At 45.1% G+C, this 70,502-nt stretch overlaps 6 protein-coding genes across 7 annotated transcripts in view; 4 read left to right on the plus strand and 2 right to left on the minus strand.

Annotated features, from left to right (window-relative positions):
- Window positions 1-2,245: 2,245 nt before the first annotated feature.
- LOC120108299 lies at window positions 2,246-5,532 on the minus strand. The gene is made up of 2 exons (XM_039121883.1): window positions 5,210-5,532; window positions 2,246-2,927 (listed from the first exon to the last, which is right to left on the minus strand). Exons 1-2 carry the CDS (start codon window positions 5,530-5,532, stop codon window positions 2,246-2,248), a joined length of 1,005 nt encoding a protein of 334 aa, XP_038977811.1.
- Window positions 5,533-21,638: 16,106 nt separating this feature from the next.
- On the plus strand, window positions 21,639-23,059 carry LOC108510709 (putative disease resistance protein RGA3). Its single transcript, XM_039121884.1, has 2 exons — window positions 21,639-22,654; window positions 22,726-23,059. The coding sequence occupies exons 1-2, from the start codon at window positions 21,639-21,641 to the stop codon at window positions 23,057-23,059; spliced, it is 1,350 nt and encodes a 449-aa protein (XP_038977812.1).
- A 150-nt stretch (window positions 23,060-23,209) lies between these two features.
- On the plus strand, window positions 23,210-24,898 carry LOC120108300 (putative disease resistance protein RGA3). The gene has a single exon (XM_039121885.1). The coding sequence runs from the start codon at window positions 23,210-23,212 to the stop codon at window positions 24,896-24,898; it is 1,689 nt and encodes a 562-aa protein (XP_038977813.1).
- Window positions 24,899-29,572: 4,674 nt separating this feature from the next.
- Window positions 29,573-31,446, minus strand: LOC103718199 (expansin-A23-like). Its single transcript, XM_039121886.1, has 2 exons — window positions 31,317-31,446; window positions 29,573-30,286 (listed from the first exon to the last, which is right to left on the minus strand). Exons 1-2 carry the CDS (start codon window positions 31,444-31,446, stop codon window positions 29,667-29,669), a joined length of 750 nt encoding a protein of 249 aa, XP_038977814.1. The 3' UTR covers window positions 29,573-29,666.
- A 14,121-nt stretch (window positions 31,447-45,567) lies between these two features.
- On the plus strand, window positions 45,568-48,198 carry LOC120108301 (putative disease resistance protein RGA3). Its single transcript, XM_039121887.1, has one exon. The coding sequence runs from the start codon at window positions 45,568-45,570 to the stop codon at window positions 48,196-48,198; it is 2,631 nt and encodes an 876-aa protein (XP_038977815.1).
- A 19,827-nt stretch (window positions 48,199-68,025) lies between these two features.
- The window catches only part of LOC103708246 (pentatricopeptide repeat-containing protein At1g26460, mitochondrial-like), a 6,643-nt gene continuing 4,166 nt past the window's right edge, over window positions 68,026-70,502 (plus strand). Inside the window, exon 1 of one of the 2 annotated variants that reach the window (XM_039121889.1) lies at window positions 68,026-68,779. In XM_039121889.1, the coding sequence (XP_038977817.1) occupies window positions 68,148-68,779 (632 nt within the window). In that variant the 5' untranslated portion in view covers window positions 68,026-68,147. The remainder of the gene's footprint in view (window positions 68,780-70,502) is intronic. The other variant, XR_005509707.1, reaches the window with a different exon arrangement.

The following is a 70,502-nucleotide window of genomic DNA, read 5'->3' on the forward strand; positions in this document are numbered from 1 at the left end:
GGCTGGCGCTGAGGCTGCGACTACTTCCCAGGACTTAGTCTTTTTTTTCTTTCTTTTTGTAAATGAGGTCGGCCATTGAAACTATTGTACGACCGAACCTCGATTTTGTACGTAGCCTTCGGACTTTCATTAATGAAAGGTCTTCTTTTTGCAAATTTATGTTTGCCTTTCTCTCTCTCTTTTGAGCAGTAAGTAGGCTTTCACCTTAGTCGTTCGAACTGAATTCTCTCCAGCAAATCCCTCTAAGTTTTTGAGCTCAGCTAAGTTCATAGACTTAGGTTCCGATCACGTTTGCTAAGTTGTTAAACTTAGCTCTAATAGGGATTGTGTTTAAGCTCCGGGCTCAGACTTTAGGAAAATTCGCTAAGTCTTTGAGCTCGGATTTTGAAGAGGTCTCGCTAGGCCCCTAAGTTTGTCTTTCGGGAGAGTTTTGCTAAGCCCTTGGGCTCGGCTTCCAGGTCGCCAAAGCATTGAGCTCGGGCTCCGAAGGAGTTCTATTAGGTGTTTAGGTTTCCTTTCTGAAGAACTTGGCCAAGTCCTTGGGCTCGGCTCCTAGGACAAGCTTGTCAAAGCTTTAAGGTCTGACCCCGAAGAGATCACAGATTGAGGTCAGGCCATTGTTGGAGCTTTTGTACTTTTTGGTCTCGAACTTGGTCGAGGTTTCGCCGATCATTTTGTAGTACAAATAAGCAGATGTAATGACATAGGTGCTGGGTAGGATCATACCTCTTGCACCATCGGAGTCGATCATCTCAGGTTGAGGTAAGCGACTCCGCCCTGTGGTTGGCCTTTAGGGGCGTTCCTCGACCTGTAGTCAGCTTCCGTAGGTGGTGTTATCTGTCGTAGGGATGGCGCTTTGGTCGGGGTCTCACGCAACAGCATAGCTTGCACCGGCCGAGCAGGGGAGAATGCTGCGTTCCCTACGAGGTGTTGTCTACTTCAGGCACGCCTGCAAGCCAGGGGGTTCGCGAAGGTACTACTCTGTTGTTGAAGACCTCGGGGGTCCGCGTAGGTACTACCCCGTTATTGAAGACCTTGGGGGTCCGCGTAGGTACTACCCTATTGTCGTTTTCGGGCGCCATGGGGGGCTGCGTAGGTACTACCCCGTTGTCATTGTCGGGCGCCACGGGGGGCCGCGTAGGTCCTACCCCGTATGTCTTTTCGAGATCGAGGGAGCTTGGGCTCACTGTCGACTCAGCGGGGCATCTCGAAGTTAGTAGGAGAATCGAACACGAGGTCGAGGAAAATAGGGCTCGCTGTTGACCTGGTGACGCTTCCCGAGGTCGAGAGGTTTGGGAACGCACTATTGACACACGGGGCATCCCGACCTTAGTCGAGAAACCGAGCACGAGGTCGAGGGAGCTTGGGCTCGCTGTCGATCTGGTGACGCTTTCCGAGGTCGAGGGGTTTGGGAACGCACTGTCGACACACGAGGCATCCCGACCTTAGTCGAGGAACCGAGCACGAGGTCGAGGGAGCTTGGTCTCGCTGTCGACCTGGTGATGCTTCCCAAGGTCGAGGGATTTGGGAACGCACTGTCGACACACGGGACGTCCCGATCTTAGTCGAGGAACCGAGCACGAGGTCGAGGGAGCTTGAGCTCGCTGTCGACCTGGTGACGCTTTCCGAGGTTGAGGGGTTTGGAAACCCACTGTCGACACACGTGGCATCCCGACCTTAGTCGAGGAACCGAGCACGAAGTCGAGGAACCGAGCACGAAGTCGAGGGAGCTTGGGCTCGCTGTCGACCTGGTGACGCTTTCCGAGGTCGAGGAATTTGGGAACGCACTGTCGACACACGGAGAATCCCGACCTTAGTCGAGGAACCGAGCACGAGGTCGAGGGAGCTTGGGCTCGCTGTCAACTTGGTGACGCTTTCCAAGGTCGAGGGATTTGGGAATGTACTGTCGAGACACGGGGCATCCCGACCTTAGTCGAGGAACCGAGCACGAGGTCGAGGGAGCTTAGGCTCGCTATCGACCTGGTGACGCTTTCCGAGGTCGAGGGGTTTGGAAACGTACTGTCGACACACGGGGCATCCCGACCTTAGTCGAGGTCTTTGAGGGAGATCGAGACCGAGCTCGACGTCGACGTGGCGAGGTGTTCCAGACTTGGCTAGTGCATCCGAGGATCACAAGTGTCCCACTGTTAGAAGGAGCACTGAATAATTAAAGGAGAACTGTAGATGAATTAACATGAGAAGGGATGAGAATTGTGTTCCTCATCGCCGAGGACCCCTTAGGGCTCTATTGGTAGTACATCCGAAGATTTTCGGAGTTCCAGCTTCGTAGAATGGGAGTTCCTTCGAGAGACTCCAATTTGTATGCTCCAGGCCGCTGGACTCGCGCAATCCGGTAGGGTCCTTCCCAGTTTGGGGCAAGCTTGCCCTGCTCGGTGGGCTGAGAAGCTCCTGCTCTCCTGAGGATGAGATCACCTACCTTGAAAAGCTTGGCTTTTACTCTGGAGTTGTAGTACTGTGCCATTTTTCGTTTATATCTCACCATGCAAACTCGGGCTGCCTCCCTTGTCTCTTCAACGAGGTCCAAATTGTTCCTGAGCTGAGAGGAGTTGGAGTTTGCATCGTGGTGCTCTACCCTTGGCGAGGGGAGTCCGATCTCCAAGGGGATGACAGCTTCTGTTCCATACGCCAGATTGAAGGGGGTCTCGCCAGTGGAAAGTCGGAACATAGTTCTATAAGCCCAAAGAACATTGTATAGATCCTTGACCCTTTGCCCCTTGGATCGGTCGAGCCTAGCCTTGAGCCCCTGCAGAATGGTGCGATTCGTCACATCGGTTTCTCCGTTTGTCTGTGGATGGATGATCGAGGTGAAACGGTGGTCGATGCCGAGCTCGGAGCAGAATTCTCTGAAACGGGAGTTGTCAAACTGACGGCCGTTGTCAGATATCAGGATGCGGGGGAGTCCGAATCTGCAGATTATCGACTTTCAGACAAAATTCCGCATCTTCTGCTCGATAATTCGGGCCACCGGCTCGGCTTCGATCCATTTGGTGAAATAGTCGATGGAGACCACCAGAAATTTCCTCTGTTCGGAGGCCAGGGGGAATGGCCCCAGGATATCAATCCCCTATTAGGCGAAGGGCCAGGAGGCAACGATCGAGGTCAGCGGAGCTGAAGGTCGGCGTTGGATATTGGCATTCCGCTGACACCGGTCGCTCCTTCGGACGAAGTCCGTTGCATCCTTCTGAAGTGTGAGCCAGTAATATCCCTGGCGCAGAATTTTGTGGCCCAGTGTCCGGCCTCCCAAATGGTTCCCACAGATCCCTTTATGAACCTCTCACATAGCGTAATCTGCCTCTGATGGGCGGAGACATCTAAGGAGGGGAGAGGTGAACGACCGGCGGTAGAGCTTGCCTTCATATAGTATGTATCGAGGGGCTTGACGCTTAATTCGGCGAATCTCGAGCTCATCGTCAGGGAGGGTTCCATCCTGCAGATAGTTGATGAGTTCATCCATCCAGCTCGGCTCGACCTCGATGCAAACGGTTGGCTCGGGCTCTTCGGTGCTGGGCGTTTGGAGGTATTCGAGTACCATCGTCTTCGGGAGCTCGCTCATGCGGGAAGTTGCCAGCTTCGACAATTGGTCCGCCATTAGGTTCTCCGTTCTGGAAATATGTTGGATGCTGAAGGAGCCTAGGGTAGATATGAAGTTCCGCACCTTTTGGAGATAGTTCTGCATCGATAGCTCTCTGGCTTCAAAGTCTTCCAAAATCTGGCTCACGACCAACTGGGAGTCACTGAAAACCTTTAGGTCCTCCACTTTCAGCTCCTTCGCCAGTTTGAGCCCGGCGATGAGCGCCTCATACTCTGCCTCGTTATTCGAGGCTGGAAACTCGAGGCGTAAGGCCTGCTCCGCAACCACCCCATCTGAGCTTGTAAGGATGAGACCTGCTCCGCTATCCCCCAAGGTCGAGGAGCCGTCCACATATAGGACCTATGGCTGCTTCGGGGTCCCCTCCGTTGGCATGAGTGGGAGCTCGGGATCGTCCGGCAAAGTGCACTCTACGATGAAATCGGCGAGCGCTTGGGCTTTGATTGCCGGCCTCGGACGGTATTCGAGGTCGAACTCTCGAGCTCGACTGCCCACTTGGCAATCCTTCCGGCACGATCCGACCGTTGCAGGATCTGCTTCACAGGCTGGTCGGTCAGTATGGCCACAGTGTGGGCCTGGAAGTAGGGCCGGAGCCTCCGAGCCGAGATGACCAGGGCGAAGATTGTTTTCTCCAACTTGGAATATCGGGTCTCGGCATCCCTCAGGACCCGGCTGGCATAATATACTGGTCTTTGAAGTTTGTTCTCTTCTCGGACCAGGACCGAATTTACTGCAACCGGAGAGACAGCCAGGTACAGATAGAGGAGCTCATCCTGCTGGGGCTTCGTGAGTAGTGGAGGGGAAGCAAGAAGGTGCCTAAGCTCTTCAAAAGCCTGCTGACACTCTTCCGACCATAAGAAGTCTTTCGGTCGCTTGAGGATTTTGAAGAATGGGAGGCACCGCTCGGCCGACCTGGAGACGAACCTCCCCAGAGCCGCGACCCTCCCGGTGAGTCGCTATACTTCCTTGACCGTCTTTGGCGGCACCATCTCCTGTAGTGCTCGGATCTTCTCAGGGTTTGCTTCGATTCCCTGTTGGGTTACCACGAACCCAAGGAATTTGTCCGAGGTGACTCCGAATGCGCACTTGGCAGGGTTGAGCTTCATCCGATACTTCCTGAGTTCGGAGAATGTCTCATTGAGGTCAGCCACATGGTCCTCTACTGTTCGGCTCTTCACCAGCATGTCATCCACATAGACCTTCATGTTTCGGCCTATTTGGTTTTTGAAAACCTGGCTGACCAGCCTCTGGTATGTTGCTCCGGCATTTTTCAACCCAAAAGGCATCACTTTGTAGCAGTAGGTGCCCCTATCGTTGATGAAAGCCGTCTTCTCCTCGTCTTCTGGCGCCATTCGGATTTGATTGTATCCCGAGAAGGCATCTATGAATGTCAGCAACTGGTGTCCCGAGGTGGAGTCCATGAGCTGGTCGATGCTGGAGAGTGGAAAACTGTCCTTTGGGCAGGCTCTGTTCAAGTCGGTGTAGTCCTCGCACATGCGCCACTTCCCGTTGGCTTTCTTAACGAGGACCACGTTGGCGAGCTAGTCTGGATAGGAGACCTCCCGGATAAAGCCGGCCTCAAGAAGTTTGTCCACTTACTCGGTCGCTGCTCGTTGTTGTTTCGGGGCGAAGCTCCGTTTCTTCTGCCGCACAGGTCTGTAGGTCGGTTTCACCTGGAGTCGGTGAAGCATGACCTCAGGGTCTATCCTCGGCATGTCGGCGAGCGACCAGGCGAAGACGTCCATATTGGACCGAAGGAACTCGATCAGGCGGTTTCTTTCAAGGAGGCTCAGGCCGGAGTCGACATGCACGGTTAGCTCTGGGCAATTTTCTTGTAAAGGAATCTGGGTAAGAAGCTCACCAGGTTCTACCCGTCCTTTTCGGGGGTCGTCCCGCACTTCCAAGGTTTCAATGGGCAGCATCTAATCGGGCGTTTGAGTTGGCGACTTGGCCGGTAGCTCTTCTCGGCTTGGTGCCTTAGCTGGTTCCTTTGCTTGGTGAGTTGCCATATAGCACTGCTTAGCTATTGACTGGTCCCCGCGAACTTCGCCTACTCCTTGGTCGGTGGGAAACCGCATGAGCAGGTGATAGGTCGAGACCATAGCTCGGAGGGCGTTTAGCCCTGGTCGTCCAAGGATGGCGTTGTAGGTCGAAGGCAGACGGACCACAAGAAAGTCCGTCTTCACTGTACTTTCTCGGGGGGCGAGCCCGACTGTGACAAGAAAGCTAATCTTGCCCTTAACCGGGATCGAGTCTTCGGTGAATCCGACCAACGAGGCATTCATTCTTCGAAGCTGGCTTTCCGTTAACCCCATTTTTTGGTAGGCATGGTAGTACAAAATATTTGCCGAGCTTCCATTATCAACTAGGACGCGCTTTATATCAAACTTATTTACAATCATGGAGATGACCACAGCGTCATCACGAGGAGTTTCAACTCTTTCTAAGTCCTCGTTCGAGAATGAGATGGCTTCGGAAGTGCGCGGGCACTTCTGAGGGGTCCTTCCTTCGATTGGTTCTTCAGCCGAGCTTCCTCCTCTAATGGTGTTGATGGTGCCAGCGATAGGCCCGTTGTCATTTGAATTTTCGGGCAGTGCGGCATTTTGCACTGGCCTCCTTTCCTCACGTCGGTTCCGCACGAACCGGTTGAGTATCCCGCAGCGGATAAGCGCCTCGATCTCATCCCGGAGCTGGAAGCAATCCTCCGTGTCGTGGTCGTGGTCCCGGTGGTAACGGCAATACTTCCTAGAATTACGCTGGGCTACTATATCCCGCATCAGGGTGGGAGGTCGGAAGAAGTCTCGACCTTCTATCTCCATCAGGATCTCGGCTCGGGGTGCGTTGATAGGAGTGTAGTTCTCGTATCTCCCCGAGGGCATTCGTGGTCGCGGCGGAGATCTCGGTCGAAGTGGGAACCTTGGTCGAGGTTGTCCCCGCTGTCGAGGCGGACTCCTTAGCCGGGGAAGATTCTTATCTCGGCGGGGAGATCGGCTTCTCTGACGGCCGTGCTCTTCGCGGCGCTTCTTCTGCTTCTTTGAAGCCTGCTCGGTCGCGCCCCGCTTGAAGGCGATAGCCTCCTCGGCCTTTGCATACTTCCGAGCTCGGGCCAGCATTTCGGTGAAGTCGGCGGGGAAGCTCTTCTCGATAGAGAAGAGGAATCTGTAGGAGCGAGCCCCAGTCTTTAATACCGACATGGCTATTGACTGGTCAAGCTCGCGGACCTCTCAGGTTGCAGCGGTAAAGCGGTCGAGGTATTCTCTGAGGGATTCCCCTTCCTTCTGCTTGACGTCCAGGAGGGAATCCGATGTTCGCCGCTGGCACCGGCCGGCAGCGAAGTTGGTGGCGAGCTGCCTGCCGAGCTGCTCAAAAGAGGATACCGAGCTTGGCTTTAGTTTAGAAAACCAAAGCCGAGCCGTTCTCCGAAGAGTCGCTGGGAAGGCCTTGCAGAGCACAGCCTCCGAGGATCCTTGCAATGCCATGAGGGCTCGGTAACTTTCCAAATGGTCGAGGGGGTCGGTAGTCCCGTTGTAAGGCTCCACTTGGGGCATTTTGAACCTCGGTGGGATCGGCCCGTCCTCGATCTGGCGGAAAAATGGAGACTTGGTGGTGAACTCAAACTCAAATTAAAAAATTAAAAAAAATTGCTGGGGAAATTTTCTTTGGTAACCTCTAAGCTTTTCTTATTTAAATTAATTTCCTTTTGTGGTGATTGTTTGATTTTAAATTCAGCAAAAAGTGTGAATGCATGCTTGATACACATACACCAATTAATCCTCACATAGTAAGGGCAATCACCCCAACAAAATAAGAACTGGATTTCATCACCAGATTCTTGCCCAAATTAGATGAATCAATTCTCACATAGCTATCACTTTAATTAAAATCAATTAGAAGTTGGCCCCTAGGGACATTCGAGCTCAATAGGACGAAGATCACCGAAAGTTGCACCAATTTCGCTCTGTGGCTCAGTTGATGTCTAGGCAAGCTTTGTCCCTTAAGGGAGACAGTTCATCTGTTCGAGGCAAGTGGTTTTTAAGTCGGACCTTTGCGAACGCATCGTGACCCCCCCACTTACCTGGGAGCTTACATGGTCAACTAAGTACATTAGACCGGATTGGAGGCTTAGGTGCCCTCTTCAAACCAGTTAGGAGCTGTCTAGTGATTTTAGGGCAAATACAAGGATTTGATGTATTTTTCTTTTAGTGCATGCTTGACTGCACGTGACTGATCAGAAGAGTATTGGTGCATGCTAGGGTGTCGTTCTAGATCTCCTGAACTATTACCTTTTGACTCTGAAATAGAACGGACCCTAAGGAATATTCGAGCTGAGATCAGAACATTAGAATCAACTATACCCAGTATGATTTGATAAGAATGCGCTCCGTCTGGCTGAAGACGTTAAACTTAGCGCTTGTTGGGAGGCAACCCAATTTTCGTAGGTTATTTTTGCATTTTTTTAATTGCATTAACAGGATCCCTCATATTACTGATGCAATTACGGTAAAATGCTTCTATCCTCCATTTGCATCATATTTTCATCCAAACTAAAATAAAAAATAAATAAATAAAAAATATATAAAAAAAATAAAAATAATAATATAATATTCAAAAAAAATATTGAGGACAATGTCTGATCTAGGTTGGGGGGTATAGGATTCGAATTTTTGAAGAAATTTTTTGCATTTTCGAATAAGTTTTTCGAATTTTTGATTTAAAAAAACCTAATTTCTATGCCTTAGTGCTGAAATGATAAATACACAAAGTATATAAAATCTAAAAAGCCCAATGATTAGTCAGGAGTAAGACAATTTGAGTTCTTTTCATTAAAAGTTCTTTTAGTGAGTTGTAAGATAATTTTTACTTTGGAATTTCACAACACACATGGCCTACACTTCTGAAGGTTAGGTGCGACATTATGTTGTTAAGTCTGGTAGCAACCTTGAGTCCTGATGAATCATACCTATCTAATTCGCTATTTTCCCATATTTATTAAAAAAAGAAGAAAAAAAAAAGAGTGAATTTAGTCAGGTACATCGAAAAGGGCTACCTATTGTCAAAGGTCAACGGGCTTGTATGAGGAACCCGAGCATAGGTCCGTAGGGGAGTCTTGATGCCCAACACCTTATGTCATCTGGTGTGGGAGTGTTGACTAAATGCTCGCTACACGGAGGAATCATTACAAGAGTAAAAGTTCATAAATTATTTATAAATATAAAATAAAAAAAATATAATATTTAAAAAAAAAAAGAAAAAAGAGAGAAACAATATTGACCTTGAAAAAGACGATAGTGTGAAATCCGTCGTTGTAAAAATTCGAATAAACTGGAATATTACAGATAAAGCCCATGAGGTATTAAAGTAAACATTCACAACTCTTGAAATCCTGCAAGATAGGATGATTTTGAATCAGTGAATAGGTCTTATTTGACCAATTCTTGGAAACTACTAGCTTTAGCAGTATTTTGGCGGATCTAAAGCCTTAACTTGTGTATGGTCCAGATATCACCGAGCACCTAAGTATAAATTAGCCTTACAACTCTCTAACAGAAACTTAATGGCTTCAACTTAAGTTGCATACTAACCTAGGATTTGGGCTGACTTAGTAATTAAAACTTTGTGTGCTTTTGAAATTATTGGCACTTATGCATTTGGAATTAGATTTTATAAAATAATAAAATAAAGTCTTTGGGTAGAGACAGCAGTTTGTGGGTATCTGCGTCGGAAACCCTCACAAGACAAAACTCGTCCACTAGGGCCACCTAGGAGTTTAAAGTCTTATTGCATACGGTAAATGCAATCGCGATTCCTACGAAAGTGAGTTAGTTTTTATTTTGCTTGAGGACTAGCAAAATGTAGGTTGGGGGGTGTGATAAGTGCTAAATAATGCATAAATTAATATCTTATTCATAGCACTTATCATTATTTTAATTCACATATTTTGTAAATTCAACTAAAAAAATGTGTTACCTTCATCATTGCATTTTAATAAATTATTAAAGGTAATTCGAGTTTTACTTATTTATTTACTGATTGAGTTTAATTTATGCAGGTTAAGTCAAATTCATTAATTTTTGAACCCAAATCGCATGCACCCTACAAATTAGATCCTTTCAAATTTTGATTCAGCCATTCATCCCAATTCCTCTACATCACCTCTCAGCCACTTGCATACGCGTTCACCCATTAAACAAGCCCCCTTCATTCCATATTTCAACCTCCCGCATCATCCTAGCCGTGAGCACGTCCGAACCCGAACAACTTCCTTTCACGAACCCGGTCCAACTTTCCTTCTTAGCCCATGCTCGGTCGACCGCATTAGACCTCCTGTTCAAAGACCAGAGCCAATCTCCTCCAGATTACGTCCACGAACAGATCCCATGTTTTTCCATGATTAGCTCCATCTCCATCTTCTCTTCTTCCGAACCAACCCAGCATCTCACCTCCTCCTACGATTCCGCGATTCATCTTCATCCAGTTCGCATATCCTCCGGCATCTTCCTTCAACCGTGACCATCCTCCCCTGTTTCAAGTTGTTCCTTTGCTTCCGGAAGAGATGGAGCAGCCATCCTCCACGCACAATCAAGCTTATTTTCCCAGCCGAATCTGGCACCTCCCAACGGCTCAGTATCCTCCAAGATCTTGCAGTTCATCCCATTCGTGATACGTTCCCATCCCACTGCCAGCCGCAAGTCAAACATCCCACCGTTCACAAGGATCAAGTCCCAGCTGCCAGCCGTCCCAAGCTTCATCTCCTCCATCTTCATCCCATCATCCGCTTCATCCTCATCTTTGAATTAACTCCCCAGTTTCACGCGTCAGCATCCCAACGTCCCATGTTCTTCTCCGAACCCCAGCATCGGGCACGTCATCTTCCTTCTCTGCGTTCTTCTCAGCGGAACCAATTCTAGAACTCATCCTTATCCCGGATCTCCCAGCTCTCCTCTGCTTCCGGATTCCTTCCCGTCCAGCCAACGGAAACATCCCCGAGCTCCAAGGATGAGCATTCAAGTCGTTCACAGCTCTAAACCCTCTGTTACCAGCCGAATCCAGCCATTCCCGAGCTTCTTCTCATTCTAGATTGATCCTATCATCCATAGGATAAGGTTTAGGTGTTCATTCCGAAGCTAGATCCCATGATCTTCGGATCAAACTTTCTTCCCTGCTTCCTCGGTTCAGCTTCTTCCAGACTTCACGGAAACAGCCCCTGCTCCGTGTGCCTTTCTCAACTTCCGGATGAGAGTGAGAGCTGTCTTCCACATGTTCGTCTTCCCATCGTGAGCTCCACGAACAGAGCACCATCCGCGTCTCTTCATCTCAACTAAACTCGCAGCTCCCGTATCCCATTCCGAATCCAACCTTCAGCTCCCACCAAATCCCGAGTCTCCAACGTCCACTTCATCCTTCTTCCCCCACCGGGGGGCATTCCCTCTTCCCCCACCGGGGGCTGCTCCCTGTCACGCCCCGAACCCGGGGCCCGGGGCGCGAGCAGACGCCGCGCACCTGCAGGGCGAACCCCGCAGGCACGCAAGGCAGATGAATCAGATTCCACATCAATAGCTAAACAAAGATAAATTCCAACTTTCAATTCAAATGTCCATATATACATAAGTCAAAAGAAAAAGTCAATATCTACTAGCTAACTACATCATGATCACTCCACCCCGTAATCCCCATAGTCACATATCATCACCTGTAAAAATGTAAATAGTAGGAATGAGCTAACAGCTCAGTAGGCAACATCATGCAATAAAGTCATCATATAACATGTCATAATGCATATAAAAGCAGCTAAACTCATAAATCCAAAAATCCACACAATAATCTGTAAACCCGATCCGAGACTCAAAATATCTCAACCGCATGACTACGGCCACATCACCCAGTGGCATGGTTACACCGAAGTGCCAATACAACTCTCCGAAGAGCCGCTCCACTAAGCCAACGCACCACTGTGCCGCACCGCCTGGTGCCAAACTCACGCTCCACTGAGCCGCTCCGAAGAGCAAAACGCACCCCTGTGCCGCCACTATTCTATCACCGGTGGTCGCGGTGTCGGAACTAGTTTCTCAGTACAAGTCGACAGGGCCAACGTATCATCCCATTGGCGGGGCCTAGACTATAGTCACGCGGATTTTAAAAATCAATAAATCAACTTTCCAAATCAAAGTCATAATCATACTCCCAACAGTAAAGCACATAATAATTTATGAAATTAAATATTTAATTCTAATTCTAACACATATTGCCAATAATAAATTAATAAATCAACATATGCAAGATACATGTTAAAATTCTACTTTAAAGCAACGGTCACCTACCTGGGATCGCTTAAAAAATTCTTGCCACAGATATCACGAACCCCTGGTTAAACATAAATATTAATTATTTAATTAATTTAGAAACATAATTTAAACTAATTCCAACCCCTTAAATTCCTAAGTTCAAAGATCCAAGAATGGGTCCCCAAAATCAAGCATAGACCCTAAGAATAAATAGACTAAATCCCAAAAATCAGAATTCTTTAGACCCAAACCCATTGTAGCCCAAAACAGATTAGGCCCAATTGAACCAAACCAGATTCAGGTCCAGATCAGATCTCAGGCCCATACCAAACCAGCTCTGATCAGCCCAGATTAGATCAAGCTTAACAAACCAGATTACACTCAAATTAGACCAACCCAAGTCTAGACCAAATCCACAGTCAGAAGATGGTTCAATCAAATCAAAGTTCATTTGCGTCTGGTTTGTGACACCAACAGAGCACGAAAATTGATGCAAGGGAAACACCCAAAGTTCATTTGTGTGGTTTGAGACACCAATAGGGGACGGAAAACGATGCAAGGAAAGCACCCAGCCGGAAGAAGAAGAAGAAGAAAAAGAAGAAGAAAAAGAAGGAGAAGAGGAAGAAGAAGGAGAGAAGAAGAAGAAAGGAAGAGGGGGGGGTGGCTGGTGGCTCCGGTCGGCCCTCGGCGGCCGACCGTGGCCCTCGGCGGCGGCGCTCGGCCAGCCGCCGCCGGCCACTCTGCTGTCACAGGCGGCGGAAAGAGACGAAGAGAAGAAGGAGAAGGAGGGGAAAGGAGGAAAGAGAGGGAGACCGGGGCTGGAAGCCCGGCCCCCGTTCACCCACCTCCGGCCGAACCCATTTCGGCCGGATTGACCCCGGCCGGCCGCCGTCGGCCGGCCGAATCCCACAAAAGAAACCTCCCCGAAACAGGGGAAGTGAAAACCAGTTAACAACCCTCATTCCTTCCCCTTTAAATCTATAAAAATAGTAAATTAGTGATCTTCCTCACCTCCGGTCGTCGACGTGTGGCTTCCCGACGGTGATGGCGGCTCCGGCGGTGATGGGGCTCCGGCGATCCTTTCACAAAGAGGGAAAACGAAGAGGAAGGGATGGGCTCTCAGAGAAAAGAGAAAGGGAGAGAGAGAGAGAGAGAGAGGGAGAAAGGGAGAGGGAAAGAGGGAAGAGGGGGGGCTTGCGGGGGATTCGCTGGCCGTTCGGCCGGCGTGGTCATCGTGGGGAGACCACGATGACTCAACTGAAGTCGGCACTCCTTGCCGACTTCAGTTCGTTGGGCCCTAGGATGGGCCCAATTCGGGTCTTCACACTCTAACCAACTAAAAAGAAATTTCGTCCTCGAAATTAAAGAGATCTAGGCCTTTAAGATGCTCAGCCCATTGAGTAATATAAATCCAAGATCTTATTCTTCTCGATCAAAATCAGTGTGATAGATAACTTTAAATCAATTAGCAAAAATTTCATATAAACTCGTAAGATTAGCACTAGATAAATGACTGACTGAAATCTCAGATTGAAATTATCATCTTGATGCATGTTTACTCGAGATCGGATCAGGATCGATTCACAACAGGATTGATTAAAAGTAGTTGTGTTTGGGATAGAACTTGAAATAAAATAGATCTCATACACTTATCATGGTAGTGTGTTGATCCCTCAAAGAATAATGGCCAACCTTAGAGTCAAATCATTAAATGGCTAGAAATGTAATTCACAAAATGAACATGTACTTATGATCATTAGATAGCAACGGTCTATCTCAAAGATGATTTGCATCAAATCACAAGAGCAGGTCTGAGAAGACAAAATATTGATACCATGATTCAATATGCCACGAAGCTTTTAGCTTAAACCTATAAGATGGGAGCAAATAATGCATGGTTTATGTAGATACTTAACAAATTAGACCATATTTGGCCAACAATCAACTAACCCGAGTCATGATACGCTCAAATTATTATTATTATTATTATTCTCTTAGCATATCCAAAAATAGCAAATTCTATCCAAGAGATAACATAATCATATCATGATTGACCTGAGAATCAACAAAATCTTTCATTATTGAACAACATAGTCTTTCATAATAACATGTTACCAAAATTCAGTCAATATTTTTGACCAGTTTAGATTGACTCAATCCATCATACTTTCGCTGCGTAACTCTGATCAATATTCTCCAAAATTTCTTAATGATCCTAGATCATCAACATTTTTTTTTTATAATATCCAAGCAAAATTTTATCCTTGCTTTCCAAGTTCACTAGGTCATTATTAACCCTTGAGATAGTTGTCGTATTTGTACCATCATATAATCAAGTAATCATATTCTAGATCCAAATTTGAACTAAGCCAATTCTAGTTTCCCTTGACAATTCCATTATACAAGTTGATATTTATTCTAAGCTTCGATAATTAAAAGATTCTAGATTAACTTACTCAGGAGCTTACTTAATCATTCTGAATCTTTTCTTTTAGGCTAAACTTATTTGGGCCTCTCATGAAATCCCACTTGCATTTCTCATATGGTGATACAAAATCCACAATCAACTCATAGCCTTGATTTATAAATATTTAACTTACAAGAATCTAATAATCTGGTTCAAAGATTTACAAGAAATTCCACCAAGATATAAGCTCCATGATTTTACATTGAGATCAACTCCTCAAATAAGTAAAATATTTTTTATTTGCAGTACTGCAAACATTTCGGGATCTTGTAAATCTACTAGACTTAGAGAATCTACTAATAAAACAATGATATCCATATCGATCAAAATCCAAAGAACTATACTTTCCAACGATCTTTTTATAGATGAATCTTAATTTGCCACCAAAATAATTAACTTCAACTAGAAGCAATATCCACAGTGCCTGATATCAAGTTAAACTTCCAAAATAATTATATTGCACGATAATATCTCATGATTAATATTCCTTCGCTTAATTTAGTCAAAATCTAATTAATCATAACTTGAAATACAAATTGCTCTACCAAAGAAAACTCTCAGAATAGCTCATTCACACTTCGGTTACGACCATAATTAGGTTGCATTCTAATTTTAGCATTTCAAAATCATGATAAATTAACTCAAATTTATCAATAACAAAAGCAAATAAATGCCTTTTAGATCAAATATTAATGATCTTAACCAGTTTCAAAATAAGTCAAACCACCATACTTCCGCTGCACTCTCTGATTTAATTCATTTAATTCTCTAAAGTCACAAAATGATTTCTGACTAAAGTATCATTTTGCATTGAAACTAAGAAACTCCAAATTTCAAATTTCCAAGTAGAACTAGAGCAAAACCTCTAGATCTTTTTGTCCTCAATTTATATAGAGTGTACATACCATAACTAACCCCCGATCCTTTAGTCAAGTTTAAGGTCACTATGTGATCTCCACAACCTTTTTAGAATCCAAAATATCTAGGTTTAATTTAAAGGGGGTAATTCTTGTATTCTCTTTGCAATTTAATTAGAAAATCTACATTGATTTTCCTTCCAACAGAATTTACCTCAAACTCAATGGGTTAGAACTGTTGAGCCAATATCACTATGAGTAGGAATTAACTCTATCAACTTCCAAATCCTTCTTTACCAAAATCCTTAATGTCTATGATTAATGCTACCCATCATAACTCACATAAGCATCTCAAAATCGAAATTTCTACTCAATTTTGTATTTTACAATGACAAAGATTTCTAGTTAGGTCATAAACCTTGACTTGAGTTCAAGTTAACACATCCAATGGTCTCCAACAATTATAAGAAAAATTTAGTAGCCCAATCCAAATATACAAATTCAAATAATTAGAATACTCCACCAATTTGCATACTATATGGCCTTAATAATTTAATCCACTAATAGAAATATGCCGATTTACAATATTCAAACATGTCAAATCCAAATATAATCCCCATACAGATTTAACCTCGAAAACATTCTGCACTAATACTACGAAAAATCTTTCTTAGCCCACTCCAATGATACGGAAGATGTATGTATAAATCACCCTCTGATAATTAGTAGCAAAACCAAAAGTACGATCATATCACAACCCATATCAAGTTTGAACTTCCAAGTCGTTTAAATAATATCTGAACATGGTATAACCGGTATGCCATTGTTAATTTTCCTACACTTATCTTAGGTCAAACCTCTCTTATCATGATCAAAGATAATTTATACTTTCCTTCCACACTCATCGAAAACCAAACCCGATGCATACATTTTATCACAATGCTCAGTGATCTTACACCTTAAGCACCAAATATAATTGTCATGTCCCAATTAATCATAACCTTAAGCTATGATATATTTATGTCACAATCCCTAATGATCTTAAACGTCAAACTCTAATGCCATTAAGCCTACAGTCCCTAGTGGTCTTAAGCCGTAGGTTATAATATCATTCATGTTACAATCTCAAGTGACTATAAACCAAGGCTTTGATAGTTTTTTTTTTTTTTTTATCATAATTCCCCACTCACACTTACCTGAACCTAAATCCTAGGATACCTTAACCTTAAGCTCTGATACCACTAAATCTGTCACGCCCCGAACCCGGGGCCCGGGGCGCGAGCAGACGCCGCGCACCTGCAGGGCGAACCCCGCAGGCACGCAAGGCAGATGAATCAGATTCCACATCAATAGCTAAACAAAGATAAATTCCAACTTTCAATTCAAATGTCCATATATACATAAGTCAAAAGAAAAAGTCAATATCTACTAGCTAACTACATCATGATCACTCCACCCCGTAATCTCCATAGTCACATATCATCACCTGTAAAAATGTAAATAGTAGGAATGAGCTAACAGCTCAGTAGGCAACATCATGCAATAAAGTCATCATATAACATGTCATAATGCATATAAAAGCAGCTAAACTCATAAATCCAAAAATCCACACAATAATCTGTAAACCCGATCCGAGACTCAAAATATCTCAACCGCATGACTACGGCCACATCACCCAGTGGCATGGTTACACCGAAGTGCCAATACAACTCTCCGAAGAGCCGCTCCACTGAGCCAACGCACCACTGTGCCGCACCCCCTGGTGCCAAACTCACGCTCCACTGAGCCGCTCCGAAGAGCAAAACGCACCCCTGTGCCGCCACTATTCTATCACCGGTGGTCGCGGTGTCGGAACTAGTTCCTCAGTACAAGTCGACAGGGCCAACGTATCATCCCATTGGCGGGGCCTAGACTATAGTCACGCGGATTTTAAAAATCAATAAATCAACTTTCCAAATCAAAGTCATAATCATACTCCCAACAGTAAAGCACATAATAATTTATGAAATTAAATATTTAATTCTAATTCTAACACATATTGCCAATAATAAATTAATAAATCAACATATGCAAGATACATGTTAAAATTCTACTTTAAAGCAACGGTCACCTACCTGGGATCGCTTAAAAAATTCCTGCCACAGATATCACGAACCCCTGGTTAAACATAAATATTAATTATTTAATTAATTTAGAAACATAATTTAAACTAATTCCAACCCCTTAAATTCTTAAGTTCAAAGATCCAAGAATGGGTCCCCAAAATCAAGCATAGACCCTAAGAATAAATAGACTAAATCCCAAAAATCAGAATTCTTTAGACCCAAACCAATTGTAGCCCAAAACAGATTAGGCCCAATTGAACCAAACCAGATTCAGGTCCAGATCAGATCTCAGGCCCATACCAAACCAGCTCTGATCAGCCCAGATTAGATCAAGCTTAACAAACCAGATTACACTCAAATTAGACCAACCCAAGTCTAGACCAAATCCACAGTCAGAAGATGGTTCAATCAAATCAAAGTTCATTTGCGTCTGGTTTGTGACACCAACAGAGCACGAAAATTGATGCAAGGGAAACACCCAAAGTTCATTTGTGTGGTTTGAGACACCAATAGGGCACGGAAAACGATGCAAGGAAAGCACCCAGCCGGAAGAAGAAGAAGAAGAAAAAGAAGGAGAAGAGGAAGAAGAAGGAGAGAAGAAGAAGAAAGGAAGAGGGGGGGGTGGCTGGTGGCTCCGGTCGGCCCTCGGCGGCCGACCGTGGCCCTCGGCGGTGGCGCTCGGCCAGCCGCCGCCGGCCACTCTGCTGTCACAGGCGGCGGAAAGAGACGAAGAGAAGAAGGAGAAGGAGAGAAAAGGAGGAAAGAGAGGGAGACCGGGGCTGGAAGCCCGGCCCCCGTTCACCCACCTCCGGCCGAACCCATTTTGGCCGGATTGACCCCGGCCGGCCGCCGTCGGCCGGCCGAATCCCACAAAAGAAACCTCCCCGAAACAGGGGAAGTGAAAACCAGTTAACAACCCTCATTCCTTCCCCTTTAAATCTATAAAAATAGTAAATTAGTGATCTTCCTCACCTCCGGTCGTCGACGTGTGGCTTCCCGACGGTGATGGCGGCTCCGGCGGTGATGGGGCTCCGGCGATCCTTTCACAAAGAGGGAAAACGAAGAGGAAGGGATGGGCTCTCAGAGAAAAAAGAAAGGGAGAGAGAGAGAGAGAGAGAGGGAGAGAGGGAGAGGGAAAGAGGGAAGAGGGGGGGCTTGCGGGGGATTCGCTGGCCGTTCGGCCGGCGTGGTCATCGTGGGGAGACCACGATGACTCAACTGAAGTCGGCACTCCTTGCCGACTTCAGTTCGTTGGGCCCTAGGATGGGCCCAATTCGGGTCTTCACACTCCCATCATCTCTCGGAGGCCAAATCCCACGGGAAGAAGAAGAAGTAAAGGGAGAGATAATAGTTTGGGATATTCTGGAAATTACTTCCCACAAAAAAAAAGAGAGAGAAAAGAAATGAAATGATAAGAGGGGAGTTGCCGAAGGAAGAGAAGGAAGAAATGGGAGCCCGCTGCTGTGCCACTGCTGCTGTCACCCACGACTTCATGGAAGAATGATCTCCTCTCCGGGGCTGGATGCAGCTCTAATAAAGGGACACGGGTTTTAGATTTTATTTTATATTTTTGGAGTTGTATGAACTTATTGTTTTTAATGAATATCTTCTTTTATTTTATGTTTAATTTCTGTGATTTTAAATGTGAAGTTTATACAACTGTTCTTCATGATCACTAAGTAAATATAAGATAGTCCATGCTTAAGGAAGATGCGGTGTGCTACCACCTTAGATTAGGGTAGACATTTTATGCCAACTGAAGATGAATTATTCCCAAATTGCTTTTGTGAATTTCTATTTAAATGTTTATTAGGCTTGTAGCCAATTTGCATGTTAATCTAAGAATAAATTAAAATACAATTAATCCTTGTTCCGATGTTAGTGGTGAATTCCTTGCCCTAGGTTCCCTAAACTGATATCCTTTTAATTGCATTTTCTTTTATTAAATTTCTTAGTTTAATTTTCTTCACAAACTTTTCCTTTTAAATATTTTTTTTAAGAAAACAACTGTACCCCAATCCCTGTGGATCGATACCCGTAATCACTATCCTACTAGATACGTACTATTGCGTGGTCTTTAAAGTTGACTATCAAGACGCCCGGGCTGAGTCTTAGCGATAGCATCGTTCTTCATTGTTGGCCCTCGAAGAGTCGTGGAGGTTTTGGCCCTGGGGCACCGGTCCATTTGGAAGAAGCGCTGGCCGGACCTGGGCCTGCGGAGGTGGCATAGGTGGGGCTTCCCCACGTTGCAGTCCCTGGACGGCGGCGGCCAAAGCCTGGACCTGCTGCACCAGGATGTTGAACTGTTCCGGCTGGACTTGGGGAACTGGGTCAGGCGGAGGTGGCGAGTTCTGGACAGAGTGTCCAGAACTTGGTGGAAGATGCCGGAAAGCATTGGAGGCTCCTTTACTTCTCAACTTCATGGCCACGACTCGGGCCCTTCCTCTAACGCCAACTGTTGCTGGAAATTAGATCCGGGGGCGACCGTCGGCTGAGAAGGAGGAGCTCAGGTGCTGGAATGGTAGGTGGTGATCCATCGGCGAGCGGCGTCCACCGAGAGACCTGCAACAAGCCGGTGGCCGGGGTTTTCGGCGCCGGCCCTCCGATGCTTAAATCAGAGGGGGCTAATGTGTAGAGGGAGAGAGGAGATATGTTTTCTGAGTTTCAGAATCCAACCCCCTCTAAGGAGGAGGGGTTTTTCTTTTATAGATGGATACAGGTGTACCTGCAATGTGACGGAGCGAACGAGTTACCGCCATGATTGAGCACGTTGTCCGAATTAATGCACGATCGTGTGAATTATTGCGTTGCCGTAGGAGATCAGGCCGGAGCCAGTGAGTCGTCGTGGCTGATCGGACGTAGCCGAGTGAGACAGCTGTTTGCCGTGAAGGGCTTGAGATCCGTAGATGGTATTAATTGTTGAGTGAACCGGAGATCAGCAGAGGCCATGCGCATTGATGGTTGAGTGAACCGGAGATCAGCAGAGGCCATGCGCATTAATTGTCGACGGTGGTAGCAGGGCATGGTCCCTGGTCGAACTGCAGAAGGATGTGACCACAGTAGGTGGACGGTAAGGTCGGGTTTCCGAAGTCGAGCTTCCGAGGGAGATCAGGCCGAGGTCGAGTGCTTGGATGGGGCGTCTCGGAGTCGAGCGCCTGGTCGAACGTCGGGCCCGGCCGCTCGCCTTCGGGTCGGACGTCCTCAGGTCGGGCGTCCTCAGGTCGAGCGCCCTCAAGTCGGACGCCCTCACGTCGGGCGCCTTCAGGCACGTGATGGCCATGCGCCCATGTATTTCGGGACAACTTGTTTTTCCTCCAACAGGAATCATAATAACAATTACGCAATCAATATTTAGTAGGTTTAGAGGAAACTGCCTTCCTCTCGTCTACGAGAAGAAGAGGGTCAACTGCATTCTTTTTTTTCTTATTGAGTTCTTGCTTGCTTGCTTGTAGATCCAATGTGCTCGAGATAAAAGGATCGGAAAGCGCATGTAGAAACGATAAACAAATCCTTGCTTGTTGTTGAACTCTTCTTTCCCAGAATTTAATTAATAGTGTGCTTGAGAATAATGTTGGGGTGGTTGAGCACATGCACGATAACCTTGTGGCTTACCATCGTAGGAACAACCTTCACGGCTTGCATGTGGAATTTCTCTGCCACCATTATATTCTAAGACATAACGTCTGACCAAGAACTCGGGTTGGGCAGTGCAATTTGTAATTATAAATAAAGAACTAGCAATTATTGCACAACAGACGTCGCAATGTCAATGTCTTCTTTCCTTGATATAAATTAGGGGAAGTTGCTTGGCCGTCCAAAGTTAGACCCGTTTATAACGAATAGTCCCTGTTCTTCGGTAAACATCTTCCGTGGGATCACCAGGGACATCTACGCTTAAGGGATGCAAGTGGAAAGTTTACTTGGGAGCATCTTTGGTAGAGAAAAATAAAGTGTCTTCCGGTTAGAAAACAGAATGCGGGATATTTTTTTCCCCGCTTCCGGTAACATAGGGGTACTTACGTAACTTGGGGGCACTTTGGGTACTATATTTTAAAGGAAACAGTAACTTAGCGACCGAGAATTAAAGAACCATGTAGCGGTGGACCGGAAATTTTTTTTTGGGTCAATAGGGAGTAATTTCCCGTATAAAAAATCTAGACTGTGGTTAGGTGGTGCTCGTCGTTATCAGTTTACTTCAAGTCAATTGAGCCGGTGGTCCATTTTATGTGGAAACTAGAGCAAATCCATGCTTTCTTCTCTATTTGCAATCCAAGAGAAAGAAAGAAGCTCTGAGGGAGGAGCAGTGGTTTCTTCACCATGGGGCCAGAACTGGTAATCGCAGGGTGGTTTGCATCTGCTGCAATAAGTCAGCTGCTTGGCTTGGCCATCTCCTACATAAAGGAGCGGCCCGTGTGGCTGAGCATGAAGAAACAATTGAAGAAGCTACGTGCCGCCCTTCAACGGATCCAAGCAGTGGTGGAGAGGGTCGAGAAGTTGCAGGTCATCAATGGCCGTAACCCGGCAGAGGAAGCGTGGCTGTGGCAGCTGAAAAATGCTGTGGACGAGGCCAGTGACGTGCTGGATGAGTTGGAATACTACAAGCTCAAGGAAAAAGTGAAGAGTCGAGGAGAAAAGGTGCGTCCCACTGCCTCTGATCGCACTAAGAAAATTATCAGGTGTACCGCTTTTGCCTTTAAACAAGGTAGGCATCTAAAGAAGAAGTTGAACAGAGCTGTCAAAAATCTAGATCATGTTGCTGATTCTGCTGGAGATTTCCTTAAACTTCATGATCTGTCAAACGAACATGGAGCAAGGAGGCAGCAGATTGTACCTCCCGAGAGTGGCTGCTTGGTGACTGAAGACAAGGTGTTTGGGCGAGAAAAAGAGATGGCAAAGATAGTTGGGTGGTTGAAGATGCCTGAAAGCTGTGAGCATGGGTCCAATGTTAAGAATGTCACAGTTCTCCCAATAGTTGGTGCGGCTGGGATGGGAAAGACTACTCTAGCACAACATGTCTACAGGGAAGGCAAAGGGAGTTTTGACCTCAGCATGTGGGTCTGTGTTTCCAATAATTTTGATGCGGCTGGCATAATGAAAAAGATCGTTCGGGCTGCAACCAGAACAAACCCTCAAGCTGAAGAACTGAGTACACTTCAAGAGATTCTTACAGAGAAGCTAGAGTCCAGTAAGTTTCTGTTAGTCTTGGATGACGTGTGGAATGATGATGATAGGAAGAAATGGGAGGATCTGGTGGCTCCTTTGAAAAAGGGGAAGCAGGGAAGCAAGATCTTGTTAACAACTAGAATGAATTTAGTTGCAGAAATGATTGTAAAGTAATGGATGGAACTGAGGAACCAGTGAAGTTGTGAGGCATAGAATGGAATGCTTATCTCTTACTTTTCAGGAGGCATGCATTTGCTGGTGTGAACGCTGATGATCATGGAAAACTTCAACGGATTGGCGACCAAATAGCGAAGAAGCTATGGGGGTCTCCTTTGGGGGCAAAAGTTGTGGGAGGAATGTTGAATTCTAACTTGAACTTTGAGTTTTGGAAAGAGGTCTTGGAAAATGGCGTTTTTAATTCAATACAGAATGAGGACATCCAGCCAGTACTGAGATTTAGTTACATTCAGTTTTCACCACAGCTACAGCGTTGTTTTAGATACTGTAGTATATTTCCCCAAGACTATCTGTTTGAAAGGGATGAGTTGGTCCGTATGTGGATGGCCGCAGGGTAAATCCAGCAGTCTGAGGATAAGAAGAGAAGCCCAGAAGATATAGGGTGTGAGTCCTTCGATAGTCTATTACGGAAATCTTTCTTCGATTGGGCTCTCCACTGGGTTGGTACGAATACCACATATTATGTCATCCATGATCTACTACATAAAATGGTATGCTCTGTCTCCAAGGATGAATGCTTGGGAGTTGACTCCAGCAAGCCCAACCCAAGAGATATCCCAACCACCCTTCGTCACTTATCTATCATGGTTGATGATCCACTTGTGCTCAGCAAGGTGCCTCGGTTAAAAAACTTGCACACTCTTGTCCTATGGATTCATGGTCATGATCGCAGATGGGCTGTTATGGTTAATAAGGTGCTCAAAGGATTCAAAAACTTGAGGGTTCTGAAATTAGAGTCATCTGCCACTTGCAAGCACAGGTCTCTGAATGCAATTGGTGATCTAAAACACCTCCGATACTTGCATCTTGACAAGATTGTTGATACAACTCCATTGACTAAATCAGTGTACAAGCTCTATCACCTGCAGACCATGATTGTTCTATGCTTGGATCCTTCTACAAAAAGAATAGGTGAAGGCATGAAAAGCCTGATTAACTTGCGACATCTGATCCTACCGTCGGTAGCAATTCCCACAATAGCTAAGATTGGAAAACTTACTTCCCTCCAGGAGTTGGACAAATTCCATGTCAGGGAGGGGAATGGCTGCAAGATAGGTGAGTTAAAGCACTTGAGGGAGCTCCGTGGCGAGCTACACATCAAGAATCTTGAGAATGTGAGAAGCTGCGAAGATGCTAGGGAGGCTGAGTTGCATAATAAAGAGCATCTCCGCACACTAGTGCTGCAATGGGATACAAATTCGAGTAGCACTTCTGAGGTGGCAGCAAATATAATTGATGGCCTCCGACCACATTTTTGCCTTGCAGATCTGAAAATTATTGGCTACAGTGGTGCTTGTCCTCCATGTTGGTTGGAAACTCGATATCTCGCCATGCTAGAATCCATTACTTTGAGCAATTGCGAAGAGTTGGAACTCCTCCCACCCCTTGAGGAGCTGCCTTTCCTCAAGTTTCTGTCTCTTGAAAATATGAGGGCATTGAGACAAGTTGGTCATCCATTCCCTAGGCGTAATATGGTCACTTCTTTTGGAAGGTTGGAGGTTCTAAAGTTTAGGAACATACAGATGCTGGCGAGGTGGTCTGGCGTAGAGGATGGTCAATGGTTTCCTTGCCTCAAGATCCTCAAGATCGAGCACTGCTCTAGGTTGATGGCGTTGCCCCCACTACCTCATAGTTTGGAACGACTGGAAATATATGATGTGGGGTTGACTACTCTTCCAAGACTATGGCAATGTCAAAATAATGATTGCGAGAGCTCGTCGCCATCAAATCTTCGTCTCTTGAAGATTCAGTCTTGCCGCAATCTAACGTCTCTAGATGGAGGCTTGCTACAACACACTGATCATTTTATGGCTGTCGAGGAGTTGTTCATCCAGCAATGTAAAGCGCTGGTGCATCTGCCGGTGGAAGGATTCCAAAAACTCATCTCGCTAAGAAGCCTCCAGATACGGAAATGCCCGCGCTTGCAGAGACGCAATGCGCCTCATGATGACTTCTTTCTTCCCTTGTCGGTCCGGACAATTTCTATGATGGATTGTGGTGAGATGGACGCATCACTTCCTGGTGCGATGCAGCACCTTGCATCTCTCTCCATGCTGGTTGGAACCCATAGTTTCACAGCCTTCCCCTCAGCAGAGGTGTTCAGAAGGCTCAAGGTACTTCACAACTTGTCCATTGTTCGTTGCACAGAGCTAACATCATTTGGAGGTTTGCATTGACTCATCTCACTCAAACGCTTGGAGATCAAAAGTTGCCCCAAGCTTGTGGAAGCAGCAGCAGCAGCTACGCCACCAGTAACCAGTGATCCCGACGAAGGGGCAGCTGATGGCTCTGCATCGCCACTCGACATACTCCAGATTGATGACCCCTCATTGCTGCACTTGGAGCCATTAAGAAGCCTTACATCCGTTCAAGTTGTGCCCTCGTGGGATTGCTCCAGGCTCCCATCCTTACCTGAGGAGTGGCCATTATAAGTCCGCAGTCCCGACCAAGTGATCCAGTTGAACAAGGCACTCTCTCTGAGGTTCCTCTCTGGGAGCTCTAAAGAACTCAGCTCCCTCCAGGAGGTAGCGTTCCCCTCTATTCTAGTCACTGCCAGAACTGCCCAATTCATCACTGACTGTGATTCAGAGTTGGAGGACAGGTTCCACAAGAAGATAGGCCAAAATTGAAATAGGATTTCCAACATCCATCAGGCGGTCTTTCAGTCAAAGAAACAAAGAACATAACAACTAGCAAATTGTTACCGTATCCTCTCTCTTGGTAAGACCAATCTGTGCCCTTCCTGCACCTCTATCTTTTTATTTGACCCGCATGTTTCTCGAGATACTTATGAATCCAACCATCTCGCTTTCTTCCCTGCTGACAAATTGTTACCATAAGTATCAAGCAGGAGTTTATGAAAAAAGAACAAATGAGAGAAACTTGAAGTTGTGGAGATTAAGTACTAGATTTATTAGAAGCACTAGTTATTAAACTCCAAATACCTGAATATTTCAAAGCATGGTTAGTTTACTCCGGAAGCTAGATATTTCATTTGTTTCTGATGTTTGATTGAAGAACTAACTGAGTGCATTTAAAACTTGTTTCTGGCAAAAGGAAAAAGTGTGTTGTTACATGCCATTGCAAACTTTGCTTGCCAGTTCTAATGATGATTTGCTGCCCTTGTATTTTCCTGGTGTTTCTTTGAATATCAGTTTTGAGAATAAAGGTGCCAAAAGTTTTATTGCATATATTTTCAACTTCTAGATCTGTTTCTGCCTATAAATTGATCTTAATCATACAAACAATGCTAATTCTTGCCATCTCTTTATTAAAATTTAATTTCTCAAATCATGTCGCTTAGATGAAGCTTTCTTTTAGCGCTTAAAGTATCAGTGAACTCAGAAAAGTCACTCTGCTATATTATAGACTGCTTAAAGTATCAATGAACTCAGAAAAGTCACTCTGCTATATTATAGACTTGAAAGTAAATCTCACGAGTTGTTCTCGAAGTGCGCTGCCCGATGAAGCAGAAATATGTTGCGTATTTATTTTTTACTTCAAAAACAAGGTCTTATGGTGTGTATCTATATAGTTTTATGAGTTGTTTCTTTCTTATTTGTTAAATCAATGCCCTGGCATACACTTTGAGACTCGATATCATTGCAGCTAGGAGTTGTTTTAGATGTTTCTTACGCATGAGGTATAAAGAAGTCTCAATCCTGCATAGCTTTTGCGAGCGCTTGGCATCTGAATCGAACTTTTATTGCGGAATCTCAGAATTTCATTTTTTTTTTGCACTAGCAAAAATCAATTTGATAAATTTCACATGTTGTTTTTAATATGCAGAACGCGCTGGATCAACAAATTTTAATTCTGAAGCATGTAGAAGAAATCATTCAATAATCATGTCTCTCTACTATGAGTTCGCCATTTTATTGACATTGCAGTACAAAGCGAGGTTGTTCCTGAAGCAATTGCTCAGGCCAGTCTGTTGGTTTTTTAATGGAACAGTCTCATGGAAGATGGACATTTGTTCTTAGGCATATATTACATAAATGATAACAGTTTTTCAGGTAAAGCAGCAGCAATGTCTCCTAAACTTTAACCTTGGCAAGCTCATGTAAAAATACACCCTCCAAAGCTATGTTTTTGTTTCTGAAGGTAATATCTTAAGTCCTTTTGGTTTCAAATTATTTGTAATTCCCATTTTTTGTTGACTTCAATACTTAGGGGCCATTTGTTTGCCCATAATTCAATTGCATGCAATTCAAATACAAGCTGCAATTGAAAATGCTGCATTTGAAATTGCAATTGCAAAACTTGCTTCTGTTTAACGGTCTGTAATTGAAAATTGCATATGAAATTGCAGCTGTTTGGTTGCACAATATCGAAAGATATTTATTAGTCCTACTCCTACAAATAATCTGATAAGGTTAATTATGAATCCATCCCTCTTATAACTTATTAAATTTTCTGTCTACTCAACTCATTGGCTGTAATTATCTGTTTCCATAAGTTCTATGGATAAGATGATTTAATTTATCTGGTCTGGAAGAATAAAAAGTTTTTTCTCCGACCTGCTTAGCTCATAACTTTCAGATGAGTAGGGAAAAATAAAAAATTGCTAAAGTATGGCTCTAGTTCACCTTTTCTTTTATTAATCAAATAAAAATATATATTATAATTTGCTCTATTTATACTAGTGAGATTTGTTCTTATAAAATTTACGTCGAATTCCTCTTCTAGTTGGAAGAAGTTACAACTCTTCCAAATAGCCGTGTATAGTGGAAATAATTATGACAAAGTTAAAATTATCCTGACGATAGTCCTTAACTTCTCTATTTCATCTAGTTTTTCCCTGATTATGAGTGACGTGTGATCAAAGCCTTTCTCAAAAAAAGGAAACATTTATTTTTGCTGGCCCATTGTTGATCGAAATATTACCGTACGACCCAAAATGCTGTGTGCATCAAACTCTTTAGGGTAGATGCAGCATCATAAATCTTGAATAGTTATCTAATTTCTAAAAATAGGAGCATCTCCATTAGAAATTGTAGAGGAAAGTTATGGCCTCCTGAAATTTTGATACATGATTTAACTTTTGATGTAGTAGATCTTGCTCCAGGACCCTATCCAGACCTACACAAAATGGCTAAATCGGTCCACATTGGTTTGGTGATATTTGTGGATCATTAATTTATGATCAATTAGAAAAATTAACAAGTAAAACTAAAGATGTGATATTTCAAAACAGGATTGGTCCAATTCATATGTTCAAATTCACGAGCCAACTTATTTTGTTCACAACACATTTTCCAGTTAAAGAAAAGTTTGACTCCACATTAGGTTTTCTACTTCTGATGATAATTTGTATTGCTTGGATGTTTCTGGTGCCACTTTGAACCTCAATTTGAGAAGAAAACTGTTGATATTCCATGGTCTTTGATCTTACTCTTTCACCCAATGCAAATTCTCAGCATCTTTTTCTTAATTTGTTTACCAAATTATATCCCACTTTGATAAAGCTTTTTATGAGTGCTTTTCCCTAAAGTATGACTTGTGTAACATGCTCTATACAGTAACTCTGCTACATCAGTCTTTTCTGCAGTAAACTAATCAGTAAACTCTGTCTTACAGGTTGCTTTCAGAGGACATTGGGCTTTCTTTTATGAATGCCATGGCATACACATTGAGGCTATAGTGTGGTTAAAACCTCAAGTTCAGATGTTCTTTTATCTGGTGCAGCTTCTTGGTATCTAAATTATAGGTGATATTTCAGAGAGAATATTATCCTTTTCTAAACTGGTGAGAAATTAGGTCTGTAGATTTTGCAGGTTATTTTATGAGATGTATGATACAACATAACAGCAACTTTTAATTTTGGAGACTTAAAGAAGAGATAATTGTTTAATTCAGGCGGAAGCAATGGATTGTAAATTTATGAGAAGAGAGTAATTGGGCTATGCTCCTCTATCTGCAAGACAGACAGAGACACAGAGAGAGAGAGAGAGAGAGGTTGTTTTTATTAATGTTGTAGTACAAATTGTGGTTTGCTCTGAAGCAATGATTAGGGACTATCTAGTCCCGCTATTTGGCATTTTGCACAAATAATAAATCAATCTTAATTGACTCGTGAGAGATGGACATAAATTTATAAACATATAATGCATACCTGCAACAGAATTGCTGGTATAATGAAAGGAACATGAACTCATAAAGCTTTGCCACAACAACCTTCTGCAGTGACACAACCTCCACAAGCTTTGTCTCCATTGGTGACTGTAGTCCTTTCATATATCTACTCATGGGTTCCATATTTATTGACCTGCTTGCATGGATATAGTGTGATCCCCCAGAATAAGGGCCGGAGCACCACATTACACATCAATTTAGGTAGCTCAAGCGCTGGGGAGAAAGATACCAACTAGTGGATCAAAGTCCCAATGGTACTAAGTACAAAACATAATGCATACTTTTGCTGCACATAGTGAACAATTTTTTGCCATTGAATTGGTTAGATGAATGTTAGGGCTTCTCTTCTTAATTCTGCATTCATGAATTGACATACATTACCCAACCGATGCGTATATAGCTTTTATTTTGGAGATGGGGTCCCAGAAGGACAGGTGAGTTGCATCATGGATGAGTTTCTTTTCTCTGAACAAGAAAGATCGATCCAGTTTCTTGTGTAGTTCAGGAGTCCGGACAATCTCATTATATGATCACAAGTTTTTTTTTCTTCTTCTTTTTTCACTAAACACCTCTTAGATTCTACGACTGATATTAGCTAGCTTTCTAGCAATTCTTCCTATAACCTACTTAAGTTCCTTTTAATGAGAAAGATCATTTTATTGCAAGACAAATCATTCCACAAGGCTTAGACTATATCTATAAAAGGCTTACCCTATAGCAGAATAATGCGATACACTCTTTTGTTGCTCCAAATCCAAAAGGAAAGAACAATAATCCTATAAATGTACGTCAATTTTCCTTATGACTAATCTAGAATTGCTTCCCCTCAAATACCTGGCCAAATTTCCAGTTCGCAGGAGCCACGTCATCGGACTGCACCATCTTTCCATCGCTTGTTGTCACTCGAAATGACAGGCTTTGCCCGAGCAAGTGCCGTCGAGTCTGCCAGTTTTGGCCCCAGTTCCTGGTCATGGTTATCCACCCGGTTCTCGACCCCTTCACCTGCATGGCTTTCACGTCCCCGGCCCCTCCCACGTTATACATCAACACCAAGATCCAGTCTGGGTTGCCCTTGATCTCGAACCTTACGCCACCTTTCTTGATGCATGGGACCCTTCGGAACCGCACCGGGACGATCCCGGCGTGGTAGTCCTTGGTGATCTTTGTGAACATCGGCATCGAGAGATCGAAGTGCTTGCGAGGAGGATTGCACCAACCGCCATTGTTGCCCGGCTTGGCAGCATTCGGGGGGCAGAAGTTGGTGGCGGTGATGGTGATGGTCCCCGGCGCGCACCACCGGGGATCGTTGACGCACTGGAGCCGGAAGCATGCACCGCATGTGAGGCCATTGTTGAAGAGGGCCGTGCTCAGTGCCGCCGTCTTGAGGCCATAGCCTTGCTTGAAGAGGTCGCCGTAGCCGCATGCTCCCTCTGTTGGTCATGAGTGAGGGATGATGGTAAAGAAGAGGAATAAAAAGCTTGGCCACCCAAAATTTATTCAATTGAGATGAATTACAAAGTCAAATTTGAAGAGAAAGCAGAAACAAGGAGAACTTAGAAGTATTCAGTTGCTCCAGATCAATCACACGAAGAATAGAGTAACAAAAAGGTATTTGGTGATGCAGTGAAATCCGACAATAAATAATGCTGATATTTATCTTCTATGTGCGCAGAAAAAATCCTCCTTCCTTATATTGAACTTATAATTAATCTTCCACCGGAGCAAATGGAAGGTCTTCCATAATTCTCTAGAAACTGACAAGGCTTTGTGATTACATAGAAGACAGAAATCATGTCACATTATTCAAAGATCAATGTCAATATGATTACTCTTTATTTTTTATGCATACTAATCGATGAGATAAGATTGTAAAGACAAGTTTACCATGTCAATATATGTAACCACAAGAAGAATGCATTTACACTCCTTGGTTAGCGTTTTTTATGATCACCACCATGATGAGAATACTTTTAGGAATGGAAACACATCCTTGTCTGCATGATATACATGTATATGCTCCGATACTCAAAATTAAAAAATTATGAAGACAAGACTGCTGAAGCAATGGTGATCGAATAAAAAAAAAACCCATGCATGGTCTTGTAGCACTGCTGAGTCAAAGTAGGTTACATCTAGTAAAAATGAAACACGGACCAGAAAACCCTTAGATCAGTCAATCATGTACACGCAAAAAATGAACTCAACCATGCTCAACTCCCCCATAGATATGCTATTTAAAAAGTATATATATATATGGTAAAAATAATGTCTATTATGAAAATAATGACTATAGCAATAACTTTATCTCCCTTCCTCGGATCAAATACAAAAAATCAAATATTGGCTCGTGATTGCAAATATATTGATCTTTTTTGGAGCAAAACGGTGGTTATTGGTCCAAGATTTTATATACAGCTAGAATGCATGAGCAATATATATTGAATGAAGACTATAACGCACGCATGGTTTCTTTGCCGCTCATGTCGCCATAAAACGTCGCAAAAGCTTTATGCCATCCCTTGTGGGCGGCCACCCCGGAGGCCATCAGTAATATAGCCATGCATGCAACGCAAGCAATAGCCAAACCCATCCTCTTTCTCTCTCTCTCTCTGTGCGTGTGTGTGTGTGTGGTGGTGGTGGTGGGGCTCTAGCTTCGAAGGTCGGTATATATAGGCTAGGGCTGGTGGCAGAGGGGGAGAAATCAGGCTTGCACTACATAAAAAATAATTTAAATACTATTTGTGCAGATAATTAATTAAGAGCAAAGTTTTGATAGATTAAATTGGGATGCAGTGTTTAATTTGCTAAAATAAAGCAGTATATTAAAATAATAACTTGCTATTTGTGTGGAAAATAAATTAGGAGGAATGATTTGCTACATTGAATGGCGGTGTTTAATTTTGAATCTCCCGCATTAATTAGCAGCATATCTTGGATTAGATACAAATGTATGTTATAAATGGAATGCATTTAATAATTATCTATTTTTACTTTATGCATGTACCTGAATTTTTTTTTGAGTGGAAATTTTTTGTGCATCGCTAAAAAACTAAAACTAACCATGCATAGAATTTTTTATAATATAATATTTTTTTTCCTTCCACTAAACTTTCCAATCATATTTATTATCAGCACATTAATTGTTGGAAGAAATACAGGCCAGATTTTTTTAGTCTCCTACCACCTTGGAACATCTTGATACTAAATTGAAATTTGAAACTTTTCATATCTGCAGAAAAATAAACAAGATGTAAATTATTAAAATTCTAATTTTACTACTTCAAACACTATTTTTTTTTTTGAAGCAAATATAATCTAATTAATTTTCTATTTGCCACCACTAAATATCACGTAATCATGTCCGGATCCACACGTAGTCAAACTAAGAATCGATGATACACACACATATATATATATATATATATATATACATATATAAATCATCGTTTTTTTTATACTATCGCTTAAAATTTTACAGAGGAGAGTGCAACAAATTCAATATTACATACTTTATTCCATTTGGATAATTCAATCATTGAATTACTAGCAGAATTCCAACGATCAATCAAATTTCATATAGTTGCAAAGTTTCATATGCAACTTATTTTGGAATTGTTGCTGGAAATTGGACCCGGAGGCGACCGTCGGCTGAGAAGGAGGAGCTCCGGTGCTGGAATGGCAGGTGGCGATCTGTCGGCGAGCGGCGTCCACCGAAAGACCTGCAACAAGCCGGTGGCCAGGGTTTCCGACGCCGGCCCTCCGATGCTTAAGTCAGAGAGGACTAATATGTAGAGGGAGGGAGGAGATATGTTTTCTGAGTTTCAGAGTCCAACCCCCTCTAAGGAGGAGGGGTTTTCCTTTTATAGAGGGATACAGATGTACCTGTAATGTGGCGGGGCGAATGGGTTACCGCCATGATTGAGCACGTTGTCCGAATTAATGTACGATCGTGTGAATTATTGCGTTGCCGTAGGAGATCAGGCCGGAGCCAGTGAGTCGTCGTGGCTGATCGGACGTAGCCGAGTGAATCAGCTATTTGCCATGAAGGGCTTGAGATCCGTAGATGGTATTAATTGTTGAGTGAACCAGAGATTATCAGAGACCATGCGCATTGATGGTTGAGTGAACCGGAGATCAGCAGAGGCCATGTGCATTAATGGTTGAGTGAACCGGAGATCAGCAGAGGCCATGCGCATTAATTGTCGACGGTGGTAGCAGGGCATGGTCTCTGGTCGAACTGCAGAAGGATGTGACCGCAGTAGGTGGACGGTAAGATCGGGCTTCCGAAGTCGAGCTTCCGAGGAAGATCAGGCCGAGGTCGAGTGCTTGGATGGGGCGTCTCGGAGTCGAGCGCCTGGTCGGACGTCGGGCCCGGCCGCTCGCCTTCGAGTCGGACGCCCTCGGGTCGGGCGCCTTCAGGCACATGATGGCCATGCGCCCATGTATTTCGGAACAACTTGTTTTTCCCCCAACACTACCCTCCGACTTTCGGGTTCGAGCTGCTTGCGAGCTCGGATGCGGAAAGTAGCTGTCTTTACCGTATCAGTGTGGGCCAGAAAGTTTTGAATTATTCCGGCGCTCCGCATGCTTTGAGGCATTCTTAATGAGAGAAGACGGGACGACGCCTTTTCGCCTTTCGAAGCGGCCTCGCGTCGTGGGCTTATGATGGGGCTCCACGATCTGATGGGACGCCGCCTTGATTCGGTATTCAAAGCGTCGATCTAAATTGGATATGCCGTTTCGGTCCCCGGGGCCGACATGTGGCACGATCTGGACGGGAGGCGGGATCCTATCTCGCCGATCCGGGCCGTTGGAGAGGTCTATATAAACCCTTAACTTGGCCCTGAGGGCTTCTATTTGGCCGCCGTTATTGTTGCTCCTTCTCTCCCTATCTTCCTGCTCTCCAGCTTTTTTCGGTGACATTCTGAGGCATTTTCCGGCGATCGTCCCGATTTTCCTCCTTCGAATCATTGACATTTCCGGCGGAAGTTTCAGTAGGTGCCTCCCCCCTCGTTTGCTCGGAGGTTTTTTGCTTTCTTTTTTTTTCCTTCTTCTCTTTCGTCTTTTCTCTAGGATGGGTCGTGGTCCGGATGAAGTCGGATCCACTCTGAGTAGGGAAGAGTTGGAAATGACCGACGAGTGGTTCTTCCCTGAGTGTGGGTTCCGTCTTGAACTTGCGGGGCCGGAGGATCGGTGACGAGGCCTCCCACAGGTCAGATCGGAGTGTACATGGAGACACTCCGGGCCGGCCTGCGGTTCCCCCTCCACGGGTTTTTGAACGAGCTCCTGGTGACCTATCAGCTTGTCCCAGCGCAGCTCGTTCGGAACGCGTGGAGCACTATTGTAGGTTTTTTATCCCTTTGCCTTCTGCACGGGATCCCAACCTCGGTCAACGTCATCCGGCATTGCTTCTTGCTGAAGTCCAATCCGGAAGATGGAGAGTGGCTTTACCTTGCCCTTCGGGGCGGTCGGTCGCTCTTCCGAGGCGCTCCTACATCCATTCATGGGTGGAAGGAGAAGTTTTTCTTTTTATCCTCCGAGCTAGCGTGGGGGTTCGACCCCAGGTGGGGGCAGGCCCGGCTCAAGACCGCCAACAAGCTCCCCAAAATTTCCGAGGCCGAGCAGAGGATCCTCGACGCTCTTTGCGGTCTCGAGGAAAATATTCTTTTGAATGACCTCGTGAGCGAGGATGCTTTGGTCAATGTCGGCTTGAGCTCGGCGCGCCCCCAGGGTAAGGGTGGTTGTCGTTTTTTGCCTCGTTCGTCTTATTCCTTCTCCTCTTCTCTCATCTCTTCTTTTCTGACCTCTGGGCTTTTCTTTTTTGTCTTTTCAGACGTTCCCAAGATGGTGACCAGCAACGTGACCCTTTACGCCCAGTTCAGGAAGAGGGCAGCTGAAGCTGGCGGGGTCCCACCCGAGCCTAGGAAGAGGGCAAAATCTTCGGCGGGCGCAGCCGCCGAGGCGGGTGCTTCGCAGGCCGGGTCCTCGAGGCCTGCTCGGAAGGAGGCCCCGAGCATCGACCGTGGGGGCTCAAGCTCTGCGGGGACTTCTACGGCCCCCGCTTGTCCAGCTCTGATTTCACAGCATCCTGGTCGGCAGCCCGTCCAGCTGCGACGCTCGGTCCCCGAGCCGAGGAGCAGCCAAGGGGTCCCGAAGTCGTCATCGCCGAGCCCAGCGAGGCTCAGTCTCCCGAGTCCTTCTGGGGGCGAGGCCCGGCAAGAGCGGAGGGGCTACTGCCCTGAATGGACAGTTTTTGAGGGTGACTCGGCCCTCCATGACGCCCGAGTAGCGCACCAAATCTTTCGGGTCGCTCTGCTTCCGGCCGATCAGGCCGAGTTCCAGTTCGCGGACTTCGACAGTCTCATGGACAGGACCCACTGCTCCGCCATTCGGGTAAGTTCGCTTTCGGCCCTAGCTCTTGTATTCGATTTTTGGCCTTGGCTTACTCTTCCGTTTGTTTTGTTTGCAGCATCTTCACGAGATCGACATGTTGGTCTCCGTGGCGGCAGACTACCGGGCCCGTAGATGTCTGCAGGGGCAGGAGGAGGCCGAGAGGAGACTCGGCGAGGTCGAGTTCGCGCGGAGAGAGCTTCTCGCGAGGGTGGAGGCCGCCGAGGATGAGCTCCGGGCTTTGACTGCGGAGCTCGAGGGGGAGAAGGGCGCACATGCCCTGGCTAGGTCGGAGGTGCGCGCTGCCAAGGCTCGTCTGGCCGAAGCTCGTTCCGCGATCACCGTCCTCGAGCACGAGGCGAGGGGCGCCCGATTGAAGGTTGAGCAGCTCGAGGCTCGGGAGAAGAGGGCCTCGGAGCAAGCTCAACACGCGGTGCAACTCTTCCGAGAGTCAGAAGAGTTCCGCGAGCTGCTGGAAGAAGAAGCCGTGGATGGACTTATCCGCGGCTTCGAAGACTTTCGAAGGCAGTTCAAGTGGCTCTGCCCCAATTTCAATCTCAGTATGCTCTAGCCCGGAGGGGGGATCGACGAGGACGAGGGCGGGCCCGAAGGCCCGGCTGGCACTGAAGTCGAGGCAGCCGAGGAGGCTACTCGGGACGCATCCGCCGAGGAGGCTCCTGAGGGAGTGCCTTACGCCACCCTTGAGGCCGCTGGTGACATTCCGGCCGAGACTTCTGCAACCGCGGCCGGGCAGGCGGGAGAACCCGAGGTGGCCCCAGCCGAGAATTCCGAAGCGGTCGTGGTGGACGACCTCGGGGCTGGCGCTGAGGCTGCGACTACTTCCTAGGACTTAGTCTTTTTTTTCTTTCTTTTTGTAAATGAGGTCGGCCATTGAAACTATTGTACGGCCGAACCTTGATTTTGTACTTAGCCTTCGGGCTTTCATTAATGAAAGGCCTTCTTTTTGCAAATTTATGTTTGCCTTTCTCTCTCTCTTTTGCGCAGTAAGTAGGCTTTCACCTTAGTCGTTCGAACTGAATTCTCTCCAGCGAATCCCTCTAAGTTTTTGAGCTCAACTAAGTTCATAGACTTAGGTTCCGATCACGTTTGCTAAGTTGTTAAGCTTAGCTCTAATAGGGATTGCATTTAAGCTCCGGGCTCAGACTTTAGAAAAATTCGCTAAGTCTTTGAGCTCGGATTTTGAAGAGGTCTCACTAGGCCCCTAAGTTTGTCTTCCGGGAGAGTTTTGCTAAGCCCTTGGGCTCGGCTTCCAGGTCGCCGAAGCATTGAGCTCGGGCTCCGAAGGAGTTCTATTAGGCGTTTAGGTTTTCTTTCTGAAGAACTTGGCCAAGTCCTTGGGCTCGGCTCCTAGGACAAGCTTGTCAAAGCTTTAAGGTCTGACCCCGAAGAGATCACAGATTGAGGTCAGGCCATTGTTGGAGCTTTCGTGCTTTTTGGTCTCGAACTTGGTCGAGGTTTCGCCGATCATTTTGTAGTACAAATAAGCAGATGTAATGACATAGGTGCTGGGTAGGATCATACCTCTTGCACCATCGGAGTCGATCATCTCAGGTTGAGGTAAGCGACTCCATCCTGTGGTTGGCCTTTAGGGGCGTTCCTCGGCTTGTAGTCAGCTTCCGTAGGTGGTGTTATCTGTCGTAAGGATGGCGCTTTGGTCGGGGTCTCGCGCAACAGCATAGCTTGCACCGGCCGAGCAGGGGAGAATGTTGCGTTTCCTACGAGGTGTTGTCTACTTCAGGCACGCCTGCAAGCCAGGGGGTTCGAGAAGGTACTACCCTGTTGTTGAAGACGTCGAGGGTCTGCGTAGGTACTACCCCGTTGTTGAAGACCTCGGGGGTCCGCGTAGGTACTACCCCATTGTCGTTGTCGGGCGCCACGGGGGGCCGCGTAGGTCCTACCCCGTATATCTTCCTGAGGCCGAGGGAGCTTGGACTCACTGTCGACTCAGCGGGGCATCCCGAACTTAGTCGGAGAATCGAACACGAGGTCGAGGGAGCTTGGGCTCGCTATCGACCTGGTGACGCTTCCCAAGGTCGAGGGGTTTGGGAACGCACTGTCGACACACGGGGCATCTCGACCTTAGTCGAGGAATCGAGCACGAGGTCGAGGGAGCTTGGGCTTGCTGTCGACCTGGTGACGCTTTCCGAGGTCGAGGGGTTTGGGAACGCACTGTCGACACACGGGGCATCCTGACCTTAGTCGAGGAACCGAGCACGAGGTCGAGGGAGCTTGGGCTCGCTGTCGACCTGGTGACGCTTTCTGAGGTCGAGGGATTTGGAAACGCACTGTCGACACACAGGGCATCCCGACCTTAGTCGAGGAACCGAGCACGAGGTCGAGGGAGCTTGGGCTCGCTGTCGACCTGGTGACGCTTTCCGAGGTCGAGGGGTTTGGGAACGCACTGTCGACACACGTGGCATCCCGACCTTAGTCGAGGAACCGAGCACGAGGTCGAGGGAGCTTGGGCTCGCTGTCGACCTGGTGACGCTTTCCGAGGTCGAGGGGTTTGGGAACGCACTGTCGACACACAGGGCATCCCGACCTTAGTCGAGGAACCGAGCACGAGGTCGAGGGAGGGGCTCGCTGTCGACCTGGTGACGCTTTCCGAGGTCGAGGAGTTTGGGAACGCACTGTCGAGACACGAGGCATCCCGACCTTACTCGAGGAACCGAGCACGAGGTCGAGGGAGCTTGGGCTCGCTATCGACCTGGTGACGCTTCCCGAGGTTGAGGGATTTGGGAACGTACTGTCGACACACGGGGCATCCCGACCTTAGTCGAGGTCTTTGAGGAAGATCGAGACCGAGCTCGACGTCGACGTGGCGAGGTGTTCCAGACTTGGCTGGTGCATCCGAGGATCACAAGTGTTCACTGTTAGAAGGAGCACGAAATAATTAAAGGAGAACTGTAGATGAATTAACATGAGAAGGGATGAGAATTGTGTTCCTCATCGCCAAGGACCCCATAGGGCTCTATTGGTAGTACATCCGAAGATTTTCGAAGTTCCAGCTTCGTAGAATGGGAGTTCCTTCGAGAGACTCCAATTTGTATGCTCCAGGCCGCTGGACTCGCGCGATCCGGTAGGGTCCTTCCCAGTTCGGGGCAAGCTTGCCCTGCTCGGTGGGCTGAGAAGTTTCTGCTCTCCTGAGGACGAGATCACCTACCTTGAAAAGCTTGGCTTTTACTCTGGAGTTGTAGTATTGTTCCGTTTTTCGTTGATATCTCACCATGTGAACTCGGGCTGCCTCCCTTGTCTCTTCAACGAGGTCCAAATTGTTCTTGAGCTGAGAGGAGTTGGAGTTTGCATCATGGTGCGCTACCCTTGGCGAGGGGAGTCCGATCTCCAAGGGGATGACAGCTTCTGTTCCATACGCCAGATTGAAGGGGGTCTCGCCAGTGGAAAGTCGGAACATAGTTCTGTAAGCCCAGAGAACATTGTATAAATCCTCGACCCATTACCCTTTGGATCGGTCGAGTCTAGCCTTGAGCCCCTGTAGAATGGTGCGATTCGTCACCTCGGTTTCTCCGTTTGTCTGTGGATGGGCAACCGAGGTGAAACGGTGGTCGATGCCGAGCTCGGAGCAGAATTCTCTGAAACGGGCGTTGTCAAACTGACGGCCGTTGTCAGATATGAGGATGCGGGGGAGTCCGAATCTGCAGATTATCGACTTCCAGACAAGATCCCGCATCTTCTGCTCAGTAATTCGGGCCACCGGCTCGGCTTCGACCCATTTGGTAAAATAGTCAATGGAGACCACCAGAAATTTTCTCTGTCCGGAGGCCAGGGGGAATGGCCCCAGGATATCAAACCCCCATTGGGTGAAGGGCCAGGGGGCAACGATCGAGGTCAGCAGAGCTGAAGGTCGGTGTTGGATATTGGCATTCCGCTGACACTGGTCGCACCTTCGGACGAAGTCCGTTGCATCCTTCTGAAGTGTGGGCCAGTAATATCCCTGGCGCAGGATTTTGTGGGCCAGTGCCCGGCCTTCCAAATGGTTCTCGCAGATCCCTTCATGAACATCTCACATAGCGTAATCTGCCTCTGATGGGCGGAGACATCTAAGGAGGGGAGAGGTGAACGACCGGCGGTAGAGCTTGCCTTCATATAGTATGCACCGAGGGGCTTGACGCTTAATTCGGCGAACCTCGAGCTCATCGTCAGGGAGGGTTCTATCCTGTAGATAGTTGATGAGTTCATCCATCCAGCTCGGCTCGGCCTCGATGCAAAGGGTTGGCTCGGGCTCTTCGGTGCTGGGCGTTTGGAGGTATTCGAGTACCGTCGTCTTCGGGAGCTCGCTCATGCGGGAAGTCGCCAGCTTCGACAATTGGTCCGCCCTTAGGTTCTCCGTTCTGGGAATATGTTGGATGCTGAAGGAGCCCAGGGTAGATATGAAGTTCCGCACCTTTTGGAGATAGTTCTGCATCGATAGCTCTCTGGCTTCAAAGTCTCCCAAAATCTGGCTCACGACCAACTGGGAGTCACTGAAAACCTTTAGGTCCTCCACTTTCAGCTCCTTCGCCAGTTTGAGCCCGGCGATGAGCGCCTCATACTCTGCCTCGTTATTCGAGGCTGGAAACTCGAGGCGTAAGGCCTGCTCTGCAACCACCCCATCTGGGCTTGTAAGGATGAGACCTGCTCCGCTACCCCCCGAGGTCGAGGAGCCGTCCACATATAGGACCCATGGCTGCTTCGGGGTCCCCTCCGTTGGCATGAGTGGGAGCTCGGGATCGTCCAACAAAGTGCACTCTACGATGAAATCGGCGAGTGCTTGGGCTTTGATTGCCGGCCTCGGACGGTATTCGAGGTCGAACTCCCCGAGCTCGACTGCCCACTTGGCAATCCTACCAGCATGATCCGACTGTTGCAGGATCTGCTTCACAGGCTGGTCGGTCAGTATGGCCACAGTGTGGGCCTGGAAGTAGGGCCGGAGCCTCCGAGCTGAGATGACCAGGGCGAAGATTGTTTTCTCCAACTTGGAATATCGGGTCTCGGCATCCCTCAGGACCCGGCTGGCATAATATACTGGTCTTTGAAGTTTGTTCTCTTCTTGGACAAGGACCGAGCTTACTGCAACCGAGGAGACGGCCAGGTATAGATAGAGGAGCTCACCCTACTGGGGCTTCGTGAGTAGTGGAGGGGAAGCAAGAAGGTGCCTAAGCTCTTCAAAAGCCTGCTGACACTCTTCCGACCATAAGAAGTCTTTCGGTCGCTTGAGAATTTTGAAGAATGGGAGGCACCGCTCGGCTGACCTGGAGACAAACCTCCCCAGAGCCGCGACCCTTCCGGTGAGTCGCTGTACTTCCTTGACCGTCTTTGGCGGCACCATCTCCTATAGTGCTAGGATCTTCTCAGGGTTTGCTTCGATTCCCCGTTGGGTTACCACGAACCCAAGGAATTTGCCCGAGGTGACTCCGAATGCGCACTTGGCAGGATTGAGCTTCATCCAATACTTCCTGAGTTCGGAGAATGTCTCATTGAGGTCAGCCACATGGTCCTCTGCTGTTCGGCTCTTCACCAGCATGTCATCCACATAGACCTCCATGTTTCGGCCTATTTGGTTTTTGAAAACCTGGCTGACCAGCCTCTAGTATGTTGCTCCGGTATTTTTCAACCTGAAAGGCATCACTTTGTAGCAGTAGGTGCCCCTGTCGGTGATGAAAGCCGTCTTCTTCTCGTCTTCTGGCGCCATTCGGATTTGATTGTATCCCGAGAAGGCATCCATGAATGTCAGCAACTGGTGTCCCGAGGTGGAGTCTATGAGCTGGTCGATGCTGGGGAGTGAAAAACTGTCCTTTGGGCAGGCTCTGTTCAAGTCGGTGTAGTCCACGCACATGCGCTACTTCCCGTTGGCTTTCTTAACGAGGACCACGTTGGTGAGCCAGTCTGGATAGGAGACCTCCCGGATGAAGCCGGCCTCGAGAAGTTTGTCCACTTACTCGGTCGCTGCTCGTTGTCGTTCCGGGGCGGAGCCCGTTTCTTCTGCCGCACAGGTCTGCAGGTCGGTTTCACCTGGAGTCGGTGAAGCATGACCTCAGGGTCTATCCTCGGCATGTCGGCGGGCGACCAGGCGAAGATGTCCATATTGGACCGAAGGAACTCGATCAGGCGGTTTCTTTCAAGGAGGCTCAGGCCGGAGCCGACATGCACGGTTAGCTCTAGGCAATTTTCTTGTGAAGAAATCTGGGTAAGAAGCTCACCAGGTTCTACCCGTCTTTTTCGGGGGTCGTCCCGCACTTCCAAGGTTTCAATGGGCAGCATCTGATCGGGCATTTGAGTTGGCAACTTGGCCGGTAGCTCTTCTCGGCTCGGTGCCTTAGCTGGTTTCTTTGCTTGGTGAGTTGCCATATAGCACTGCTTAGCTATTGACTGGTCCCCGCGAACTTCGCCTACTCCTTGGTCGGAGGGCATTTAACCCTAGTCATCCAAGGATGGCGTTGTAGGCCGAAGGCAAACGGACCACAAGAAAGTCCGTCTTCACTGTACTTTCTCGGGGGGCGAGCCCGACTGTGACAAGAAAGCTAATCTCGCCCTCCACCGGGACCGAGTCTCCGGTGAATCCGACCAGCGGGGCATTCATTCTTCGAAGCTGGCTTTCCATTAACCCTATTTTTTGGTAGGCATGGTAGTACAAAACATTTACCGAGCTTCCATTATTAACTAGGACGCGCTTTATATCAAACTTATTTACAATCATGGAGATGACCACAGCGTCATCACGAGGAGTTTCAACTCCTTCTAAGTCCTCGTCCGAGAATGAGATGGCTTCGGAAGTGCGCGGGCGCTTCTGAGGGTCCTTCCTTCGATTGATTCTTCAGCCGAGCTTCCTCCTCCAATGGTGTTGATGGTGCCGGCGATAGGCCCGTTGTCATTTGGATTTTCGGACAGTGCGGCATTTTCCACTGGCCTCCTTTCCTCACGCCGGTTCCGCACGAACCGGTTGAGTACCCCGCGGTGGATAAGCGCCTCGATCTCATCTCGGAGCTGGAAGCAATCCTCCGTGTTGTGGCCGTGGTCCCGGTGATAACGACAATACTTCCTAGGATTGCGCTGGGCTCCTATATCCCGCATCGGGGGTGGAGGTCGGAAGAAGTCCCGACCTTCTATCTCCATCAGGATCTCGGCCCGGGGTGCGTTGATAGGAGTGTAGTTCTCGTATCTCCCCGAGGGCATTCGTGGTCGCGGCGGAGATCTCGGTCGAAGTGGGGACCTTGGTCGAGGCTGTCCCCGCTGTCGAGGCGGACTCCTTAGCCGGGGAAGATTCTTATCTCGGCGGGGAGATCGGCTTCTCTGACGGTCGCGCTCTTCGCGGTGCTTCTTCTGCTTCTTTGAAGCCTGCTCGGTCGCGCCCCGCCTGGAGGCGATAGCCTCCTCGACCTTTGCATACTTCCGAGCTCGGGCCAGCATTTCGGTGAAGTCGGCGGAGAAGCTCTTCTCAATAGAGAAGAGGAATCTGTAGGAACGAGCCCCAGTCTTTAATGCCGACATGGCTATTGACTGGTCAAGCTCGCGGACCTCCCAGGTTGCAGTGGTAAAGCAGTCGAGGTATTCTCTGAGGGATTCCCCTTCCTTCTGCTTGACGTCCAGGAGGGAATCCGATGTTCGCCGTTGGCGCCGGCCGGCAGCGAAGTTGGTGGCGAACTGCCTGCCGAGCTGCTCAAAAGAGGATACCGAGCTCGGCTTTAGTCCAGAGAACCAAAGCCGAGCTGTTCCCCGAAGAGTCGCTGGGAAGGCCTTGCAGAGCACAGCCTCCGAGGATCCTTGCAATGCTATGAGGGCTCGGTAATTTTCCAAATGGTCGAGGGGGTCGGTAGTCCCGTTGTAAGGCTCCACTTAGGGCATTTTGAACCTCGGTGGGACCGGCTCGTCCTCGATCTGGCGAGAAAAGGGAGACTTGGTGGTGAACTCAAAGTCACCCTCGCGCCTTGCCCTCCTGCTATGAAGCGCCTCAATCTGGCGCTCAAGGTTCTCGACCTTTCTATCGAGCTCCCCAGCCTGGGGGATTGCCACGATAGTCTGCTCTGGCTCGTGACGGTCCGGGGCTGACTCAGCTTCCGAATCCTGCGGCCTTCTGTCTATGCTCATCCCTGGCAATTCTCTCCGGGGAGACGCCCGGGCTGAGTCTTGGTGACAGGATCGTTCTTCATTGTTGGCCCTCGAGGAGCCGTGGAGGTTTTGGCCCTGGGGCACCAGTCCATTTGGAGGAAGCGCTGGCTGGACGGCGGCGGCCAAAGCCTGGACCTGCTGCACCAGGATGTTGAACTGTTCCGGCTGGACTTGGGGAACTGGGTCAGGCGGAGGTGGCGAGTTCTGGACAGAGTGTCCAGGACTTGGTGGAAGACGTCGGGAAGCATTGGAGGCTCCTTTACTTCTCAACTTCATGGCCACGACTCGGGCCCTTCCTCTAGCGCCAACTGTTGCTGGAAATTAGACCCGGGGGCGACCGTCGGCTGAGAAGGAGGAGCTCCGGTGCTGGAATGGTAGGTGGCAATCCGTCGGCGAGCGGCGTCCACCGAGAGACTTGCAATAAGCCGGTGGCCGGGGTTTCCAGCGCCGGCCCTCCGATGCTTAAGTCAGAGGGGCTAATGTGTAGAGGGAGGGAGGAGATATGTTTTCTGAGTTTCAGAATCCAACCCCCTCTAAGGAGGAGGGGTTTTCCTTTTATAGAGGGATACAGGTGTACCTGCAATGTGACGGGGCGAACGGGTTACCGCCATGATTGAGCACGTTGTCCGAATTAATGCACGATCGTGTGAATTATTGCGTTGCCGTAGGAGATCGGGCCGGAGCCAGTGAGTCGTCGTGGCTGATCGGACGTAGCCGAGTGAGTCAGCTGTTTGCCGTGAAGGGCTTGAGATCCGTAGATGGTATTAATTGTTGAGTGAACCGGAGATCAGCAGAAGCCATGCGCATGACTGGTTGAGTGAACCAGAGATCAGCAGAGGCCATGCGCATTAATTGTCGATGGTGGTAGCAGGGCATGGTCCTTGGTCGAACTGCAGAAGGATGTGACTGCAGTAGGTGGACGGTAAGGTCGGGCTTCCGAAGTCGAGCTTCCGAGGGAGATCAGGCCGAGGTCGAGTGCTTGGATGGGGCGTCTCGGAGTCGAGCGCCTGGTCGGACGTCGGGCCCGGCCGCTCGCCTTCGAGTCGGATGCCCTCAGATCGGGCGTCCTCAGGTCGGACGTCCTCAAGTCGAGCGCCCTCAGGTTGGGCGTTCTCAGGTCGGACGCCCTCATGTCGGACGCCTTCAGGCACGTGATAGCCATGCGCTCATGTATTTCGGGGCAACTTATTTTTTCCCCAACATGAATCATAATAAAAATTACGCAATCAATATTTAATAGGTTTAGAGGAAACTGTCTTCCTCTCGTCTACGAGAACAAGAGGGTCAACTGCATTTTTTTTTCTTATTGAGTTCTTGCTTGCTTGCTTGTAGATCCAATGTGCTCGAGATAAAAGGATCGGAAAGCGCATGTAGAAACGATAAACAAATCCTTGCTTGTTGTTGAACTCTTCTTTCCCAGAATTTAATTAATAGTGTGCTTGAGAATAATGTTGGGGTGGTTGAGCACATGCACGATAACCTTGTGGCTTACCATCGTAGGAACAACCTTCACGGCTTGCATGTGGAATTTCTCTGCCACCATTATATTCTAAGACATAACGTCTGACCAAGAACTCGGGTTGGGCAGCGCAATTTGTAATTATAAATAAAGAACTAGCAATTATTGCACAACAGACGTCGCAATGTCAATGTCTTCTTTCCTTGATATAAATTAGGGGAAGTTGCTTGGCCGTCCAAAGTTAGACCCGTTTATAACGAATAGTCCCTGTTCTTCGGTAAACATCTTCCGTGGGATCACCAGGGACATCTACGCTTAAGGGATGCAAGTGGAAAGTTTACTTGGGAGCATCTTTGGTAGAGAAAAATAAAGTGTCTTCCGGTTAGAAAATAGAACGCGGGATATTTTTTTCCCCGCTTCCGGTAACATAGGGGTACTTACGTAACTTGGGGGCACTTTGGGTACTATATTTTAAAGGAAACAGTAACTTAGCGACCGAGAATTAAAGAACCATGTAGCGGTGGACCGGAAATTTTTTTTTGGGTCAATAGGGAGTAATTTCCCGTATAAAAAATCTAGACTGTGGTTAGGTGGTGCTCGTCGTTATCAGTTTACTTCAAGTCAATTGAGCCGGTGGTCCATTTTATGTGGAAACTAGAGCAAATCCATGCTTTCTTCTCTATTTGCAATCCAAGAGAAAGAAAGAAGCTCTGAGGGAGGAGCAGTGGTTTCTTCACCATGGGGCCAGAACTGGTAATCGCAGGGTGGTTTGCATCTGCTGCAATAAGTCAGCTGCTTGGCTTGGCCATCTCCTACATAAAGGAGCGGCCTGTGTGGCTGAGCATGAAGAAACAATTGAAGAAGCTACGTGCCGCCCTTCAACGGATCCAAGCAGTGGTGGAGAGGGTCGAGAAGTTGCAGGTCATCAATGGCCGTAACCCGGCAGAGGAAGCGTGGCTGTGGCAGCTGAAAAATGCTGTGGACGAGGCCAGTGACGTGCTGGATGAGTTGGAATACTACAAGCTCAAGGAAAAAGTGGAGAGTCGAGGAGAAAAGGTGCGTCCCACTGCCTCTGATCGCACTAAGAAAATTATCAGGTGTACCGCTTTTGCCTTTAAACAAGGTAGGCATCTAAAGAAGAAGTTGAACAGAGCTGTCAAAAATCTAGATCATGTTGCTGATTCTGCTGGAGATTTCCTTAAACTTCATGATCTGTCAAACGAACATGGAGCAAGGAGGCAGCAGATTGTACCTCCCGAGAGTGGCTGCTTGGTGACTGAAGACAAGGTGTTTGGGCGAGAAAAAGAGATGGCAAAGATAGTTGGGTGGTTGAAGATGCCTGAAAGCTGTGAGCATGGGTCCAATGTTAAGAATGTCACAGTTCTCCCAATAGTTGGTGCGGCTGGGATGGGAAAGACTACTCTAGCACAACATGTCTACAGGGAAGGCAAAGGGAGTTTTGACCTCAGCATGTGGGTCTGTGTTTCCAATAATTTTGATGCGGCTGGCATAATGAAAAAGATCGTTCGGGCTGCAACCAGAACAAACCCTCAAGCTGAAGAACTGAGTACACTTCAAGAGATTCTTACAAAGAAGCTAGAGTCCAGTAAGTTTCTGTTAGTCTTGGATGACGTGTGGAATGATGATGATAGGAAGAAATGGGAGGATCTGGTGGCTCCTTTGAAAAATGGGAAGCAGGGAAGCAAGATCTTGTTAACAACTAGAATGAATTCAGTTGCAGAAATGATTGGTAAAGTAATGGAGAGAACTGAGGAACCAGTGAATTTGCGAGGCATAGAATGGAATGCTTATCTCTTACTTTTCAGGAGGCATGCATTTGCTGGTGTGAACCCTGATGATCATGGAAAACTTCAACGGATTGGCGACCCAATAGCGAAGAAGCTATGGGGGTCTCCTTTGGGGGCAAAAGTTGTGGGAGGAATGTTGAATTCTAACTTGAACTTTGAGTTTTGGAAAGAGGTCTTGGAAAATGGCGTTTTCAATTCAATACAGAATGAGGACTTCCAGCCAGTACTGAGATTTAGTTACATTCAGCTTTCACCACAGCTACAGCGTTGTTTTAGATACTGTAGTATATTTCCCCAAGACTATCTGTTTGAAAGGGATGAGTTGGTCCGTATGTGGATGGCCGCAGGGTTAATCCAGCAGTCTGAGGATAAGAAGAGAAGGCCAGAAGATATAGGCTGTGAGTACTTCGATAGTCTATTACGAAAATCTTTCTTCGATTGGGCTCTCCACTGGGTTGGTACGAATACCACATACTATGTCATCCATGATCTACTACATAAAATGGTATGCTCTGTCTCCAAGGATGAATGCTTGGGAGTTGACTACAGCATGCCAAACCCAAGAGATATCCCAACCACCCTTCGTCACTTATCTATCATGGTTGATGATCCACTTGTGCTCAGCAAGGTGCCTCGGTTAAAAAACTTGCACACTCTTGTCCTATGGATTCATGGTCATGATCGCAGATGGGATGTTATCGTTAATAAGGTGCTCAAAGGATTCAAAAACTTGAGGGTTCTGAAATTAGAGTCATCTGCCACTTGCAAGCACAGGTCTCTGAATGCAATTGGTGATCTAAAACACCTCCGATACTTGCATCTTGACAAGATTGTTGATACAACTCCATTGACTAAATCAGTGTACAAGCTCTATCACCTGCAGACCATGATCATTCTATGCTTGGATCCTTCTACAAAAAGAATAGGTGAAGGCATGAAAAGCCTGATTAACTTGCGACATCTGATCCTGCCGTCGGTAGCAATTCCCACAATAGCTGAGATTGGGAAACTTACTTCCCTCCAGGAGTTGGACAAATTCCATGTCAGGGAGGGGAATGGCTGCAAGATAGGTGAGTTAAAGCACTTGAGGGAGCTCCGTGGCGAGCTACACATCAAGAATCTTGAGAATGTGAGAAGCTGCGAAGATGCTAGGGAGGCTGAGTTGCATAATAAAGAGCATCTCCGCAAACTAGTGCTGCAATGGGATACAAATTCGAGTAGCACTTCTGAGGTGGCAGCAAATGTAATTGATGGCCTCCGACCCCATTTTTGCCTTGCAGATCTGAAAATTATTGGCTACAGTGGTGCTTGTCCTCCATGTTGGTTGGAAACTCGATATCTCGCCATGCTAGAATCCATTACTTTGAGCAATTGCAAAGAGTTGGAGCTCCTCCCACCCCTCGAAGAGCTGCCTTTCCTCAAGTTTCTATCTCTTGAAAATATGAGGGCATTGAGACAAGTTGGTCATCCATTCCCTAGGCGTAATATGGTCACTTCTTTTGGAAGGTTGGAGGTTCTGAAGTTAGGAACATACAGATGCTGGCGAGGTGGTCTGGCGTAGAGGATGGTCAATGGTTTCCTTGCCTCAAGTTCCTCAGGATCAAGCACTGCTCTAGGTTGATGGCGTTGCCCCCACTACCTCATAGTTTGGAACGACTGGAAATATATGATGTGGGGTTGACTACTCTTCCAAGACTGTGGCAATGTCAAAATAACGATTGCGAGAGCTCGTCGCCATCAAATCTTCGTCTCTTGAAGATTCAGTCTTGCCGCAAGCTAACGTCTCTAGATGGAGGCTTGCTACAACACTGTGAAGACCTGAGTTGGGCCCGTCCTAGGGCCCAACATACTGAAGTCGGCATGGGGTGCCGACTTCAGTTGAGTCATCGTGGGGGTGACCACGATGACCACGCCGGCCGAACGGCCAGCGGGATCTCCGCCCCACCCCCCTCTTCCCTCTTCCCCTCTCTCCCTCTCTCCCTCTCTCTCTCTTTGAGAAACTCTCAGAGGAGCTCCCATTCTTCTGAAAGTTCAAACCTTCTCCTCTTCGTTTTTCCCTCTTTGTGAGAGGATCGCCGGAGCCCCGCCGCCGCCGGAGCCCCGCCGCCGCCGGAGCCGCCAACGCCGCCGGGGATCCTTTCGTCGACGACCGGAGGTGAGAAAGACATGTTTTTTTTTATCATTTTGATGGTATTTTCAATCGATTTCACTTCCCCTGTTTCGGAGAAGTTTCTTGTGTGAGATTCGTCCGGCCGACGGTGGCCGGCCGGGGTCAATCCGGCCGAAACGGGTTCGGCCGGAGGTGGGTGAACGGGGGCCGGGCTTCCAGCCCCGGTCTCCCTCTCTTTCCTCCCTTCTTCCTCTCCTTCTTCTCTTCCTCTTCTCGTCCGGCGCCGCTCGTGAAGGTTGGGTAGCCGACGGCGGCTGACTAAGCGCGGCCGCCGAGGGCCGACTGGAACCACCAGTTCCCCCCCCCCCTTCTTCCTTTCCCTCTTCTTCTTCTTCTTCTTCTTCTTCTTCTTCTTCTTCTTCTTCTTCTTCTCTTTCTTCTTCTTCTTTATTCGGTCTGGGTGTTTTTCCTTGCTTTGAAAGCCGTGCTTTAATGGTGAACCAGACTTTGAACCGGGTCTAAACTGTGAACCGGTTCCACCTATTCCGTGAATGGGTTTTGGTTAGGGTCTGAATCTGAGTCAGGAATTTGGGTTAGCCTGATGTGAGTATAATCTGGTTCGTCAAGATTTGATTTGATCTGGTCTGATCAGATCTGGTTTGGGTTGGGCTAGGAAACTGTTTTTGGGCTGAGTTGGGTCTGATTGGATTTGTGGGCTGGTTTGGTTTAGGCCCGAGATCTGATTTGGACCTGTAATCTGGTTTGGTTCATTTGGGCCTAATCTGTGTTGGGCCACAATTGGTTTGGGTCTAAAGAATTCTGATTTTTGGGATCTAGTTTACTTATTCTTGGATCTATGAACTTAGGAGTTTAGGGGATTGGAATTAGTTTAAATTATGTTTCTTAATTAATTAAATAATTAATATTTATGTTTAATCAGGGGTTCGTGATATCTGTGGCAGGGATTTTTAAGCGAGCCCAGGTAGGTAACCTTGCTCAAAGTATGATTTACATGTATTATGCATATGTGTATGATTATTTCCAGCATATTGATATGTTTTATATTCTTGGCATCATTATTATTTAGAAGCATGTTTTTGACTGAAAATCGATCATCTGAAAATCTATTATGTAGATATTGGTTTTGAAAACTTATGTTTATATTAAGTTTGATTGTTGGAAATTGTGGATGTGATTTTGGAGACCGCGTGACTATTGTCTAGGATTCCCGCCAATGGGGTGGAAACGTTGGCCCTGTCGACTTGTATGAGGAACTAGTTCCGGCACTATGGGGTGTTTTGGCTCTGCGGAGCATGCTCTGAGGAGCAGAGATTGGGCACCCTGGGGTGCAGCACTGCGGTGCAGGGCTCCATTAGGAGCAGAGTGTTGACACTTCGGTGTGACCATGCCACTGGGTGATGTGGTCGTAGTCATGCGGTTTGATCTGTGGATTATGTTATGCGTGATATGATAGACTGAGATGGTATATATATATTACTTGAGTATCGGATTGGTTTGCGGATCATCATATTTATTTTGTGCACATGACCTGTAGTTATATTGCATATGCTTTAATACATGTTATCGTGACTTTATGCATATTGTTACCTACTGAGCTGTTGTAGCTCATACCTATTTTTGACATAATTGTAGGAGATGATTGATGGGGGATTCGGGAGGAGAGGACTTATGACACTGGACATAGATAGATTTAGATTCATTTTGTCATAAGTAATTGATCTTGTAAATAAATGTTATCAACTTTATTTGAGACATTTGAAATTGAATTATTGATTTGATTACCATAAATGATAGATTTTTAGTATTGATATTGTGATCTGATGTTGTGACTTGAGTGTCTGATTATTCAGCCTTGCACGCCCGTGCGGTCCGCCGTGCGGGTGTGCGGCGTCTGGCGCGTCCCGGACCTAGGTTCGGGTTCGGGGCGTGACAGATTTATTGGTATCAGAGCTTAAGGTTAAGGTATCCTAGGGTTTATGTTCAGGTGAGTATCAGTGGAGAATTATGATAGAAAAACTATCAGAGATTTGGTTTATAATCACTTGAGATTGTAACAAGAATGATATTATAATCTAAGGTTTAAGACCACTAGGGACTGTGGCCTTAGTGGCATTAAAGTTTGAGGTTTAAGCTTATTGGAAAATGTGACCAGTTGGAATCTGAGCATATGTTTAAGATCACTAGGGATCGTGACAGAAATATATCATAGCTTAAGGTTATGATCATTTGGGACATGATAATTAAATTCAGTGCTTAAGGTGTGAGATCACTGGGCATTGTGATAAAATGTATGCATCGGATTTGGTTTTCGATGAGTGTGGAAGGAAAGTATAAATTGTCTTTGATCATGATAAGAGAGGGTAGACCTAAGGCATGTATAGGAAGGTTAGCCTTGGCATATTAGTTATATCATGTTTAGATGTTGTGTAAGTGATCTGAAAGTTCAAACATGATATGGGTGCAGATGCAATAGTACTTTTGGTTTTGTTGGTAATTATTAGAGTAGAGTTTGTGCATGGATCTATTATAGCATTGGAGTGAGCTAAGAACGATTTTTCATAATATTAAAGCAAATTGTTCTTCGAGGTTAAATCTGTATATGAAATTATATTTGGTATTGACATGTTTGGATATTTTAAATAGATGTATTTCTATTGGTGGGTTAAATTTTTAGGGCTAGTAAGCAAATTGGTGGAGAATTCTAATTACTTGAATTTGTATATTCAGATTGGGCTACTGAATTTTTCTTGTAATTGTTGGAGACTATTGGATGTGTTAATTTGAACTCAAGTCTCAGTTTATGATCTAACTAGAAATTTGTGTCATTGTAAAATACAAAATTGAGTAGAAATTTTGATTTTGAGATGCTTATGTGAGTTATTATTTGTAGCATTGATCATAGACATTAAGAATTTTGGTGAAAAAGAATTTGGAGGTTGATAGGGTTAATTCCTACTCATAGTGATATTGGCTCAACAGTTCTAACCCATTGAATTTGAAGTAAATTCTGTTGGAAGGAAAATCAATGTAGATTTTCTGATTAAATTGCTAAAGGAATACAAGAATTACCCCTTTAAATTAAACCTAGATATTTTTGGATTCTAAGAAGGTTGTGGAGATCACGTAGTGACCTTAAACTTGACTAAAGGATTGGGGGTTAGTTATGGTAAGTATACTCTATATAAATTGAGGACAAAAAGATCTAGAGGTTTTGCTCTAGTTCTACTTGAAAATTTGAAATTTGGAGTTTTTTAGTCTTAATGCAAAGTGATACTTTAGTCAGAAATCATTTGTGACTTTAAAGAATTAAATGAATTAAATCAGAGTGTGCAGCGGAAGTCTGGTGGTTTGACTTATTTTGAAACTGGTTAAGATCATTAATATTTGATCTAAAAGGCATTATGATGAAATACTTGAGTTAGTTTCAGGAGAATGTTGTTGATTCTATGGATGATCTAAAGGTAGCTATGTAATTTTCACCAGTGGATCTTCTATTGTTGACAACTTTTGGGAGAATCTTGGGCATGTTAAATTTAGCATTTACGATTGATGATTCCTTGGTTGGTCTTAGACTTGGAATGTTTTAACATGGATCTCTTATTTGTTGGAATGATGTGGGAGAAAAAAAAAATGATTATAGAATATTAAGAGGATTTGATACTAAAGATTTCTCCTATTTCTATTAAGCCAATTATGATCTCTATGTAGAATCAAGAGAAATTAATTTCTTTGGGATATAATTATGGCATTTTAATCCAAGGTTGGAAGTTTGGAATTCTTTTGAAGGAGATCAAAAGAACTTACTACGTGTGGTAAATAGGAAGGACCAAGTTTTGAGGAGGCGCACGATTCCTTATGTAAAGGTGCAGTGGAGCAATCACAGTAAGAGAGAAGCTACTTGGGAGCTGGAGGAGGAGATGAGAGAGAAGTTTCCTGCCTTGTTCTCGGATTGAGGTATGTTTTAATTTCGAGGACGAAATTTCTTTTTAGTTGGTTAGAGTGTGAAGACCTGAGTTGGGCCCGTCCTAGGGCCCAACATACTGAAGTCGGCATGGGCTGCCGACTTCAGTTGAGTCATCGTGGGGGTGACCACGATGACCACGCCGGCCGAACGGCCGGCGGGATCTCCGCCCCACCCCCCTCTTCCCTCTTCCCCTCTCTCCCTCTCTCCCTCTCTCCCTCTCTCTCTCTTTGAGAAACTCTCAGAGGAGCTCCCATTCTTCTGAAAGTTCAAACCCCCGCCGCTGCCGGAGCCGCCAACGCCGCCGGGGATCCTTTTGTCGACGACCGGAGGTGAGAAAGACATGTTTTTTTTTATCATTTTGATGGTATTTTCAATCGATTTCACTTCCCCTGTTTCGGAGAAGTTTCTTGTGTGAGATTCGTCCGGCCGACGGTGGCCGGCCGGGGTCAATCCGGCCGAAACGGATTCGGCCGAAGGTGGGTGAACGGGGGCCGGGCTTCCAGCCCCGGTCTCCCTCTCTTTCCTCCCTTCTTCCTCTCCTTCTTCTCTTCCTCTTATCGTCCGGCGCCGCTCGTGAAGGTTGGGTAGCCGACGGCGGCTGACTGAGTGCCGCCGCCGAGGGCCACGGTCGGCCGCCGAGGGCCGACCGGAACCACCAGTTCCCCCCCCCCCCCCTTCTTCCTTTCCCTCTTCTTCTTCTTCTTCTTCTTCTTCTTCTTCTTCTTCTTCTTCTCTTTCTTCTTCTTCTTTATTTGGTCTGGGTGTTTTTCCTTGCTTTGAAAGCCGTGCTTTAATGGTGAACCAGACTTTGAACCGGGTCTAAACTGTGAACCGGTTCCACCTATTCCGTGAATGGGTTTTGGTTAGGGTCTGAATCTGAGTCAGGAATTTGGGTTAGCCTGATGTGAGTATAATCTGGTTCGTCAAGATTTGATTTGATCTGGTCTGATCAGATCTGGTTTGGGTTGGGCTAGAAAACTGTTTTTGGGCTGAGTTGGGTCTGATTGGATTTGTGGGCTGGTTTGGTTTAGGCCCGAGATCTGATTTGGACCTGTAATCTGGTTTGGTTCATTTGGGCCTAATCTGTGTTGGGCCACAATTGGTTTGGGTCTAAAGAATTCTGATTTGTGGGATCTAGTTTACTTATTCTTGGATCTATGAACTTAGGAGTTTAGGGAATTGGAATTAGTTTAAATTATGTTTCTTAATTAATTAAATAATTAATATTTATGTTTAATCAGGGGTTCGTGATATCTGTGGCAGGGATTTTTAAGCGAGCCCAGGTAGGTAACCTTGCTCAAAGTATGATTTACATGTATTATGCATATGTGTATGATTATTTTCAGCATATTGATATGTTTTATATTCTTGGCATCATTATTATTTAGAAGCATGTTTTTGACTGGAAATCGATCATCTGAAAATCTATTATGTAGATATTGGTTTTGAAAACTTATGTTTATATTAAGTTTGATTGTTGGAAATTGTGGATGTGATTTTGGAGACCGCGTGACTATTGTCTAGGATTCCCGCCAATGGGGTGGAAACGTTGGCCCTGTCGACTTGTATGAGGAACTAGTTCCGGCACTATGGGGTGTTTTGGCTCTGCGGAGCATGCTCTGAGGAGCAGAGATTGGGCACCCTGGGGTGCAGCACTGCGGTGCAGGGCTCCATTAGGAGCAGAGTGTTGACACTTCGGTGTGACCATGCCACTGGGTGATGTGGCCGTAGTCATGCGGTTTGATCTGTGGATTATGTTATGCGTGATATGATAGACTGAGATGGTATATATATATTACTTGAGTATCGGATTGGTTTGCGGATCATCATATTTATTTTGTGCACATGACCTGTAGTTATATTGCATATGCTTTAATACATGTTATCGTGACTTTATGCATGTTGTTACCTACTGAGCTGTTGTAGCTCATACCTATTTTTGACATAATTGTAGGAGATGATTGATGGGGGATTCGGGAGGAGAGGACTTATGACACTGGACATAGATAGATTTAGATTCATTTTGTCATAAGTAATTGATCTTGTAAATAAATGTTATCAACTTTATTTGAGACATTTGAAATTGAATTATTGATTTGATTACCATAAATGATAGATTTTTAGTATTGATATTGTGATCTGATGTTGTGACTTGAGTGTCTGATTATTCAGCCTTGCACGCCCGTGCGGTCCGCCGTGCGGGTGTGCGGCGTCTGGCGCGTCCCGGACCTAGGTTCGGGTTCGGGGCGTGACAAACACACTGATCATTTTATGGCTGTCGAGGAGTTGTTCATCCAGCAATGTAAAGCGCTGGTGCATCTGCCGGTGGAAGGATTCCAAAAACTCATCTCGCTAAGAAGCCTCCAGATACGGAAATGCCCGCGCTTGCAGAGACACAATGCGCCTCATGATGACTTCTTTCTTCCCTCGTCAGTCCGGACAATTTCTATGATGGATTGTGGTGAGATGGACACATCACTTCCTGGTGCGATGCAGCACCTTGCATCTCTCTCCGTGATGCACTTGTGGCAATGCACAAGCATCACAGCCTTCCCCTCAGCAGAGGTGTTCAGAAGGTTCAAGGTACTTCACAACTTGTCCATTGTTCGTTGCACAGAGCTAACATCATTGGGAGGTTTGCATGCACTCATCTCACTCAAATGCTTGGAGATCAGAGGATGCCCCAAGCTTGTGGAAGCAGCAGCAGCAGCAGCTACGCCTCCAGTAACCAGTGATCCCGACGAAGGGGCAGCTGATGGCTCTGCATTGCTGCTCGACATACTCCAGATTGATGACCCCTCATTGCTGCACTTGGAGCCATTAAAAAGCCTTACATCCGTTCAAGTTGTGCACTTGTGGGATCGCTCTGGACTCCCATCCTTGCCTGAGGAGTGGCCATTACAAGTCCGCAGTCCCGACCAAGTGATCCAGTTGAACAAGGCACTCTCTCTGAGGTTCCTCTCTGGGAGCTCTAAAGAACTCAGCTCCCTCCAGGAGGTAGCGTTCCCCTCTATTCCAGTCACTGCCAGAACTGCCCAATTCATCACTGACTGTGATTCAGAGTTGGAGGACAGGTTCCACAAGAAGATAGGCCAAAATTGGAATAGGATTGCCAACATCCATCAGGCGATCATTCAGTCAAAGAAACAAAGAACATAACAACTAGCAAATTGTTACCGTATCCTCTCTCTTGGTAAGACCAATCTGTGCCCTTCCTGCACCTCCATCTTTTTGACCCGCATGTTCCTCGAGATACTTATGAATCCAACCATCTCGGTTTCTTCCCTGCTGACAAATTGTTACCTGAAGTTTCAAGCAGGAGTTTATGCAAAAAGAATAAATGAAAGAAACTTGAAGTTGTGGAGATTAAGAATACTAGATTTATTAGAAGCACTAGTTGTTAAAATCCAAATACCTGAATATCGCAAAGCATGGTTAGTTTACTCCGGAAGCTAGATATTTCATTTGTTTCTGATGTTTGATTGAAGAACTAACTGAGTGCATTTAAAACTTGTTTCTGGCAAAAGGAAAAAGTGTGTTGTTACATGTCATTGCAAACTTTTCTTGCTAGTTCTAATGATGATTTGTTGCCCTTGTACTTTTCTGGTGTTTCTTTGAGAATAAAGGTGCAAAATGTTTCATTGCATATATTTTCAACTCCTAGATCTGTCACTGCCTATAAATTGATCTTAATCATACAAACAATGCTAATTCTCGCCATCTCTTTATTAAAATTTAATTTCTCAAATCATGTTGCTTAGATGAAGCTTTCTTTTAGCGCTTGAAGTATCAGTGAACCCAGGAAAGTCACTCTATTATATTATGGACTGCTTAAAGTACCAGTGAACTCAGGAAAATTACTCTGCTATATTATAGACTTGGAAGTAAATCTCACAAGTTGTTCTTGAAGTGCGCTGTCCGATGAAGCAGAAATATGTTGCATATTTATTTTTTACTTCAAAAACAAGGTCTTATGGCGTGATCTAGATAGTTTTATGAGTTGTTTCTTTCTTATTTATTAAATCAATGTTCTGACATACACTCTGGGGCTCGATATCATTGCAGCTAGGAGTCGTTTGAGATGTTTCTTATGCATGAGGTATAAAGATGTCTCAATCCAGTACAGCTTTTGCGAGCGCTTGGCATCTGAATCAAACTTTTATTGCAGAATCTCAGAATTTCATTTTCATTTGCACTAGCAAAAATCAATTTGATAAATTTCACATGTTGTTTTTAATATGCAGAATGCGGTGGATCAACAAATTTTAATTCTGAAGCACGTAGAAGAAATCATTCAATAATCATGTCTCTCTACTGTGAGTTCGCCATTTTATTGACATTAAAGTACAAAGTGAGGTTGTTTCTGAAGCAATTCCTCGGACCAGTTTGTTGGTTTTTGAATTGAACAGTCTCATGGATGATGGACATTTGTTCTTAGGCATATATTACATAAATGTATAACAGTGTTTCAGGTGAAGCAGCAGCAATGTGTACTAAACTTTAGCCCTGGCAAGCTCATGTAAAATACAACCTCCAAAGCTATGTTTTTGTTTCTGAAGGTAATATCTTAAGTCCTTTTGGTTTCAAATTATTCGTAATTCCCATTTTTTGTTGATTTCGGTACTTAGGGGCCATTTGTTTGCCTTAATTCAATTGCATGCAATTCAAATACAAGCTGCAATTGAAAATGCTGCATTTGAAATTGCAATTGCAAAACTTGCTTCTGTTTAACGGTCTGTAATTGAAAATTGTATATGAAATTGCAGCTGTTTGGTTGCACAATATCGAAAGATATTTATTAGTCCTACTCCTACAAATAATCTGATAAGGTTAATTATGAATCCATCCCTCTTATAACTTATTAAAATTTCTGTCTACTCAACTCATTGGCTGTAATTATCTGTTTCCATAAGTTCTATGGATAAGATGATTTAATTTATCTGGTCTGGAAGAATAAAAAGTTTTTTCTCCGACCTGCTTAGCTGATAACTTTCAGATGAGTAGGGAAAAATAAAAAATTGCTAAAGTATGGCTCTAGTTCACCTTTTCTTTTATTAATCAAATAAAAATATATATTATAATTTGCTCTATTTATACTAGTGAGATTTGTTCTTATAAAATTTACGTCGGATTCCTCTTCTAGTTGGAAGAAGTTACAACTCTTCCAAATAGCCGTGTATAGTGGAAATAATTATGACAAAGTTAAAATTATCCTGACGATAGTCCTTAACTTCTCTATTTCATCTAGTTTTTCCCTGATTATGAGTGACGTGTGATCAAAGCCTTTCTCAAAAAAAGGAAACATTTATTTTTGCTGGCCCATTGTTGATCGAAATATTACCGTATGACCCAAAATGCTGTGTGCATCAAACTCTTTAGGGTAGATGCAGCATCATAAATCTTGAATAGTTATCTAATTTCTAAAAATAGGAGCATCTCCATTAGAAATTGTAGAGGAAAGTTATGGCCTCCTGAAATTTTGATACATGATTTAACTTTTGATGTAGTAGATTTTGCTCCAGGACCCTATCCAGACCTACACAAAATGGCTAAATCGGTCCACATTGGTATGGTGATATTTGTGGATCATTAATTTATGATCAATTAGAAAAATTAACAAGTAAAACTAAAGATGTGATATTTCAAAACAGGATTGGTCCAATTCATATGTTCAAATTCACGAGCCAACTTATTTTGTTCACAACACATTTTCCAGTTAAAGAAAAGTTTGACTCCACATTAGGTTTTCTACTTCTGATGATAATTTGTATTGCTTGGATGTTTCTGGTGCCACTTTGAACCTCAATTTGAGAAGAAAACTGTTGATATTCCATGGTCTTTGATCTTACTCTTTCACCCAATGCAAATTCTCAGCATCTTTTTCTTAATTTGTTTACCAAATTATATCCCACTTTGATAAAGCTTTTTATGAGTGCTTTTCCCTAAAGTATGACTTGTGTAACATGCTCTATACAGTAACTCTGCTACATCAGTCTTTTCTGCAGTAAACTAATCAGTAAACTCTGTCTCACAGGTTGCTTTCAGAGGACATTGGGCTTTCTTTTATGAATGCCATGGCATACACATTGAGGCTATAGTGTGGTTAAAACCTCAAGTTCAGATGTTCTTTTATCTGGTGCAGCTTCTTGGTATCTAAATTATAGGTGATATTTCAGAGAGAATATTATCCTTTTCTAAACTGGTGAGAAATTAGGTCTGTAGATTTTGCAGGTTATTTTATGAGATGTATGATACAACATAACAGCAACTTTTAATTTTGGAGACTTAAAGAAGAGATAATTGTTTAATTCAGGCGGAAGCAATGGATTGTAAATTTATGAGAAGAGAGTAATTGGGCTATGCTCCTCTATCTGCAAGACAGACAGAGACACAGAGAGAGAGAGAGAGAGGTTGTTTTTATTAATGTTGTAGTACAAATTGTGGTTTGCTCTGAAGCAATGATTAGGGACTATCTAGTCCCGCTATTTGGCATTTTGCACAAATAATAAATCAATCTTAATTGACTCGTGAGAGATGGACATAAATTTATAAACATATAATGCATACCTGCAACAGAATTGCTGGTATAATGAAAGGAACATGAACTCATAAAGCTTTGCCACAACAACCTTCTGCAGTGACACAACCTCCACAAGCTTTGTCTCCATTGGTGACTGTAGTCCTTTCATATATCTACTCATGGGTTCCATATTTATTGACCTGCTTGCATGGATATAGTGTGATCCCCCAGAATAAGGGCCGGAGCACCACATTACACATCAATTTAGGTAGCTCAAGCGCTGGGGAGAAAGATACCAACTAGTGGATCAAAGTCCCAATGGTACTAAGTACAAAACATAATGCATACTTTTGCTGCACATAGTGAACAATTTTTTGCCATTGAATTGGTTAGATGAATGTTAGGGCTTCTCTTCTTAATTCTGCATTCATGAATTGACATACATTACCCAACCGATGCGTATATAGCTTTTATTTTGGAGATGGGGTCCCAGAAGGACAGGTGAGTTGCATCATGGATGCAGAAATTGCTGAATGAAATTTAGGTAATTACCCTTCATCCTCTTCTCTGGTCCTGACACTTCACCTTTCTAAAAGGTTTCATCTTCAATGCCCATTAGATGCAATTCTTTTTATTAATTAGTCACAGTTTCAGGCTTTGACGGAGAAGAGAACAGAGAATAAAATTCTAATTGTTTTATTTGGGAAAAGAAAAGAAATTCTTTCTGTAATATTTCTTGTAAAACTTCAGAAGTCATGACTAATTTTTCTGAAGTAAAACACTCAGCTCATTGTGCTCTCTCTTATCTAGAGAAAGCAATCTTGTTCTAACATTGTGTGTCTTCTGCTTGCTAGTTTTTTCAGCTTCTCTCTCAGATAACAGTATTGCAACAATAAATTTATCAACAAGGTGACTTGTAGTTATAATTGTTCAAGAGTTCTCGATGTCTTTCTCATTCCATTTTTACTTTAATGAAAAGAGGTAGATTGTTTCACTTCAAGAATGGATGACATTCGAGCATGGAGATTATGTTTCCACTATTATGGTGAAAAACTAAACAATGCAATTGTGCTAAGCCTTACATGGGCTATAACAGACTCAAAATTTGCTGGATCAACAAACAGGGGATTTAGTTGACTTGAACAACACCAAATGCATGCCTCAATTTCCATTAATCAAGCCCATCGTTTCTGTTTTGGCGACACAGGCTGATCAATAAGGGACAACAACTGAGATACCTGGTGAGAATGGAAATCGAGATAGCATTGACACTGTAAATATTTTTCCATGCATTTTCCTTAGCAACGATATACTCTGTTTCTTTTCTCGGAACAAGAAAGATCCAGTTTCTTGTGTAGTTCAGGAGTCCGGACAATCTCATTATATGATCACAAGTTTTTTTTTTTCACTAGACACCTCTTAGCTTTCTAGCGATTCTTCATATAACCTACTTAAGTTCCTTTTGATGAGAAAGATCATTTTATTGCAAGACAAATCATTCCAAATGGCTTGGAATATATCTACAAAAGGCCTGCTCTATAGCAGAATAATGCGATACACTCTTTTTGTTGCTCCAAATCCAAAAGGAAAGAACAATAATCCTATGTACGTCAATTTTCCTTATGACTCATCTAGAATTGCTTCCCCTCAAATACCTGGCCAAATTGCCAGTTCGCAGGAGCGACATCATCGGACTGCACCATCTTTTCATCGCTTGTTGCCACTCGAAACGACAGGCTTTGCCCCCACCAAGAAAAACGGCTAGATGAAACCTTTTTTTATTTGAACATAAATTAGAAGAGGATAGATATGATACTCAAATTTACCGTCATTCTTTTTACATGCAGCAACTAATGCAGCTCTTATTTCCTGTCAAACATGTCTAAAAGCCACAAATGTTCTTGCTCTTTGCTGTTAACTCAACACTAATCTATCTCAATGATGAACATTACATTGTCACTGCCATCAATAGCAAGAGACATCCAAGCTCTGGTTCCTTATATCAATAGATGTCCAGGTGATAAGTTGGCAAGATTTGAAAGAGAAAAAAAAAGGGTAATTGACTTTCCCATCCCTCTAAAGACTCCACTGTAACAAAAAGTCCTTGTTAATTAAATCTAAAACAACCGGTCTAGAAACTTTCCAAACTGTAATTTCCGGTCCCTGAGCCCCTTTTATTTTGAAATAAGATACCGAAAATGCCCCTTCCCTCATGATCTCCCATCCTTCCGAAGAAGAAGAATTTCAGAGACTTTCCAAACTGTAATCTCCCAGCCGCGGCTGCTGCCGACCGCGGCCTGCCCCCTCCCGCGGCCGCCGCCGGCCCGGCTCGCCTCCTCCCGAGCCCCCTCCCGCGGCCGCGCCGCCGGGAATGCCTCCGCCCCTGCCCCCATGGTGGGAAGGTGCCGAAGAAGAGGAAGAAGGGCGCCGTCCCGCGTCCTGCGGCTGTCGCCGGCCACGGCCCGCCCTCCTCCAGCGTCCGCCGTGGCCCAGCCCCTTTCCGGCGCCGCCGGCCTCGCGGGAAGAGAAGAAAGAAGAAGAAGGGAAGAAGAGAAGAAAAAAAAGAAAAAGAAAAGAAAAAGTTTGAACTGGGGTCGACTCCTACTCTGCTGTGGTCGACTCGTGAAAATCTTGGGTCGACTCGCTCACTTCTACAACAATTTTCTAAGAACACTTAACTGTGTGCACAGTCCTGTTAACTGTGTTCGCAGACAACTTAACTGTGTGCCGCCAGCTCGCGGAAGAAGAAAAAAGAAGAAAGACGAAGAAGGGAAAAAGAGAAGAAAAAAAAAAAAAAAAGAAAAAAAAATAAAAAAATAAAAATAAAGTTAAATAAGCTTGGAACAATTAAATAAGTTTGGAACACACTTAATCTAACAGACACACGGTTAAATAAGCTTCGAACATATTTAAATCATCCCAGAACACACTTATTCTACCCCAGAACACAGTTATTTCGACTGTGCACACAGTTAAGTGTTATTAGAAAATTATTGTAGACTTATGCTGAGCTGGGGTCGAGCTGGGGTCGACCCCTAAAGAGCTGGAGTCGACCCCTGAAATCAGGCAGAAAAACAGCTCTCTGGAAAGCCTGAGAGAGTCGACTCCAGGTGAGCAGGGGTCGACCCCAGGTCTGTGAACACAGTTAAGTTGTCTGTGAACACAGTTAACTTGTCTAGGAACACAGTTAACTTGTCTAGGAACACAGTTAAGTTGTCTGTGAACACAGTTAAGTTGTCTAGGAACACAGTTAAGTTGTTTGAGAACAGTTAACTTGTCTGGGAACACAGTTAAGTTGTCTAGGAACACAGTTAATTTGTCTAGGAACACAGTTAACTTGTCTAGGAACACAGTTGTTTAGGAACACAGTTAAATTGTTTGGGAACACAGTTAACTTGTCTAGGAACACAGTTAACTTGTCTAGGAACACAGTTGTCTAGGAACACAGTTAAGTTGTCTGTGAACACAGTTAACTTGTTTAGGAACACAGTTATCTAAGAATACAGTTAAGTTGTTTGGGAACACAGTTAATTTGTCTAGGAACACAGTTGTCTAGGAACACAGTTAAGTTGTTTGGGAACACAGTTAACTTGTCTGGGAACACAGTTAAGTTGTCTATGAACACAGTTAACTTGTCTGGAAACACAGTTAAGTTGTCTAGGAACACAGTTAACTTGTCTAGGAACACAGTTGTTTAGGAACACAGTTAAATTGTTTGGGAACACAGTTAACTTGTCTAGGAACACAGTTAACTTGTCTAGGAACACAGTTGTCTAGGAACACAGTTAAGTTGTCTGTGAACACAGTTAAGTTGTTTAGGAAAACAGTTATCTAAGAATACAGTTAAGTTGTTTGGGAACACAGTTAACTTGTCAGGAACACAGTTAATTTGTCTAGGAACACAGTTGTCTAGGAACACAGTTAAGTTGTTTGGGAACACAGTTAACTTGTCTGGGAACATAGTTAAGTTGTCTAGGAACACAGTTAACTTGTCTGGGAACACAGTTAAGTTGTCTAGGAACACAGTTAAGTTGTCTAGGAACACAGTTGTTTAGGAATACAGTTAAATTGTTTGGGAACACAGTTAACTTGTCTAGGAACACAGTTGTCTAGGAACACAGTTAAGTTGTCTGTGAACACAGTTAAGTTGTTTAGGAACACAGTTATCTAAGAATACAGTTAAGTTGTTTGGGAACACAGTTAACTTGTCTAGGAACACAGTTAATTTGTCTAGGAACACAGTTGTCTAGGAACACAGTTAAGTTGTTTGGGAACACAGTTAACTTGTCTGGAAACACAGTTAAGTTGTCTAGGAACACAGTTAACTTGTCTGGGAACACAGTTAAGTTGTCTAGGAACACAGTTAAGTTGTCTAGGAACACAGTTGTTTAGGAACACAGTTAAATTGTTTGGGAACACAGTTAACTTGTCTAGGAACACAGATGTCTAGGAATACAGTTAAGTTGTCTGTGAACACAGTTAAGTTGTTTAGGAACACAGTTATCTAAGAATACAGTTAAGTTGTTTGGGAACACAGTTAACTTGTCTAGGAACACAGTTAATTTGTCTAGGAACACAGTTGTCTAGGAACACAGTTAAGTTGTTTGGGAACACAGTTAACTTGTCTGGGAACACAGTTAAGTTGTCTAGGAACACAGTTAACTTGTCTAGGAACACAGTTGTTTAGGAACACAGTTAAATTGTTTGGGAACACAGTTAACTTGTCTAGGAACACAGTTAACTTGTCTAGGAACACAGTTAAGTTGTCTGTGAACACAGTTAAGTTGTTTAGGAACACAGTTATCTAAGAATACAGTTAAGTTGTTTGGGAACACAGTTAACTTGTCTAGGAACACAGTTAATTTGTCTAGGAACACAGTTAAGTTGTCTAGGAACACAGTTAAGTTGTCTGGGAACACAGTTAAGTTGTCTAGGAACACAGTTAATTTGTCTAGGAATACAGTTAACTTGTCTAGGAATACAGTTAAGTTGTTTGGGAACACAGTTAACTTGTCTGGGAACACAGTTAAGTTGTCTAGGAACACAGTTAACTTATCTAGGAACACAGTTGTTTAGGAACACAGTTAAATTGTTTGGGAACACAGTTAACTTGTCTAGAAACACAGTTAACTTGTCTAGGAACACAGTTGTCTAGGAACACAGTTCAGTTGTTTGGGAACACAGTTAACTTGTTTAGGAACACAATTGTCTAGGTACATAGTTAAGTTATCTAGGAATACAGTTAACTTGTTTGTGAACACAGTTAACTTGTCTAGGAAAGCCTGAGAGTCGACTCCAGGTGAGCAGGGGTCGACTCGTGCTGTTAAGGGGTCGACTCCAGGTCTGTGAACACAGTTAAGTTGTCTGTGAACAAAGTTAACTTGTCTAGGAACACAGTTAACTTTATTTTTATTTTTATTTTATTTTATTTTCTTCTTTTTCTTTCATTTTCTTTTTTTTCTTTTCATTTTCTTTTTTTTTTCTTCTCTTCTTCCCTTCTCCTTCTTTCTTCTTCCTTCTCGTCTCGCGAGGCCGGCAGCTACGGAAGGGGGTCGGACGGTGGCGGCCGCAGGATGGGGCCACCGGGGGGGCAGCGGCTCCTCTTCTTTGGCACCTCCCCACCGTGGGGGCGGAGGTATTTCCGGCGGCGCGAAAGGGGGCAGCGAGTGCGGGAGGGGGCGGGCTGTGGCCGGCGGCAGGCGCGGGAGGGGGTGGGCCGTGGCCGGCGGCTGCCTTTTTCTTCTCCTTCTTCGGTGGGAATGGGAGAGGCGGGGGCATTTTTGTCCCATAAAGCAATGTTAAAATATATATGGACCGGTTGTTAAACAACCGGTCAACAGGGATTTAATGTTAAAGTTCGGTCAATAAATGGACCGCTGAGCAAGTTCCCCCAAAAAAAAAGCATGGAGTAGCAAGTCTTCTGCAGATAGAAGGCAAAAAGCACTTGGCACAAATGCCCCTCAATATAGTCACGCTGGCTTGACAACATGCCACCATGGTTAAAAATTTGGTAGCAAATAAATAGTGACCCTTTTGAGCCTGGTCCAGCCTCTAGAAACATATCTAAATTAGGTGTGGCTTGGTTATTGTTTAAGCTTGAAAGGGGGGGTTTGAGTACCGAACTGGTATGGTGCAATATGCTCCATACTATCTTGTTTGGTATGGTATGATGTATCATGATTGTCGGGATTAGGTTTGATTAATCCAACCTTGTCCAGCAAACATTAGGCCAGAGCTTTGACACTGAGTAGAGGGGAGACGATCTTCAAAAAGACCATCATGCAACCAATCCTCAGTCATTTAGGATTTCCGAAGACAATCAAATTGGAAGAAGGATAAAAGAACACAAAAACCACAGTAAGTTTTCTTTGAAATTTAAGTGTAGAAAATAGAAGTGACTTCAAAGTAGTTATGTCCATGGTTTGAAAATTTTGAACCATCACAATACTTATTCATTCAACTAGAAAACAAATGAAAACAGAACAACTGAAAGAAATAAGGGCATAGCCGTGATTAATTGATGCTGATACTGTGAATGCCGTGTAGAGTAGGGGTGCCAATTGGACTGGGTAGGAGAAGTCGGACCTAGGCCTGGTATCAACCAGACAAGGGTTGTTATTGTAGCACTATCCTATGACCTAATGTTACGGGCATGGTGTTAGCGTGTGTAAAGTATGTTCGATGAGTCAAGCTTGAGCTTGAAGTATATAGTCTCATTTGGATTATGAACTCTTCGAGCCTCTGGATTGTGACATATATGTGAGGATGATGGTGATCCCATTTGATACGTCTTAAAACCGATCACAGCCAACATGGCAAACCGACCAATCAGACCTCTCCAAGAAGCTCTCGACCAATCAGTCAAAGCCCGCCATGTGGCCAACTCAAAAGCGTGCAAAGAGTCCTTCAATTTCAAATTTTCTCCTCAACTGATGACACGGTCACAATCGCAAATGATTTCCATAACAGTATAGGCAAGATGCATGGAACGTGATGTGCACGCAAAACGCCCTCATGAAGCCTTCCAGATGTGCAATAGCCTACCAAAAACGGCCGATCCACACATCCGAATCCATCGGTGACGGACACCGACCCTTACCTGTATAAACCATTCCTAGGGGATTCTTCAGGTAAGTACTCTCAAGCCTTTTTATGCCCTTGTCCTATCACTCTACTACACTCACAACACCTCCACTAGTCTCTAAGAGTATGAGAGGACCACTTTATAGATAAGGTACCCTCGGATGTAGCTAAATTATTACTACTTACACTATATCCAAACAAATATCTATGATTGGAAGTTAAATCAAAAATAAGTCTCAGAAGGCTCTCTGGTATGGACCAAGTAATAACAGGTTTTCAAAAGAAGCATCTTGCCAAATAAGAGGTTTTGGAAGGATGTCAATCCTTCAAGTAGTAAGGTGTAGAGTGAGTCAATCATTAGGCCAAAATTGTACTTAGCCACTAGCCCAAGTTACATTTTAGCCTTCGACCATGCGTCCAAGTAGGCCGAAACACTAAGGGTGCAGACCAAGTGGCTGGGTTGTTGACTGAGAGGGCAAGAGCTATCGACTTAAGATGAGATTTTTAATGGAGCAAAGTCCAAAAATAGTAGTTAGCTAGAAGTTACCACTATCTATAACATAGGATGAGTGGTCACACTATCTAGAACATGAGAAGAGTGTAATACCAGTGCCTACCACGCATGATAATAGTGGCTTATATAGCATATAATAGTAATGACAAGAGTCAAAACTAAGCAATGACACATATTTTACTACTATCTAAAATATGAGTGGAGTGGTGGCAGTATCTATCATGTATAGAAATAGTAGCTCATGTGGCACACAATAGTAAGAATAAGTATAGGTCACGATGACACCTATCTTAGTAGTTGATAAGCCATTTATAAATATCATATTGTAATGCTAAAAAAGAGAAACCTTTTGGCAAATCAATCAAACCGGTTTAACTTCATCTTTATATTTTAAGTTATCCTTCTTTTAACTTCTGATTGTATGCTTTATTTTTTCGGTAAGATTCTAATTTATCCATAGCAGTAGTAATAGAGTACCTCATAGTCCCTGCTATACCCTATTATTTCTCTCCCAAATAGACAATGTGATGGTGGCAAGAGCCCTTAAGGCTAAGACATTTGGATTCATGCTACCATTATTATCCTCCTTTTATCTCCTTTCCAGCTAATCTGATGTCGGCAGTATGTTCATACAATCACTCAACTTAGTTGCTAGGCCCGTTACCAATCTCCACCAGCAAATAGGGCAAACAATTGGCCGTGGATTTTTGCAACCCATCAAACTCTAAGGCAACCATCTCAGCCACTTCCCCTTGGGTAGTGGTTCCCATGCTAGTTTTCCCTCTGACCATAGCTTCCTCATCAACATGAGAATTGAGATAGGGATGAAGACTTGCTGATACTAGTCTTGCCCTTAGAAGCCTAGTCAGCTGATGGATCCTCCTCAACAACTTGGACTCGAATTTTGGGAGGAGAATTGGAGCCACTTGGTTGCTTAGAAGCCAAATTCTTTTCTCCTGAGGCACAAGGCTAAGGAGATTGTTAACAGCTCGTTAGGCACAACGCTCTTCTTTTCTTAGACACCCTCTTGACCGGGATCCAATCCCTTCCAGCTTATTTTTTAGCTATATATTTCTTTTCTTAGGCACAACATTTGGTTCGATCCGCTTGGAGGCCTGGGTTTCGGCCCACCTGCATGGGCCGTGAGGTTAACCCCTAATTTTAAAAAGAAAGAGAGAGAAAAAACTACTTCGCTGCCACACTTCGCTCCCTCTCCCCTCGCCCAATCCGCCATTTCCTCTCCGCCAAAACCCTAACGCTCCCCCTTGCGGGCGCGCACCGGAGCTCGGAGCTCGTCCATGGCGGGGAAGACGGCAATCCTGGGGCGAGCCCATGCCCTCTTACACAAAACCCTAGGCCCTAGTACCCCCTTCCGCGCCGCTATCTCCACTTTGCCCCTCCTCTCCCAGGAGCCCCAGCTCCAGGAACCTCCCTCCTCCACCTCAGCCACAGGCGGCGCCGCCTCCCCGCTTCCCCCGAACCCCTCCACGGGGAGCCCCTTCTACCAGGAGAACTGGCGCGTCCCGAACCCCGGACCCGCCCCTGTGCTCGGCGGTCAGTCCCTCGTCCCCCTGGGCGGCTCCGCCACCACCCGGATAATGGCCTACTCCCAGACCCTCGACATGGCCAGCCTGATGAACGTCTTCGCTGACTGGATGACGTCGCAGCGGTGGTCGGACCTCAAGCAGCTGTTCGAGTTTTGGATCCGGTCGCTGGATGCCACCGGGAAGCCCAACAAGCCAGACGTCCACCTCTATAATCACTACCTGAGGGCCAATCTCATGATGGGGGCGACCGCTGGGGAGCTGTTGGATCTGGTGGCCCAGATGCAGGAGTACCAGATTGCGCCGAACACTGCCTCGTACAATTTGGTGCTCAAGGCCATGTTCCAGGCTAGAGAGAGTGAGGCAGCCGAGAAGTTGGTCGACCGGTGAGATATAATAGCTTTGCTTACCCTTATTCTTTTGTTCAGCGGAATTTGGTTTTTGTTTGATTTCTGTTGTAAATTCTTAGGCATGGCTTGGAAACATTTCTTTTTATTTTAGTGTTGATTGAGTTGCTGTCTATGCTTTTCGCTACCAATGATTTTTCCAGCAATAGAATTCATGTAAAGTTGATGACTTAGCTGTTTCAGTGCATTTTTTGCATGCTATTTACACTTGATAGTGATGAAAAGAGGGGGAAAATGACTCTTTTATTTAGTGTCTCCCTCGCATTTATAATGCTTTATGGTGTTTTGTAGGATTAGTCAATTGCTTGGCTTGTTGTTGCTAGCAGGGGCAGCTTATTTTGATCAAGGTTTCTTGAATTGATTACCACTTGATTCAGTTTATGTTATTCTGTAATTTCTGTTGAAGTGGGCTTTCACCATGTATAGAAAACGAGCTCTGTTGCAATGTTGGTTCGGGGTTTGGAACTGTGGATAAATTTATTTTAATTTGGAAGAGTTTTGATGTGATTTCTCATAGGATACTTATTTGTGGGCTCCAAGTTTCTTTTTTAGATGTTTTGGGTAACTTCTAAGTGGAATCCTTCACTTCGGTACTTGAAAATTTAAGATGTAAATATATTACCTAAACTTTGCTATGTACCTTGGAATGCTTCAGGGTACAAAAGTCGATGCTATATGAAGTTGAGATCTGAAACTCAAATCAGCTTCTTCCTAGCATATTCTGGATGCCACTGAAAGAAATTATGCATTAGATACAATGGCAGTTGGGCTCAGGTTGTTATGCTTCTATTGTTGTTACTATTATTAGTGAGCTGGAATGAATTTACTCATTATACATCAATTAAATAAAATAATTTTATGAAAATAATAAAAGATAAAATGATTTGATAAATTTGAAGAAAGTGGGAAAAAGGATGAAATAGTTATGTTAGTGAACAACAAAAATAATGATGCGTGGAAAAGGTTCAAGTTAACCTGTAATTTGATATTCATGAGGGGTTTATTCATCTTAGAGTCGGTTATGTCAGATGCAGGTGGGATCACAAAGGGTGTTGTAGTGTTGTGATGCAATTAGTTTTTCATGCTGGAATATGTTAGCAAGTGTTTTCTATGCTTGTCTGTATTTAGATGAAAGCTACTAGGTGGATTCAAGGGATGAGTTTAGTTTTTATGGCCCTATAAGTTGAATTAACAATGTTATTTGTGTAGATTGTTCTGTAAATTAAATAGGATAATACATGCTGATTGAGGGCATCTTTTTGTATGGTGCAATTTGTGCTGCCAAATTCTTTTGGGAGTAGTAGGTAATAACCTATAATAACCCTGTATTATCCTAGTCAATCATTTTGTTAAGTTGGCAGATTAAACAGATGCCTTCTTTTGAATGGTTGACAATTGACATTCCTTGATATTTTTATATTTCTGGGTGCTGGGACTGGTTCTTCAAAATATATAAACTATCTCAAGGGTTCTTCAAAAGATTTAAAATTATAAATCAAGAAATGTGTTCTTTACAAGATGGTGATATGGGATATTAAAATCCCATACATAGTAAATGTTCAAGTAGAGGACTTAAGGAGATGGGGTGTCATTAAGCTTGCCATTGTGACACAGCCCAAGATGGATCATTTGGAAACCATTCAATTATGCCATCAATTAAGAGATGTTCTTTTTGAAGGAATAATCAATGCAACATTTTGAA

Source organism: Phoenix dactylifera, unplaced genomic scaffold (assembly GCF_009389715.1).
Source record: "Phoenix dactylifera cultivar Barhee BC4 unplaced genomic scaffold, palm_55x_up_171113_PBpolish2nd_filt_p 001262F, whole genome shotgun sequence".
Lineage (NCBI taxonomy): Eukaryota > Viridiplantae > Streptophyta > Magnoliopsida > Arecales > Arecaceae > Phoenix > Phoenix dactylifera.

What these genes read in the sequence shown, in the direction of transcription:
- LOC120108301 (XM_039121887.1), top strand. Translation starts at nt 45,568, where the DNA reads ATGGGGCCAGAACTGGTAATCGCAGGGTGGTTTGCATCTGCTGCAATA.
- LOC103718199 (XM_039121886.1), bottom strand. Translation starts at nt 31,446, where the DNA reads ATGGGTTTGGCTATTGCTTGCGTTGCATGCATGGCTATATTACTGATG. An exon ending in GAGCGGCAAAGAAACCATGC is followed by an intron (nt 30,287 to 31,316) that starts GTGCGTTATAGT and finishes CATGACCAACAG; the next exon opens with AGGGAGCATGCGGCTACGGC.
- LOC108510709 (XM_039121884.1), top strand. Translation starts at nt 21,639, where the DNA reads ATGGGGCCAGAACTGGTAATCGCAGGGTGGTTTGCATCTGCTGCAATA. An exon ending in GTTGCAGAAATGATTGTAAA is followed by an intron (nt 22,655 to 22,725) that starts GTAATGGATGGA and finishes CTTACTTTTCAG; the next exon opens with GAGGCATGCATTTGCTGGTG.
- LOC120108299 (XM_039121883.1), bottom strand. Translation starts at nt 5,532, where the DNA reads ATGCTGCCCATTGAAACCTTGGAAGTGCGGGACGACCCCCGAAAAGGA. An exon ending in CAACAACGAGCAGCGACCGA is followed by an intron (nt 2,928 to 5,209) that starts GTAAGTGGACAA and finishes GATAATCTGCAG; the next exon opens with ATTCGGACTCCCCCGCATCC.
- LOC120108300 (XM_039121885.1), top strand. Translation starts at nt 23,210, where the DNA reads ATGGTATGCTCTGTCTCCAAGGATGAATGCTTGGGAGTTGACTCCAGC.